General features: G+C 34.9%; 8 protein-coding genes and 1 long non-coding RNA gene across 14 annotated transcripts; 8 read left to right on the top strand and 1 right to left on the bottom strand.

Annotated features, from left to right (window-relative positions):
* Positions 1-1,899: 1,899 nt before the first annotated feature.
* Positions 1,900-6,090, top strand: LOC122274777 (SKP1-like protein 1A). 6 transcript variants are annotated; one of them, XR_006228331.1, is made up of 6 exons: positions 1,900-2,423; positions 2,517-2,843; positions 4,131-4,352; positions 4,454-4,551; positions 4,964-5,068; positions 5,373-6,090. XR_006228331.1 is itself a non-coding variant. In XM_043083813.1 (5 exons), the coding sequence occupies exons 1-4, from the start codon at positions 2,133-2,135 to the stop codon at positions 4,523-4,525; spliced, it is 912 nt and encodes a 303-aa protein (XP_042939747.1). In that variant the 5' UTR covers positions 1,900-2,132; the 3' UTR covers positions 4,526-4,551; positions 4,964-6,090. The 6 variants fall into 6 exon arrangements, 4 of the variants coding, with proteins under 4 accessions (XP_042939747.1, XP_042939743.1, XP_042939746.1 ...); XM_043083813.1 differs by having other exon boundaries at positions 4,964-6,090; XR_006228330.1 differs by having other exon boundaries at positions 1,901-2,423; positions 4,454-5,068.
* A 7,053-nt stretch (positions 6,091-13,143) lies between these two features.
* On the top strand, positions 13,144-15,484 carry LOC122319420. The gene is made up of 3 exons (XM_043137484.1): positions 13,144-13,692; positions 13,786-14,088; positions 15,305-15,484. The coding sequence occupies exons 1-3, from the start codon at positions 13,402-13,404 to the stop codon at positions 15,362-15,364; spliced, it is 654 nt and encodes a 217-aa protein (XP_042993418.1). The 5' UTR covers positions 13,144-13,401; the 3' UTR covers positions 15,365-15,484.
* Positions 15,485-20,767: 5,283 nt separating this feature from the next.
* Positions 20,768-21,420, top strand: LOC122274143. Its single transcript, XR_006228234.1, has 2 exons — positions 20,768-20,958; positions 21,180-21,420. It is a non-coding gene; the product is annotated as an uncharacterized LOC122274143 (long non-coding RNA).
* Positions 21,421-28,768: 7,348 nt separating this feature from the next.
* Positions 28,769-29,476, top strand: LOC122274548. The gene is made up of 2 exons (XM_043083578.1): positions 28,769-28,990; positions 29,084-29,476. The coding sequence occupies exons 1-2, from the start codon at positions 28,769-28,771 to the stop codon at positions 29,474-29,476; spliced, it is 615 nt and encodes a 204-aa protein (XP_042939512.1).
* A 2,202-nt stretch (positions 29,477-31,678) lies between these two features.
* LOC122319431 (protein MID1-COMPLEMENTING ACTIVITY 1-like) lies at positions 31,679-33,647 on the top strand. Its single transcript, XM_043137495.1, has 3 exons — positions 31,679-31,778; positions 33,104-33,197; positions 33,440-33,647. The coding sequence occupies exons 1-3, from the start codon at positions 31,698-31,700 to the stop codon at positions 33,490-33,492; spliced, it is 228 nt and encodes a 75-aa protein (XP_042993429.1). The 5' UTR covers positions 31,679-31,697; the 3' UTR covers positions 33,493-33,647.
* Positions 33,648-39,458: 5,811 nt separating this feature from the next.
* LOC122274234 (SKP1-like protein 1B) lies at positions 39,459-41,411 on the top strand. The gene is made up of 2 exons (XM_043083251.1): positions 39,459-39,774; positions 41,032-41,411. Exons 1-2 carry the CDS (start codon positions 39,484-39,486, stop codon positions 41,203-41,205), a joined length of 465 nt encoding a protein of 154 aa, XP_042939185.1. The 5' UTR covers positions 39,459-39,483; the 3' UTR covers positions 41,206-41,411.
* A 4,885-nt stretch (positions 41,412-46,296) lies between these two features.
* Positions 46,297-48,351, top strand: LOC122318780 (SKP1-like protein 1A). Its single transcript, XM_043136387.1, has 2 exons — positions 46,297-46,714; positions 47,972-48,351. The coding sequence occupies exons 1-2, from the start codon at positions 46,421-46,423 to the stop codon at positions 48,143-48,145; spliced, it is 468 nt and encodes a 155-aa protein (XP_042992321.1). The 5' UTR covers positions 46,297-46,420; the 3' UTR covers positions 48,146-48,351.
* Positions 48,352-51,731: 3,380 nt separating this feature from the next.
* Positions 51,732-53,780, top strand: LOC122318779 (SKP1-like protein 1A). Its single transcript, XM_043136386.1, has 2 exons — positions 51,732-52,112; positions 53,401-53,780. Exons 1-2 carry the CDS (start codon positions 51,819-51,821, stop codon positions 53,572-53,574), a joined length of 468 nt encoding a protein of 155 aa, XP_042992320.1. The 5' UTR covers positions 51,732-51,818; the 3' UTR covers positions 53,575-53,780.
* An 8,125-nt stretch (positions 53,781-61,905) lies between these two features.
* Positions 61,906-64,446, bottom strand: LOC122317779 (pentatricopeptide repeat-containing protein At3g51320). Its single transcript, XM_043134781.1, has one exon. It carries the CDS (start codon positions 64,162-64,164, stop codon positions 62,350-62,352), a length of 1,815 nt encoding a protein of 604 aa, XP_042990715.1. The 5' UTR covers positions 64,165-64,446; the 3' UTR covers positions 61,906-62,349.
* Positions 64,447-70,521: the final 6,075 nt, after the last annotated feature.

Below are 70,521 nucleotides of genomic sequence, written 5' to 3'. Positions count from 1 at the left end.
GTGTAAAATTGTACTTGCAACTAGATTTTTCCTAATGTTAATAGGTACGCTAAAATTACTTACAACAAGATTTTTTTTATTCTTTTTGTTGTGCTTATCTTCTATTTGTTGCAACCAATGTCCATATGGGTATGGTATTGACATTCTAGATTGCCATCCGGCACCCAAACTCAGATCGATCGAGATTTGAATAGTCATCGTAATCTTAAAATTACTCATTCTCCCTCTTCAGTATGTCCTTACAAAACAGGCCTTAATATGACCATCAAAACAAAAATAAAGAGAAAAAGTTTGAGTTTTTTTATATAAATTTAAAGAAGTGTATCAATTGATTCAGCGCAGTACTATGTAGGTTCATCACTTTCCTGTATGGTTAGTATCTCCTTTTTACTCTCTCTCTCTCTCTCTCTCTCTCTCTCTCTCCCTCCTTGCAGGTTCATCACATGCAAGGCTTTATTAAATGTCGGTCCCAGCTTATACAAATTGAGTTTTTGGTGGTGTTGATTTCGTGTGAACTCTTGAATATTTGATTATATAGATCATATAAAATCTAATCTGTTAAGTTAACGTATCAAATATTTAAATCTTAATCTAATCTATTTAGATAATGGGTTATGTTATATCATTCGTTTCGATCCGTTTAATAATTAATTAGAAATAAATCAACATAACACGACCTATTTAAACTCGCTTCATGTAAATGGATTGAACTAATACGCATAACTCATTTGACCTTATCAATATAATTTTACATAAAAATTAAAATCTATATTTATTAATAGCAATAATAACTTTAAAAATATATATCAATATGTTTCTAACTTTAACATATAATAAAATCGATATTACAAACGATATAATAACAAATATGAGCAAAAGTTTAAAAATATAATCTCAATAATAAAAACATAAGCATAGAAAAATACTAATATTACAACTTAACACTAATAAAATTTTAATTTTGAAATAAATCTAAACGGACTGATTTTGTGTTAAGCGGATTGATTCGTTAACAAATCACGTCTTAATCGGTCAATCTTTTTTGACCAAAACTCGTTAATATCAAATCCAAACTCGTTAATTTTGAATCATATTCATATTGAATTTACGAATCGTGTTACATATTACCACCCCTAAACATATATTTCTTCTATACCTTTAGTAATGATCTCAATATATAAAATATCTACATGATCTCAATAAATTAGCTAGGAAAATAACGTATACGGATTACTAAAACATGCACTTCCTTTTCAAAGATCTATCAACCTTGATTTTGTTGCTAAGGGCTTTCTTCCATTTGCTCCATTAATTGAGGCTGCATGCTGGCCTACTTGTCTGTCCCTTTGATTTTTTTCAAGAAAGTGGCATTCATGACACGGACTCTTAGAAAAATAAAACTAATGCTAGCATTTTTGTCTAAGATAAAATGAGATAAATTAAGATAAATTTTGATCACTTTATTTAAAGAATTATTTGTTACTTGCTGATATAAAAATAGTCCAAAATTAGTCGAGTCAGTATCGAAAAACCTGCAAATGTCCACATAATTTATGCTTTTTACTTCACACAATACAGGCCAAGATGTTGGGTATTTTGTGGTTGCACGAGATAGGTATTAAACGACGTCGTATTTGATCTAAACCTGTAATTCAGTATTGTTTTTTCCTCGAGCATCTTACCAACTCCCCCAAAATGTATCCTGTTTATCATTTAGTTCCTGAAAAGGTTGGAACCTCTTTCCTTACTATGCTCACGTCGCTGCATCAATGCCAACAAAACACATGCCCCTCTCTCTTGATTACTCTACTCACATGTCTGCATCAATGCCAACAAAACACAACCCCACACTTAAATATCATTCATCACCACAGCCACACAAAAAGCTGGAGCATCTCCTTTCAACTGCATGCAGCAAGTACTCTAGGTGTTTAAGCGCCTCTCTCTCTCTCTCTCTCTCCCCTAATTACGTTGTTAGCAATCTGTACATTCAAAAACTAAACACACTATCATGGATACCCTCCCTCTTCTATTTAAAAATCATTAATGCCTTCATAGTTTTCCTGGATTGCTTATGCTTTATTCTTTAACCTATAAAAAGCTAAACCCCCGTGAATTTAGACTTCATCCTGATGGCTGATGCAAGTGCAACCATGATGAAACTGAGACTTAGATCCGTCGAATCCAACCAAACCCACAGAATCGAAGTTCCCCCACGTTCTACTCTCCAACAACTTCAAGAAACCCTCTCTCAATCAATCTCCTCTTCCTCTTCCTCTTCTCTTCATATCTCTCTCAATCGCAAGGACGAGCTCCAGGGCTACTCACCCGAGGCATCCCTGCACTCCCTTGGAATTACCTCAGGTGACCTTCTCTATTTCACCTTCGATCCCGCCGGCTCCTCTTCTCCAATCCAAACCCAGGTCTGAGATTCCGTACATGGAAATTGCACTCGAAAACGTCGAAAAGTCCAGTGTTTGCTGCCCTTTTTATTTATTGTTCTATCGTTTTTGCAGGTTAGCAAACGTCTCATTTCGATCGAAACCATGTCGTCGTCGAAGAAGATCACCCTGAAGAGTTCCGATGGCGTGCTCTTCCAGGTCGACGAGGCTGTGGCTCTCGTGTCTCAGACCATCAAGGACATGATAGAGAACGGTTGCGCAATCGAAGATGGCATCCCTCTTCCCAACGTGACAAGCAAGATCTTGGAGAAGGTCATCGCGTACTGCAAGGTGCACGTCGGAGCTGCCAACTCTGAGGACCGCACCTCCGAAGATGATCTCAAGGCCTGGGACGCCGACTTCGTCTGGGTTGACAAGGCCACTCTCTTCCATCTCATTCTGGTTTGTTCTCTTCCTTCGCCTCTGATTTGTTCTATCTTCTTATGGCTTTGGTTCGTGTGGGCGATTCTTCCCCTCATGGGTTTCTCGCGGCTTGGGACTCTGAAATTTGGATCTGAATTGATTTCTTTTAGGTTAGGGTTCTGGATTGGGGTTTCGAACCACGTTTTTAGCGTGATGGTTGTTTTGTTAATTTATGATTCTAGGTTTTGAAACTTAGGGTTTTGATTATTTGAATTTGATTGATTATTTATGTCAAAGTTTTAAATACAGTTGTTTTCGTTTTTTGTTGAATTATTATCATACTAATGGACCCTAGGAGTTGGCTCAAGTGGTAAAGGAGTTGGTGTTGGTGGTATGCTCCTGCCAACGTCTAAGGTTTTGAAACTTCTTTGGTGCAAACAATCTGGGCAATTGGACTGGGATTTTTTTTTCCTGACTTGTTGCCAAGTGCTTGTACACCTTTGAGATTAGTCAGGACTCTGTTCTAGGACATTCGGTGCCAATAACAAGAAAAATATTCTTACTAATGGGTGATTTGTTGGTAATTTACTGTTAACACGTGATGATGCTCTGCGGGGTGATGGAGGCTCCTTGAGTATGCAATTAATGGACTAGATGCTTCAAACTGATTCTTGTAGACATAAATAATGTGGATTTTCTAGTATTTTTGTTCTTTGCCAAGACGTGGTTGATTTCAGGGTTGTATTTTCTTTACAATATGTCGTTGTTGTTGCTTTGTATTTTTTTTTTTTGTCCAAAGTTTAATGTTCTAATTGCTTTGTTAATTTCGTTTGCTTCGTCGTTGATACTGCAACTTAATTTCTTTGAGGAGAAAGTACCTATTTTCTTTGAAGATTCTTTCAATCAGTTTAACACAAACTGTTTTTTTTTCCTTCGTTTTTTTTTTTTTTTTTTTTTTTTGTTTTAAGTCTGTCTACCTTATTCTTTAGGAGTAATTTTGTTTATGTTCCTCAAATGAAAATAGCTTGATTTTATGTGAAGGAAAGATTTTTTGGTTTGTTTTAAAAATCATTGCCAAGTTGCATGCATTGTTAATTGTTTTACGTTGGCCCTATGCTTGTGATATTTTTTATGATTGTTGCCGATCAAAAATATATTTTTTATGATTGTTAACACAACAAAAATATTTCTGTGATGTGTATTACGATTGATGTTGATGTTCATTACGGTAATATGACCTGGTTATTTTTATTGATCTTTGAAAAGTCCGAGTTTTGCTAAGAAATATTTGTTCAGTTGTGGTTGTAATACTGTTGCCTTTTTCAGGCTGCAAACTATTTGAACATCAAAAGCCTCCTGGATCTGACAACCCAGACTGCGGCGGACATCATCAAGGGAAAGACCGCAGAGGGGATCCGTGAGTTCTTTAACATGGAGAGTGACGCTACCGCGGAGGAACAGGAAGTGAATCGTCTGGCAGAGATTCGTCTTCAGGAGGAGAAAATTTTTCTTCAAAATATTTTTTTTTATAAAATGAAGGATATTGTTGTAAGTGAAATGCTACGCTTAAGCCCCACCCTTCCACCCACGTGACTTTTATTTTATTTTTAATTTTTTTTAGTGTACAATAAATTATTTTTTTGTGACAGTATGGTAGTGCTTCTGTTCTTGTGGCTGCATCTCTGCAGACAAAGTTAGGATTTTCCTCCATCCTTCTGTAAACAGATTGACCCAGCTTCCTCCTCCGGTAAGCACTGGATTGTTCTCTGTACTTCCTAGCCATTATAACATGCCAATGGTTCTTCACTGCATTATCAGTTCTTCCAGGGAAAAGTCTAGCTATCATGGCCCATTTATTTCCATAAATTCTATGCGCTTGCATAAGCCTTTCTTCTTCTTCTTCTTCACTGAAAGCTCTTCTGTTGATCCTTGGGTCCAACTGGTTAAACCATCGCAGTCTGCAACTCTTACCTTTTAACCCAGAAAAGCCACGAAAAATAGGAATGAGGAATAGTTACATATATAATGAAAAGACTGATAATAAGGTATTTTAATAGTTTACCCAAAGAACGATATTACATCGGAGAGGAAATGAGTGAAAATAAAAACAAGTTATCTTTCCCTCACTTCCTTACCCGATCTTCCTTCTAACTTCTCAGCTATGAGGTTCCAGTTCTGAGGGCCATAAAAGAGCCACAAGTTCCTTGAGCTTGGTATCCTCTACGGGCCTCCAATGCCCCCTAGCACAAAGTTTCGGCTGCCCGGTATCTGTTTCCTTCCCACTCATCACATTCTCGTTCGAGTTCTTATCATTTAGGTCGACATTCTGATCCATGAGTTCATTATTTTTCCCAAAATCATCTCTGCTGTCAGAGTCCTTACTCTCTCCAGCATTGCTGTTGTGGTGCTCTTCAAAACTTCTTCCAATGGAGTTCCCCCTGAACGGCAGTTCTCAACTAATAATAGGAAGAAAGCCAAAATAAAAAATAAATAATATTGCACTCTATCTATATCGGTACCAGTTCTCAACTAATAATAGGAAGAAATCCAAAATGGGTTATCTTGCAGATGCCTTTAAACAAACACTGGTCAGAAAGACAGCAGATGCCTTTAAACAAACACTGGTCAGAAAGACAGCAGATTTCAACATGAAGAAATGCCCTTCTTCGCACAGTACCTCTTTACAGAACGTTGAACCGTGGGGGTTAACTTGGAGGGATGGAGGCGTTAATTTGGAGGGATGAATTTCTTGAACTGAAAATGTATTTGGAGCTTTCTTTGGATCTGAGATGCGTCGCGTACGGAAAGGGGAAAGGGGGAAGACGAAATGTGTACGGGAAGGGAAAAGGGGGAAAGGGAGAAGACGAAATGCGTACGGGAAAGGGAATTAAAAAAATAATTTACTGTACACTAAAAAAAATAAATAAATAAAATAAAAGCCACGTGGGCGGTGTGTGGTGTGGGCGGAAGGTTGGGGCTTAAGCGTAGCATTTCTCTTGTTGTAAGGGTCCAGCTGACCGTACTAAGAGCATTTACATTGGTCTATGTATGTGCATATGCAAAATTACTGTTTTTGTATATCCACTTTGTCATTTTAACAAAATTTTCACGTTGGATTATGCATATTTATATTATCATTTTATTTTAATATTTTTTTGCCAATTTTTTTTTTTTTTAGTGTAATTTCCATGTACTGGTTTATACATGCAATTAGTACCCAGTACATTGAAAATGCTATGCCACCGAACCTGTAGAATGAAATAATGAAGATTATTTTATGCATCCATATCCAGTTTCATGCATGCAAATTTATCAATTTTATATATAATAAAATTCATCAAATTTATGGAGTATCAATCAAGCTTTCATAGAAGGAGAAAAATCTGTTACAGTCATGGACCATAACTCAAGTGAATCTTTTCCATAGGGGAGAGTAGGAAGCATGGCCATAAAATTAGATATGTCAAAAGCTTATATGATCGAGTTGAGTTGTTTTTGGAGACTATTATGAAAAAATTGGGTTTTCATGAAAAATGGGTGAAGCTGGTCATGAGTTGTGTCAAATTTGTATCTTTTTCTGCTTTAATCAATGGCTTTCCGCTACAAAATTCTGGCCTAGAAGGGATTTGAGACAGTGTGATCTTTTGTCACCCTACCTCTTCATTTTTTGTGCTGAAGGTTTGAGCACTCTTTTAAAGTCTTATGAAAACGAGAGGCTTACAAAGGGAGTACAGGTGGCTCGAGGAGGTACCAGCGCAGATGATTGTATCCTTTTTGGGAGAGTAAAGCTAGAAGAATGGCATAGATTACAAGAGGTATTGAAGAAATATGAGAAAGCATCGGGTCAGTTTCTAAATAAGGAGAAGACTTCAGTTTTCTTTAGCAGCAACACAAAGGAAGGGGATAGAAAGAGGATTGTTGAAGCTGGGAATTCAATGGTTTGTGGAACTTATGAGAAGTATTTGGGACTCTCTGCAATAGTTGGAAGATCAAGTTTCAATATTTTTAGAGTTTTAAAAGAGAGAGTATGGTAGAAGATAACAAGTTGGAAAAACATTTTTCGTTCCCAAGCTGGGAAAGAAATAATGATAAAGGCAGTTCTACAGGCCATCCCAACTTATACTATGTCAGTGTTTAAGCTACCCAAGAAGCCATGCCGGGAGATCAATATGCTTTTTTCGAAGTTTTAGTGGGGGAAGAAACAAGAAGGAAAATGAATACATTGGAGGACATGGGAGAAGATGAGAGTGCAGAAATGGAAGGGAGGTTTAGGCTTTAGGGACTTGAAATCTTTTAACCTGACCCTATTAGCTAAGCAAGGGTGAAGATTGATAAACGCTCCTAATTCCTTAGTTGGTGTGATTTACAAAGAGAAGTATTTCAAGTAGTCCAATTACTTGGATGCCAATTTGAGCTTTAAGCCTTCTCTGATTTGGAGAAGTATATGGGATGCTAGGGACCTTGTGAAAGAAGGTATAAGGTGGAGGGTGGAAAATGGTAGCAAGATAAAAATATGGGGTGAAAAATGGTTGTCTTCCCCTTCCCTTCATCTTTTGCAATACAATCACCTATGTCTGTTTTACAGGCAGATGCAAAAGTTGAAGAGTTAGTTGATAAGGAAAAGGGCGAGTGGAATGAAGCTAAAATTCGAGCCATCTTCAAACAGGAGGAAATTGAACAGATTCTGAGCATTCCTCTTAGCAGATGGTCAGCACAAGACAAGTTGATATGGGGCCCTTCTAAGAAGGGTGTTTTCTCGATTAAAAGTGCTTATTACCTACAGTTGGAGAGGTTAAAGAGTAAGAAGGGGGAGTGCTCATCAGGGAATGATATGGAGGAAAGGTGGAGAAAAATCTGGAATCTCACAGTTCCTAATGTAACAAAAATGTTCTTATGAAAGGCTGGAAACAACCTACTACCTACCAAGGAGAACCTTTTTAAAAGAAAAGTTGTAAAAGAGAGGTCCTGTCCAGTTTGTAAAGTAGAAGTAGAAACTGTTGAACATGTTCTCTAGACATGTCTAACAGTAAATGACAGTTGGGCAGAGTTTGATGGCAGAGTCCACAAATGGAGTAGAACAGAAGATGATTTCATGAGGCTATGGGAGAAAATGATGCAAAGCATGGATTAGATTCAGTTAGAAGAAGTGGCAATGGTGTTCAAAAATTTATGGTTATGCAGGAACAGATTTGTTTTTGAAAACCAAATGTCTTGTCCAAAAGCAGTGATAAGGACAGCTACGGAAGCTTTGTTAGAGTATAAGAAGGCTCAGAGTTCACAGTTGAATGAAAACCAGTTTCCAGTGACTGCTAGAGGGTTACAAAAATGGGAAAAACTAGGGAATGGTTTTGTCAAAGTGAATTGGGATGCTTCTTTTGAGGCAAAAGAGAGGAAGATGGGAGTGGGGATCATTATAAGGGATAAGGAGGGAGAACCTTTAGTTGCTGTTTGTGACCAAAGGAATCATGTGGATGCTCTAGTGGTGGCAAAATGCATGGCTTTGAGGTTGGCTTTGGAGATATGTAGTGAATTAAATATTCACAATGCTATTTTTGAAGGTGATGCTAAGAATGTTATCATGGCAGTCCAAAGGGAAGAAGAAGATTTGTCAGTTTTAGGTCCATTGATTGAGGATGCAAAGTCTTTTTTTAGAAATTATAGAGATTGGCAGTTGCAATTTGCATATAGAGAGAAAAATACAGTGGCACATTGTTCAGCAAAAACAGCTTTAGGCTTGTTAGAAAAAACGGTTTGGATAGAAGATATGCCAGCCTTTGTTGCAAAGGGTCTAGAATTTGACAGATTATGTAATACCGATTATCATCAATGAAATACTGAGGTATTCTTTTTTTCAAAAAAAGTGAATCTTTCCCACCAACCCAATATACACCAAACAGCATATATTAACATGTACTCAGATTAAGTAATGAGACTAGTATCAACTTCAAAACCTACATTTGAGTTTTGACTATTATCAACTTCAAAACTTAAATGTAACTAATTCTATGTATCAAAATCAACTTAATACAAGTTTCAAAAAGTTGATTTTGATACAAATTCATTACAATACAAATTCACTTTAGCAGCAACCAAATCAGCAACCCACAAATTCAGCAACCACAAACAAGTCCTCCAGTGACTCCAGCACCCTTCAACAGCAACAAAAACAGCCTTGCTATTGGGTCCTCCAACAGTTCCAGCACCAGCAAGCAACAAGCAGCAACCTTTTTATCTAAGAGTATCCCACCAAGAACAAAATTCACCCAACAAAATGTTCCCACCCACCACCAACCACCAAGAAAATAAAAAGCCCATATAGAGGTACAAAAAAGGGCTTGGTATTCATAGCAACCAGCACTATATAAATATCCAAGCTATGTCACCACAGTGTCAAAAACAAAATATCGAAAATTGCACAAAACAAAGCATACAACTATGTACGAGATATGACCTTATTTCTTTGTTTCTCAATAATTTCCATTTGAAGATTATGGAAATACTCTTGTTGCACATAATTCATGGAACCAATATCCAATTTCATAATTTGCATATCATTTTTCCTCTTCCTTTCAACTAATATTAGAGATCTTTCTTCTTCGGCCTTAATTTCCATTTCAACATTTTTCTTCTTAATAGCCAATAACTCAGAATTGCGGTTTTCTAACCTCATTATGCTTTCTTTTCTCTCCAATAGTAGAATCTTTCTATTATCTGTCATTTCCCTTAAAGCGTCACTAAATTCTTTATCTTCTCTTTCCTTACTTTTTCTTTTTTTCTCTCTTTCTTTTTTAGCTTTTTTCCCCGGAGGTCTCTCACACTCCACGGGCACTTTTTCCATTGGGACCTCTAATTGTATTGAGTTTGGAGTACTACCTGAACGTGAGACATTGTCTCTTCTTCTTATGGTCTCCATGTATGTTTGCCATTTCGGTTGATTCCTTAAAAGATTCCAACAATGATCCAAGGTGAAGTTGGTTTTTAGGATCTCTTGGTACAAAATTTTTACCTTGTCAATCTACAAAATAATGGAACAATCAGTAGGACAAATCTGAAATAATTTTACACAATAACAAAATAAATGTTTATACCTTGTCTAGCTCGGTTGCACCGCTTGGATGCATTCCTTCAACTTGGGCCATAAAACCACAAAATTTATTGACACATTTTTGAATGGTTGACCACCGATTGGTCAAAGAGGGTACAGAACGTTCTTGACTGTTAGGTTTTTTATAAGTGGAGTAGTAATCATAAATTCTACTCCACAATTGTGTGGAGGTTTGGTCAGTCTCCCGTATAGAATCCGTATTAACGTTAAGTCAAGCTGAAATGAGGAGAGTATCTTCCTCAATAGTAAATGACACACCCCGCTGGGATTTATGTTTAGGTGCCTTTTTTTCCCATTGTGGTTGTGTCGCTTGGACATCAACGAAATCAGCATCCACAATAGGGTTGTTTATACCACCCTCACCACTTTTCAACAAAGTGGTGAAGAATGGATCCTCATCAATTAAAGTGTTCATCCTTCAACAAAATATTGAAGGACAAAATGTTACTAAAACAGCACATATTAAGCAAAATAGGGCCAACATGTTTAAAAAAAATCTTTAAACTCATAACCAGTACATGTTTTGAGGTAAAGCAAGGCCAACATGTTTACAAAATTCAGATTATGTAGTTTTTAAGATGATGTACAGATTTATCTAAATGCAGTAAGCAATGAGTTTAATGAAGTCATGCAGATTTATCTATATGCAATTAAAACAGGAATGCAATTAAAACAGATTTATCTATGAGTTTAATGATGTAGACAGTTTAGATTTCAATTGAATTCAATGTATACTTTAGGCATAGTATCTGTTTAGAAGTGGTAAAAATCATCCATTTTTCTTGTAATTGTTCTAATAAAAATCTAAAAGCTGGATACAACAAGATCAAAACTATATATAAAAATCTAATCATTCTCCTGTTTGAAATCCCACTTCCCATGTTGAAGTAATCTGTATACTAACCCATCTGAATGTTGACCATCCGAACATACACACCTACAAAGAAAGTAGCAACTTCTGTTGCCCCCCCCCCCCCTCTCCCCCTCTTACTATAATTATTACTAAGGGAAAAAAAGTTGCTTTGTTGCTCAATTATTTTTTTGTTCTTTTAATAGTTAGAAGCGATAATTAAGGGTCATGCAAATAATATAAAGCAATCAAAAGTGGTAAAAAGTCATCCCTCACCTAACATCTTCATGCTTCAATGAACAACCACTCTAATATCAAAAGTTGTTTCAAACCAAATAATGGAAAACTCCAAAAACCATCGACATCCACAATAGCTGTCTAGATGTGATCTTAAAGCCTCCTCCTGTACAAGTATGGTGCTTGGTGGGGACTTGGCCTCTCTCATCCGTAGTTAGTTGCCTAAACACAATCAGAGAGCATATCCCATTTTGTTTTTTCTTATAGGAATTTTTGGGTTCCACTAAAGGAAATATTTTTAATACCATTCAGAGTATTTTTTGGACCCCTTTTTCTATCGATGTGATTAGTTAGTTGCTATGATCGAATTAAAACAGCAACCAAATCCATTTCACAAGATAATAGAACCCAAGAATAGAAAATCGATTCCATAATATCTGAAAATCAGAAACCCTAATCTAAATCAAGAACAATATCAAATGAAGAAATGGCAACACAAAAACACTTTCACTAATCTAAAACCGTAACTGAAACCCTGAAGAGAAAGGGAGAAATCATACCTGAAATAGCAAAAAACTAAGAAAACTAGCAACCGTGTTGATTCCCAGCAACAGTCGCAGGCTCCGTCGACAACTGTCGTGAGAGAGAGGTACATAGAGTGTGGGAGGCGAGAGAAATAAAGATTAAAATAAAACTTGGAGAGTAAATAGTAGATATGGAAAATTGTAGTAACACTGTTTATATTTAGCTAAATTTTTAGAGATAGAGAATCCAATATAGCTCAATTTATGTTAATATTATGCAAAAGTTGCTTTGCATAGGCATATGCATAGTCTAATGTGGATGCTAACAAGATACGCAGTCTTGGACACGTGCTGACATGGCAGTGACATCATTATTATCTTTAGAAAAAAAAAACTTTTTTGGTTTGAAATTTCTATCTAGTCAATTATTTTCTGTGGCGCAACAAAACCCTAGAATACAGTCCGAGTCTTCCGTTTGGTGTGGACTTTATCTAGCTTTTGATTTCTCCAGCCGGTTTGGTGTGGATTTTCTCTAGCTTTGGATTTCTCCAGCTCTGTCTCAGATCTGTTTCAGGTATGTGCTTACTTTATCTCTTCTCTCCCACCTACCCATGACCACCCTTCTCAGATCCTGATTCAATGTCTCATTTCTTGTTTAGCATAGAAAAATACTAATATTACAACTTAACACTAATAAATTTTTAATTTTGAAATAAATCTAAACGGACTGATTTTGTGTTAAGCGGGTTGATTCGTTAACAAATCACGTCTTAATCGGACAATCTTTTTTGACCAAAACTCGTTAATATCAAATCCAAACTCGCTAATTTCATATCATATTCATAGTGAATTTACGAATCGTGTCACATATTACCACCCCTAAACATATATTTCTTCTATACCTTTAGTAATGATCTCAATATATAAAATATCTACATGATCTCAATAAATTAGCTAGGAAAATAACGTATATGGATTACTAAAACATGCACTTCCTTTTCAAAGATCTATCAACCTTGATTTTGTTGCTAAGGGCTTTCTTCCTTTTGCTCCATTAATTGAGGCTGCATGCTGGCCTACTTGTCTGTCCCTTTGATTTTTTTCAAGAAAGTGGTATTCATGACACGGACTCTTAGAAAAATAAAACTAATGCTAGCATTTTTGTCTAAAATAAAATGAGATAAATTAAGATAAATTTTGATCACTTTATTTAAAGAATTATTTGTTACTTTCTGATATAAAAATAGTCCAAAATTAGTGGAGCCAGTATCGAAAAACCTGCAAATGTCCACATAATTTATGCTTTTTACTTCACACAAAACAGGCCAAGATGTTGGGTATTTTGTGGTTGCACGAGATAGGTATTAAACGACGTCGTATTTGATCCAAACCTGTAATTCAGTATTGTTTTTTCCTCGAGCATCTTACCAACTCCCCCAAAATGTTTCATGTTTATCATTTAGTTCCTGAAAAGGTTGGAACCTCTTTCCTTACTATGCTCACGTCTCTGCATCAATGCCAACAAAACACATGCCCCTCTCTCTTGATTACTCTACTCACATGTCCTCTGCATCAATGCCAACAAAACACAACCCCACACTTAAATATCATTCATCACCACAGCCACACAAAAAGCTGGAGCATCTCCTTTCAACTGCATGCAGCAAGTACTCTAGGTGTTTAAGCGCCTCTCTCTCTCTCTCTCTCTCCCCTAATTACGTTGTTAGCAATCTGTACATTCAAAAACTAAACACACTATCATGGATACCCTCCCTCTTCTATTTAAAAATCATTAATGCCTTCATAGTTTTCCTGGATTGCTTATGCTTTATTCTTTAACCTATAAAAAGCTAAACCCCCGTGAATTTAGACTTCATCCTGATGGCTGATGCAAGTGCAACCATGATGAAACTGAGACTTAGATCCGTCGAATCCAACCAAACCCACAGAATCGAAGTTCCCCCACGTTCTACTCTCCAACAACTTCAAGAAAGCCTCTCTCAATCAATCTCCTCTTCCTCTTCCTCTTCTCTTCATATCTCTCTCAATCGCAAGGACGAGCTCCAGGGCTACTCACCCGAGGCATCCCTGCACTCCCTTGGAATTACCTCAGGTGACCTTCTCTATTTCACCTTCGATCCCGCCGGCTTCTCTTCTCCAATCCAAACCCAGGTCTGAGATTCCGTACATGGAAATTGCACTCGAAAACGTCGAAGAGTCCAGTGTTTGCTGCCCTTTTTATTTATTGTTCTATCGTTTTTGCAGGATAGCAAACGTCTCATTTCGATCGAAACCATGTCGTCGTCGAAGAAGATCACCCTGAAGAGTTCCGATGGCGTGCTCTTCCAGGTCGACGAGGCTGTGGCTCTCGTGTCTCAGACCATCAAGCACGTGATAGAGGACGGTTGCGCAACCGAAGACGGCATCCCTCTTCCCAACGTGACAAGCAAGATCTTGGAGAATGTCATCGCGTACTGCAAGGTGCACGTCGGAGCTGCCAACTCTGAGGACCGTCTCAGGGCCTGGGCCGCGGATCTCCCCTTGGCTGACCTCGTCGGTGTCATTACGGTTTGTTCTCTTCCTTTGCCTCTGATTTGTTTTATCTTTTTATGGCTTTGGTTCGTGTGGGCGATTATTCCCCTCATGGGTTTCTCGGGGCTTGGGACTCTGAAATTTGGATCTGAATTGATTTCTTTTAGGTTAGGGCTTCTGGATTAGGGTTTCGAACCACGTTTTTAGCGTGATGGTTGTTTTGTTAATTTATGATTCTAGGTTTTGAAACTTAGGGTTTTGATTATTTGAATTTGATTTGATTATTTATGTCAGTTTTAAATACAGTTGTTTTCGTTGTTTGTTGAATTATTATCATACTAATGGAACCCTAGGAGTTGGTGTTGGTGGTATGCTCCTGCCAAGGTCTAAGGTTTTGAAACTTCTTTGGTGCAAACAATCTGGGCAATTGGACTGGGATTTTTTTCCCTGACTTATTTCCAAGGACTTGTACACTTCTGAGATTGGTCAGGACTCTGTTCTAGGACATTCGTTGCCAATAACAAGAAAAATATTCTTACTAATGGGTGATTTGTTGGTAATTTAGTGTTAACACGTGATGATGCTCTGGGGGGTGATGGAGGCTCCTTGAGTATGCAATTAATGGACTAGATGCTTCAAACTGATTCTTGTAGACATAAATAGTGTGGATTTTCTAGTCTTTTTGTTCTTTGCCAAGACGTGGTTGATTTCAGGGTTGTATTTTCTTTACAATATGTACTTCTTGTTGCTTTTTTTTGGGTCCAAAGTTTAATGTTCTAATTGCTTTGTTAATTTCGTTTGCTTCGTCGTTGTTCCTGCAACTTAATTTCTTTGAGGAGAAAGTACCTATTTTGTTTGAAAATCCTTTCAATCAGTTAACATAAACTTTTTTTTTTCCTTTTTTTTTTTTTTTTTTTTTTTTTTTTAATTCTGTCTACCTTATTTTTTTGGAGTAATTTTGTTTATGTTCCTCAAATGAAAATAGCTTGATTTTATGTGAAGGAAAGATATTTTGGTTTGTTTTAAAAATCATTGCCAAGTTGCATTGTTAATTGTTTAACATATGCCTTATGCTTGTGATATTTTTTATGATTGTTAACACAACAAAAATATTTCTGTGATGTGTATTACGATGGACGTTGATGTTCATTATGGTAATATGACCTGGTTATTTTTATTGATCTTTGAAGTCTCCGAGTTTTGCTAAGAAATATTTGTTCAGTTGTGGTTCTTATACTGTTGCCTTTTTCAGGCTGCAAACTATTTGGGCATCCCAAGCCTCCACGATCTGATACAACAAATTATAATTTAATTCATCAAGAGCCCGTTTTAGTATTCCTTCACCAACCATCTATCAAGAAATGGCGGTAGGGGTTCTATTCAACATTGTTGAAGTTACTATAACATGTAATTTTTTTTAGTTTTGTTATGTACAAGCGAACTCATGTATTAATTTACATACCAATGTTATTGGCTTCATATTCAAAACTCAAATTGGCAGTATTTTCCTTAAAATTTGACTTTCTGACTAATAACGTTGAGAGTTTTGCTATGTACAAGTAATGTCGCGTACTAATCTTCATACTAATACTGATTTCTTCATATTTAAAATTTAAATTAGTATTGTTTTCAATAAAATTTATTTTTTAACTAATCACATTATATTAATGCACATATTAGTGTACAATTGTACTTGCAACTAGATTTTTCCTAATGTTAATAGGTACGCTAAAATTACTTACAACAAGATTTTTTTATTCTTTTTGTTGTGCTTATCTTCTATTCGCTGCAACCAATGTCCATATGGGTATGGTATTGACATTCTGGATTGCCATCTGGCACCCAAACTCAGATCGATCGAGATTTGAATAGTCATCGTAATCTTAAAATTATTCATTCTCCCTCTTCAGTATGTCCTTACAAAACAGGCCTTAATATGACCATCAAAACAAAAATAAAGAGAAAAAGTTTGATTTTTTTATATAAATTTAAAGAAGTGTATCAATTGATTTAGCATATGAAATAATAAAATTTTAGTCGCATATGCAACAATAAAAGGAAGTTCAAGAGTGCCAAATTACATGGATAAAAATGAAAGAAAATGATAGGGTTATTATTCTTCTACTACCCATTAACTATTCCTTTTGTATTTATTTTTTTTTTAATTTTTTATTTTACTTAATGATTAAAGAAGTGAGTATTAATAAAATTATATATTTTTTAAAAAAATTTAATGGTTAAGGATGTTAAAAAAATATTTAAAAGAAAATGATAAGAAAATAAAAATTTGTTAATATCTAATAAGTAATAAATAAGTAATGATAAGGTAACAAGCCTATTGTTACCTAAAAATAATCGGACTAAATGATTTTTCCACCGAAATGATGCGAGGGATTACGTATATTAAAATATCTTTATCAACAATGAACGTGCACTAGATAACTGGTATTAAGACGTGTGGATGGAACTATCTCTTAAAAGTAGATGACAAGTCATAGTTTCAGCGCAGTACTGTGTAGGTTCATCACTTTCCTGTATGGTTAGTATCTCCTTTTTACTCTCTCTCTCTCTCTCTCTCTCTCTCTCTCTCTCTCTCTCTCTCTCTCTCTCTCTCTCTCTCTCTCTCTCTCCACTTTCCTTGTAGGTTCATCACATGCAAGGCTTTATTAAATGTCGGTCCCGGCTTATACAAATTGAGTTTTTGGTGGTGTTGATTTCGTGTGAAGTCTTGAATATTTGATTATATAGATCATATAGAATCTAATCTGTTAAGTTAACGTATCAAATATTTAAATCTTAATCTAATCTATTTAGATAATGGGTTATGTTATATCATTCGTTTCGATCCGTTTAATAATTAATTAGAAATAAATCAACATAACACGACCTATTTAAACTCGCTTCATGTAAATGGATTGAACTAATACACATAACTCATTTGACCTTATCAATATAATTTTACATAAAAATTAAAATCTATATTTATTAATAGCAATAATAACTTTAAAAATATATATCAATATGTTTCTAACTTTAACATATAATAAAATCGATATTACAAACGATATAATAACAAATATGAGCAAAAGTTTAAAAATATAATCTCAATAATAAAAACATAAGCATAGAAAAATACTAATATTACAACTTAACACTAATAAAATTTTAATTTTGAAATAAATCTAAACGGACTGATTTTGTGTTAAGCGGGTTGATTCGTTAACAAATCACGTCTTAATCGGTCAATCTTTTTTGACCAAAACTCGTTAATATCAAATCCAAACTCGTTAATTTCTCATCATATTCATATTGAATTTACGAATCGTGTCACATATTACCACCCCTAAACATATATTTCTTCTATACCTTTAGTAATGATCTCAATATATAAAATATCTACATGATCTCAATAAATTAGCTAGGAAAATAACGTATATGGATTACTAAAACATGCACTTCCTTTTCAAAGATCTATCAACCTTGATTTTGTTGCTAAGGGCTTTCTTCCTTTTGCTCCATTAATTGAGGCTGCATGCTGGCCTACTTGTCTGTCCCTTTGATTTTTTTCAAGAAAGTGGCATTCATGACACGGACTCTTAGAAAAATAAAACTAATGCTAGCATTTTTGTCTAAGATAAAATGAGATAAATTAAGAGAAATTTTGATCACTTTATTTAAAGAATTATTTGTTACTTTCTGATATAAAAATAGTCCAAAATTAGTCAAGCCAGTATCGAAAAACCTGCAAATGTCCACATAATTTATGCTTTTTACTTCACACAAAACAGGCCAAGATGTTGGGTATTTTGTGGTTGCACGAGATAGGTATTAAACGACGTCGTATTTGATCCAAACCTGTAATTCAGTATTGTTTTTTCCTCGAGCATCTTACCAACTCCCCAAAATGTATCCTGTTTATCATTTAGTTCCTGAAAAGGTTGGAAACTCTTTCCTTACTATGCTCACGTCTCTGCATCAATGCCAACAAAACACAGGCCCCTCTCTCCTGATTACTCTACTCACATGTCCTCTGCATGTGAGTAGTGATTGTAGTGATCTGGAAAGTTATTTTTTATTTGTGTGACTGTATAAACTTTTGTGTTTATCAATCCACGTGCTTATGCTGTCAAAATTTGATTGGAATTAAGATTCGTTTGCATTGAGTTGTGTTTATCAGTCCATGCACTTATGGTATGGATAATCTGCTCTAAATTTCTAGTTTCTCCTTTGTTCTAGCATATTTTGTGGTATATTGATTCCCACTTTTATTTTTCTCAGTGTGGCTCACAACATGAGCATGTTAGATGCAACTATTTGAGTACTTCAAAATATATTTTTTTCTTCAAGATTCTTAAGCTGGTTGTGCTTAGGGTGAATGATGTTCAAATGAAGTCTATGTGTCGCACGGGTTGGGGTTGTGGAAAGATATCAGAAGAGGATGGTGCCTTTCTTCTAGTCATACTAGGCTTTTGACAGGTGATGGTTCTAGGATTAGAATTTGGCATGATTTATGGTGTAACGACAGTCTCTCGATTGGGTCAGGCTCAATTAAGGTGTTGTGATGCTTTTATGGCTCACAGTGAGTCCTTCGAGGGAGTACGAGTAGATCCTCTAGCTGTTCTGCAGAGTGGGGGCTCATCGGGTAAGGGGGAGTCTGATAGGGAAGGCCAGTTGATGCTTTATGACCCCTGTAATTACTCAAACGAGGGGGAGGAGTCAGCAGGAGAGGATCCTACCCCTATAAGTATGATCCCTCCTATTGTTTCTTCGGATTGGGTATTGAAAAAGGTAGAAGAATTGCAGAGTTGTTTGGGGATTTCGTGTGAGGGCTACGAAGATCAGTTGGTGTTCATAACTTCTTACAGAAGAATTTATTTCTTGGAAAGCTCTTTCTAGAAGAATTAGGCTTGTCCACCATTTTGTGAGGAGAAAGCATTATCCAGAGAATAGGAAAAAAAATTACCCAAAAACTAGGATTTGAGAGATGCTAGAAGACGCGTAGAAGAACGGAAAAAACCTCTTAACTTTTTGTTCCTACCGTTTAAACTAACTTTGCCCCACCAAGAGAAAAATCAAGACAAGAAGCAAGGGTTTGAGAGATGGGATATTTAATATTTTTGCCCACGGAGTAAAAGCTGTAGGTTTCTGAGGTGGAAGAAGCAAGAGAGTTCTGGTCTCGCTCTATTTTTTTTGTTAATAATAAAAGGCTGACGAGGTGGTGACACCTATCCACTGCCATGTCAGTGCGTAAAGATTCTTAAAGTATAGCATTTTCCTTGTTGTAAAATAGAGTATCGTTATTTGATAAAAATGGTCTTTATATAAAATAAATCTAAAAAGAAGGTTGTAAAATGACTTATGTCTCTATAATTATGTCGCTTCATTCAAAATGAATTTTAATTTCACAAAACCTCTTTCCAATAGATGTTAAATACCTGTACAGCCGTGAGTTAATCATTTCTCAATCTTAAAATATTATTTGATATAAGAAACGAATAATGTTGGTGTTATGGAAGTGTCAATAAATTCTTTAATTTATTAAAAAATAGTAAGATTTATTATTAAAAAATTAATTTTTTAATATAAATTATATATTTAATTTTTTTTTAAAAACAAAAATGTACTATATTTATAAATTCCATTAATTTAAATATTATCTTTTTTAATAAACATATAGGTGTAACAAATAAACTTAAAAGAGAAATGCTAAATCTCCCAAATTCGGAAGCTTTTTTTTTTTTTAATCGAGTGATTTATTTTTTTTTTTAACTTAGTGATTAAGTATTTTTTTTTAAATAATGGTACGAATTTTTTTTAAAATATTTTTTTAAGAATATAAAAAAAATGAATGAAATTTAAAAAAAAAAAAAAAAAAAAAGGTGCATTCGGGATGGGAATTCGGTACCTGAAACATGACTCAACTTAAAAATATTTAGTAATGCTATATAAGCTCTGCACGTGCAAGTTCAGGATAGAAAAAAGTAGTACCCATTAGCAAATTGTTTGAATAACCTTTTAAAAGGTGGCTCTGCGGCCGGTACCTCCATTGATTTTGATTTTGTGTGTTATTCCATATGTATATTTTTAATAATTTGTAATATTTTATTTTAAAAAAATTATAATATTATTAAAAAATTCTTACTTAATGATTAAAAAAAAAAAAAAAAAACAATCTAATGTTAGCTCCAGCAGGCTCCCCATCATTTTCTTAGCCTTTTTGATAGTACTATGCCTCTTCAATTTATCCAGTTAATTGGTATACTTCTAGAGTAAATTATATATATATATATATATATTTTGCTTTTTATTTCAAGCATTTTTAAAAAATAAAAAAATCAATATATTAATAATCACTTCCTTACTTAATAAGTAAAAATTTAAAAAAAATTAAATATATAAATAACAAAAATGAGAGAGGATACTAGAATTATTTAACCTTTTATTATTTAAAGAGTTTACATAAATTATTCCTCTTTTCTTCAAAGGAGTGATACTTTTTCCGACATTTATTTTGATATTAATATTGTATTCTGCTTATTTTGTGTGTATTTTCTCTAAAAGAATTAAAAAACAAAAAAATAAAATACCTAATAAATAAATAAATATCTGATAAAGAGTAAATCTATACATCAGCCCTTCTTTCTCCAACACCACACACCAGTGGTGACATTGATTATGTTTTCTTTTTGATTTATTTTTTTTACCTAAAAGCAAAACGCACATTTTAGCCTCCCTCATTTTTATCCCAGACTCCAGTACCCATTTTGAATTTCTTTCCCCTCCCTCGCGTTGTGCCCCTACCCGACGAATTCTTTTCCCCTCTCTCGCGTTGTGCCCGTCTTCGCCCCTCCGACCACTGTCTAGATCTGTCGATGAAGTTGACCGACTGAACAAACTCACACCCAGGTTTTACACTTCGTTCTCTTCTTTCTTTTTTGCCATATCTCTCTCTAGAAAATCTCTCTCGCTGTACACTCAGGTTTTACACTCATATTTCAGTACTCTCTCTCTCTCTCTTTCTCTATATTGCAAGATCCAAATGTTGTATATGCACAATTTACAGGTCTTTTCTTATTTATTTTACTATATGTTTTCTTGTATTTATATATGCATAATTTCTGGAGTAGAAGAGAAAGGACCCATATTGGATGGAAGGGAACGACGGCTTGAGGAGAGACTCCTCAGAAATCACTCCTGAGTAATTTTCTTTTGTGGGACCAGTATTAAGAAAACAAATCGAATCTTTCTGCTCTTGGTATTGCATCTTTTTCCTTCTTCTTCATTGCTCTTGTATGATGCTTTCAGTAAAGCAAATTGAATGATTTAAATAAAAAAAAAAATAGTAGTACAAATTGCGAAGCTTTGGTATGTGGGAATTCTTCATTTGCTTTGTTGGACGAGTTCAAAAAAAACCTAATCATATGGTCAAAATCCACGATGATAGCACCCAACTTTTTGTGCCATTGGGCTCCCGGCCAAGAACAACCCGTAACCCTCGAGAGGAAGAATAAAGAGGTCAACCTTGAAGATAAAGCCTTGTTTCTAGAGCTCAAAGCTACTCATTTTCTCCTTTGAAGCAACAAGCACATGGATGCTTGAACTACCAACCATCTGCAAATCTCTTGCACAATTCAAAGTACTCACAAAATTGTGAGTGCTGCTCATATCAACTAAAATAAAGATGAAAATGCGGTCCACGAAAACCTTGAAGGCTTCAAGTAGCTTGATCCGACTATAGCATGGTTTGGAAATATTGGTGGATAATGAATGCAATGTTTTAATTTATTTATTATTTTATAGATAATTGAGAATGGTGTATATTGAAAGATTTTGAGATTAAATAAGCAAATGAATGGCATTGAAAACGGGTAAATAAATTAAAATAATTTTAAAAAATTAAAAAATAATGTTGAGGTGGTAATATTTTGTTAAAATAAAAATATTTGATCGATAGAAACTAATTGTTCCCTAATTTGTAAAAAATAAATGCTGACACATTAGCTTAAACTGACATTCAAGACATACATATCACAAGTATAACACATCTTTTTTAGAAGAGTGACGATACCTCTAATTTTATTAATGATCCTCACTTGTGGAGGAGGAAAATCGTGATTACAGATAGGGGCAGCTCAATACAAATTGAAGCCTAAGGCGAAATTTAAGTTAGACATTCGTAATTATAATACAATAAAATATAAATTATTATATGGAATATTTTCAAAATTTTCAATAAAATGAGATTTTATTTAAAATCTTTAAATAAAATTTTTTGAATTTATATTTAATACAACAACTTAAAATGAGACCTCAATGCAAATTTTGTAAAAAATTAAGCAAGATCTTAAAAAGTTATTTAAAATATAAATAATTTATTATATTAAATATTAAATTTATTATTATGGGGCCTTGCATACATTGAAAAATATAAAATTTATTTAAATTTTTATTTAATGATGAAATGGTTTTAATTCTTTTTCCAAAATTTTTTTTAAAAAAAAATAGCTCATTTTTAATTTTGGGGTGTTATATAGGGTGGAGGTCTTAGGTAATGGCCTTACCATTGAGCTGCCCTAGTTACAGATGAAAGCTTGGGGGTATAAAAGCCTTAAAGCCAAGCTTTAAAATTTAGTAAGAAAAATATATCTTGCATGTGCGAACTAAAATTTCTATAACTATACAAAAACTACAAGTAGGGCTGTAAAACGGTCGGTCCGGACCGGGATTCCTCCGACCGAAGTGGACCGGACCATCCGAATTAAAAATATATATATTTTTATTTTTTATATATATTATTTTATATAATAATTATATAATTAATTATGTAATTTTTATCTAACCTATTTTCATTTATAATATAAAATTTTAAATATGTAATTACAAAATAATATTCTATTAATTAAGTAGTGTCTATTATCAATTAACTTATAACCAATTTACTATTAACTAATTACTAACATCTGTATCTATATCTAATTAAAGTTATTAGATAAATATTTTGTAAAATACCTAAGTTGTAAGTAAATATAAAGCAATTGGTAAATTATAAATTAACCTAATATCAATTCCCCATTAGGTATATATGTATATAGTATATATATTATAATTTATATATAAATATAATTTATAATATGTATTATGTATGTATATATAATTTATAATATGTATCATTGACCATATAATTTTTTTTTTAATGAGTTAGTTACATAACCTACATTAATAATTTACATAATTTTAATTTAGTAATTTAAATAAAATGTTTAATTGATTTATTTTAAAAAAAATAAAAAAAAAATAGATCGGACCGAATGGACCGACTAGATGTTTGGTTTGGTCCGGTTCGGAAAAAATGATGGACCGAATCGGACCGGATCGAACCCGACCGGACTGGACCGTTTTCACCCCTAACTACAAGTACTAATGGAAACTAGAGGGTCCATTTGAACTAAAAAGCCAATTATACTATAAAAAGCCCAGATCCAGGGCAAATATGAGAAATCTGCAAGGGTCTAAAGTGGATATACACCACGCCAACTTTGGCGTGGTAGGATAGGAATGTCAGGCAGTTATACGATTATTCAAAATACTGAGTAGTGATCTGTGCCGATGAATCCTGAATGAGATAAGTGTCATAAATTAGCTTATATATACTAAGTAACCTTTAATAGTAAAAGAGAATTAGGTTTCACGGTGGTTTTCTCTTTACTGAATTAAGCATCGGAATGTTTTCAGGCGAAGTCCCCCAGGTATCCTTGACATTTCATAGGCGGACAGTTGCAGATTAACAGTGAGACACGTCCTTAACAAAAGCAATCAATTCAACAAAAAATAACCAACAAAAAAATGTATCAAGACAGCAACTTACCAAATTAGTGTTTGAACCAAGATTGAATAACGTAGTCAATTCTATGTTCACACGTAAAATCTAGCTTTTTTACAATGCCATACCGAATTTGCTTAGTTAAGTACACACTTCACAATTGTCGATATATGTAGTAATCTGTAAGGGATGAGAGTCTATATTCTAGTAGCTTTAGAAATGTTTGGTGATCAATATTATTTCTTGACAACTAATACATGACGAGTTTTCTCAACAATAATTTTCTTATCATAATGTACTGTAATGAATCTGGTGATCAATGATCTTATTCCTGATACTACAAGATCATGCATGAGGTCATGCATTTTAAAGTAAATTATGTTGTCCTGCCCAAACCATCCGTTTTAGCTTATTGAAAGAATGATCTCCAATATAAATCCAAGAAATACTCATTACCCATCTTGATCTGATAACTTGATAAATCCTTGTGCTATCCAAAGATTAAAGAGAACGGATTTATCAATCATCTAAGTAAAACATTGCTTCAAATGTGAGGGAAGTTGATCATAACTCAACTTGAGAGTTGGTTATTTTCTTTTATTTTTTAGAGTTATTTGTTCTTGAAAGACAACCACTCTGTTTATGAAATTTTCAAGCACAGCAACATCCTTCCAATTGTTCTCATGGCAAGCGGGACACCTACACACTTTTCTATCTCCTTTCTAATTGCCACGATTATTGAATTCCTTGGCTCTTGTCCATCCCTAAACTTGTTGCTTTTTTCATGCCCTTGGCCAGCAGTTACATTGACACCAAATATATGTGAAGCGTACAAAATCACACAGCCAAAACCTGCTTGGAAAGTTTATTTCAATTGGAGAAATACAAAACAAAAGGGCTTGAATCTAAATGCACGGTTCCTTTTTGTTCAACAGCTTAACCTTTAAATCAAATTTGAAAGCTTTATGGGAGGTTTGGATAATGAGTTGAAATGAGATGAGATGAGATAAAATTTGAAAGTTGAATAAAATATTATTTTTGTTTTAGAATTTAAAAAAATTGAATTATTTATTGTATTTTGTATGGAAGTTTGTAAAAATTATAATGATGAGATGAAATGAGTTGGGATAAATTTTGATCACTTTATTTGAAGCATTATTGGTTATTTTCCCATATAAATTAGTCGAACCAGTTTCGAAAAACATGCAAATGTCACATGATTTATGCTTTTTACTTCACACAAAATAGGCCAAGATGTTGGATATTTTGTGGTTGCACGAGATAGGTATAAAAAGCATTAAATGATGTCGTATTTGATCCAAACCGTTAATTCAGTATTGTTTTGTCCGCAATCATCTTACTAACTCCCCAAAATGTATCATGTTTATCATTCAGGTCCTGAAAAGGTTGGAACCTCTTTCCTTAATCTGCTGACATGTCTCTGCATCAATGCCAACAAAACACAGGCCCCCCTCCTCCTGATTACTCTACTCACATGTCCTCTGCATCAATGCCAACAAAATACAGGCCCCACACTTAAATGTCACTCATCACCACAGCCACACAAAAAATTGGAGCTTCTCCATTTAACTACATGAATCAAGTACTCTGCATGCTGGAATTTCTTGCTATAAGCCTCTCTCTCTCTCTCTCTCTCTCTCTCTCTCTCCCCTAATTACTCTGCTCACGTGTCCTCTGCAACAAAGCCAACAAAACACAGGCCCCACACTTAAATATCATTCATCACCACAGGTCCACAGCCACACAAAAAACTGGAGCATCTCCTTTCAACTGCATGCAGCAAGTACTCTGGGTGTTTAAGCCTCTCTCTCTCTCCTAATTACGTCTGTTATAATCTGTACATTCAAAAACTAAACACACTATCATGAATACCCTCCCTCTTCTATTTAAAAATCAAGAATGCCTTCGTGGTTTTCCTGGATTGCTTATGCTTTATTCTTTACCCTATAGAAATTGAAAATAATTGCATAAAACAAGTATGCCAACTATATATAGCAATGAGAAATTTGGTGGAGGCCGTGGCTCTTGTCACCCTCTTAAATGGGGAGATAATTAATGTGAGAATCAGCATTATATCCAAAGTCGGACACGTGTGGTAATAATGTTTAAGAACATGCACTTCCTTTTCAGAGTTGATTAAACATTGATCACTCTTTCTCTAACTTAATTTTGTTGGTGAGGGATTTTATCATCATTCTTCTTAAGAAAACGTGCCCATACCATATATCCCACAAGCGCTGCTTATGGTATCTTTTCATCATGGTATGGACTCTTTAAAAAAAAAAAAAAAAAAAAAAATTGCTAACATTTTTTTCTCATCATGAGAATGCGTTGCTTGAAGATGCTGGGGGAAAGTCACCTTAAATAACATCACTACTGGCATTTTAATTAAGAAATAGTCAAAACAACCAAGTTAATTCGGCAAGAGAATGATATTACTAAATAATGAGTATATTTATTCTTTCGATTTTATGGAATATATTCCACCCTGCGCATATTAAGCAAAATTCATTTTTCCATATTTTTATAGGAAGTCTCTATTTGGCTCATTAAAAAAAATAAAAACAAAAACAAAAAACAAGAAGAAGAACCCCTTAAGCTTAACGGGTCAGATTTTTAAATTTTAACACAATCTATTAAAATAACATATTGTTATGACACGACCTGTTATAAATTAATTAAAAAATATCAACACGTCAAACTCGTTTCAATCCATCTCTTCCTATTTCAATCTGTTTATGTAAATTGGTTGAATTGACTGAAATAATTCATTTAACCTGATTAACATGATTTTACATATAAGTTAAAATAACTATATCTCTCAAAAATATAAAACTAATTACATACAAGTGCCAAAAGTTGGGAATAATAAAAATGACTAAAAAGACATACATATTTGCAAATCAGCACCCTATGTATTCGTATCCATAAAAAAAGACACATGAGAAAAGTAATATCTAATTTATTTTTTATAATTTTTCACATATAAAGATATATTTATATTTATAGTGCTTTTTGGCTGATTTTTTACAAGGAAGAATTTTTAAGAATCCATGACTTGGATGGTCTCTAACATTTCTCGCATAGAAATGCAGTTGTTATGAATTATCAGATCTAGTCTATAAATAAATAAATTAATACGTAATTAATATGTAACCCATTTTGACAAATTGAATATAAATATTAAATTATTTGTCTACAACTCTTAGCTATCTAAATTAGGTATGTGGTCAATTCGTCTAAATAAATACTCTGCACGGCCCACAACAGGAAACGCTCGTCTTCCACACAAACTCTATAATGAGTTATGAAGAGATATATCATGTGCAGATCTAAAACCTATATTCAAGATTTTATATTGGTCATGACCCATGTGCAAACTTTATGACTACTTTGGTGGGTCTCATGATACACTTATTTTTGTCATGGAAAAATTTACAACTGGTTGGGTATCATGCTGTCTTTTATACCACCAAATAAACAGTTGTAACGGATGAATCATAATGGAGGAGAAAAAAAAAAAAAAAAAAGACAAAAAAGCTCAAACAAAGCATCACAGATCAGAAATGATATTTATAAGGACACACCAAATTTATTGTGTTTTGATTAGACTTTTCATTGTCACAATCCGTATGTGAGGTCCATGCGTGTTATCTGACAAAGGACGTCGCTACGTCACAGAACAATTTTACATATAGTCTTTACCGTTCACTATGAATCTTTATTTTTTTATTATTTTTTAAATTTATTTAGATACTTTTAAAAAAAATTACAAATTCATTTAAAACTATTTACTTAATCACTAAGTTAAAAAAAAATATTGTTAAATAATTTCGGTAAAAATCATGTGTGAGCTTAGTATTTTCCTTTGACAAATGTTACTACGCGCATTAATCTGTATATCAATACTGATTTATTTATACTTAAAATTTAAATGAACACTATTTTCAATAAAATTTACTTTTTGACCAGTCACATTACATTGATCCACAGATTAATACACAATTATGCTTGCAATTATATTTTTCCATGTTACTATATCTTGTACAAAGTTTTAAGGGAATTGCTTCTCCACATGAGGTGGCCACCGACGTGGGTTTTTATTTTTATATTTTTTGTTTAATAGTTAAGTAAATATTTGTTAATATTTTTTTTATTTTTAATATTTTTTAAAAAATATTTAATGAGTTTAAAAAATAATTTAAAAAAAAAAAAAAAAGAGATGAAAAAACTTTACCTGTTCGGTAAGCCTTTCGGTGGCCTCCCTTCGGTGGGAGTAACACTGTCCAAATTTTAATATAGGAATTTATTAGAATAATTTTTTTTAATTTTAATTGTCCCTTGCAATTCCATCTAATATTACGCATCCGGACTTAAGTTTTTGTTTTAAATAGGAAAAGGTTTTTCTTTAAATCCGCGGTGAGATATATAAAAAATGACTAAAAAAAATACATATTTACAAAACAACACCCTTACCATTTCTCTATAGCCAAAAGATTTTTTTTAACTTAGTGATTAAGTAAATTTTTTTAAGTAATGGTGTGAATTTAAAAAAAATATATTTAAGAATATAAAAAAAAGAATAAAAAATCAATTAAAAATTTAAAAAAAAAAAAGATGCATTCAAGATGATAATTCGGTACTTGTAGGATGACTCAACTTAAAAATATGAGTTTTGCTACTTATAAACAAAGTTACGTACTAATCTACGTATCAATACTGATTCTTTCATATTTAAAATTTAAATTAATATTGCTTTGGGATGAGCTAGCTGGCCTAAGTGCTTGGTGGGAGGCTCCTTGGTGTATTGGCGGGGATTTTAATGTGATAAGATTTTCCAGCGAAAGATCAGGGGAGGGACGACAAAATCAAGCAATGGTGGATTTCTCGAATTTAATTTTTGAGTTAGGTTTGATGGACATACATTTAATGGGAGGTGAATTTACTTGGTCTAATAACCTGACGTGGTCAAGATTGGACAGATTTCTCATTTCTCCCTCATGGAAGCTACATGACCCAAATTTAAGCCGGAAAAGGCTCCCGAGGATATGCTCTGATCACTTTCCTGTAATGTTAGATTGTGGTGGTATTCAAGGGGTAGAAAGGCCATTCAAGTTTGAGAATAAGTGGTTAAAAGCGGATGGGTTTGTGGACTTGATTAGATAATGGTGGAATTCATACTTATTTGAGGGCAATCTGAGCAACATATTGGCCTACAAGCTGAAAGCATTGAAGAAGAATTTGAATATATGGAATGAACAGATATTTGGAGATGTAACGTCACAGAAGAAGAGCTTATTTCAAGAATTACAAAGCTTGGAGGGTGTAGGGGATGAGAACAACCGAAAAGATCAAGTAGTTTCTGAACTTGAACGATTGACCCTTATGGAGGAGATCTCATGGAGGCAAAAGTCAAGGGCTTTGTGGCTTTGGGAGGGGGATAAATGCACAAAATTTTTTCACCAAGTCGCGAATGCACATAGGCGGTTTTATTCCATTGAGTCCATGAACATAGATGGTGGTGCTTCCTCCGATCAAGTTGTGATAAAGGAGCACGTGGCTGGCCATTTTGAACATTTGTAGTCGGAACCTCATGCATGGAGGCCTACTATTGATGGGTTAGTCTTTGAGGCCATTGATCAAAATAGTGTGGCTTGGTTGGAGAGACCATTTGAAGCGGAAGAGGTACATCAAGTTCTCTGGAAAATGAATAAGGATAAAGCTCCAGGACCGGATGGCTTCATTATGGCTTTTTTTCAGACTTGTTGAGAAGTGGTGAGGGAGGATGTATTGCTGGTTTTTCAGGAATTTTTCACTTATGGCAAATTTGAGAAAAATTTAAATGCTACTTTATTGCTATACTTCCTAAAAAGGTTGGTGCAATAGAGGTCCAAGATTACAGGCTGATTAGTCTTGTCAGTGTGTATAAGATGCTTTCAAAAATTATTGCCAACAGGATGAGCACGATCATGACGAAGATTATTTCTAAGTCACAAAATTACTTTGTGAAAGGGAGACAAATTTTGGACTCGGTCCTTATAGCAAATGAATGCTTGGATAGTAGGATCAAGTCGGGAGCTCCAGGTATTATTTGCAAACTAGATATGGAGAAGGCATATGATCATGTTAATTGTGATTTTCTGATATATATGGTAGGGTGATGTGGTTTTGGGGAAAGATGGAGGAAATGGATGAGGCACTGTGTGTCAACGGCTCGTTTCTCGGTTTTGGTAAATGGAGATCCAGTGGGCTTTTTTAACAGTTCAAGAGGACTATGCCAAGGTGATCCATTATCACCCCTCTTGTTTGTTCTAGTAATGGAGGCGCGAAGTAGAATGGTGTTGGCTGCAGAAGAGGGTGGATTTTTCTCAAGTTTCTCTATGGGAGATATCCACAGCTCTACCATTATTTCTCAGCTTTTGTTTGCAGATGACACCTTTCTATTTTGTGAGGCAAATGCAGGGCATATCCAATCTTTGAAAGCCATCTTACTTTTTTTTGAAGCAATATCCGGGTTGAAGATTAACCTTGCTAAGACGGAGATGGTCGCGGTTGGTGATGTCAATATTAGGGGGTTCGCTAACATTTTGGGTTGTGTGGTTTCTTCGTTGCCTTTGAAGTACCTTGGTCTTCCGTTGGGGGCTCCTTTCAAAACTAAGTCAATTTGGGAGGTGGTGCTAGAAAAATTTGAGCGGAGGCTGGCTGGGTGGAAAAGGTTGTATTTATCTAAAGGGGGGTAGATCACACTTATCAAGAGCACTTTATCAAACCTTCCAACATACTACCTTTCTTTATTTCCCCTCCCCCACTAGCATTGCATTGAGAATAGAGAAAATTCAGCGTGATTTTTTGTGGAGTGGAATAGGTGATGAGTTTAAATTCCACTTAGTGGGGTGGGACAAGGTTTACTCTCATTTGAGAGACGGTGGTTTGGGGGTTCGTAATGTGAGAGATTTCAATAAGGCTCTATTAGGTAAATGGTTGTGGTGTTATAACTTTGAGAGGGAAGCATTGTGGAAAGGGGTGATTGACACGAAGTATGGTAGTGAATGGGGGGGCTGGTGTTCTAAAGAGGGCAAGGGGACTTATGGAGTGGGGCTATGGAAGTATATACGGAAAGGCTGGTGCTCCTTTGTTAGTAATACTCGATTGTGTGTGGGGGATGGTAGTAGGATCAGCTTTTGGAAGGATGTGTGGGTGGGAGACATGGCCTTGAAGGAAGTTTATCCCACGATTTTCAGTATTGCAAGGGAAAAAGAAGCTATGGTGGCTGATTTGCAGGTAATCAATCAAGGTTCCCAAGAGTGGAACATTAGTCTCACTAGGGATGCCCATGACTGGGAAGTGACTGTTTTGGTGGAGTTTTTGAACTTGCCATACAACACTCTTATTGCTGCCACAGCTGAAGACTTGCTGGAATGGAAACCCTCTAGGAAATGGAAGTTTTCGGTACGCTCATTTTATGACTCTATTACCATACAACAAAGGCACAACTTCTCTTGGAAAAACATCTGGAGGAGTAAAGCACCAACCAAGGATGCATTTTTTGTCTGGACAACAGCTCTAGGAAAGATTTTGACCATAGATAATCTTAGACGACGTGGCCTTATAATCACGGATTGGTGCTGTTTGTGCAAAAATAGTGGTAAAACGGCAGACCATCTACTTTTACATTGTGATTTTACTTGAAATATTTGGAACTACTTTTTCAGCAGAATGGGAATAGCATAGGTAATGCCGGGCAAAGTGGTTGAACTGTTAGCCAGCTGGAGAGGGATCACTAGGGCAAGCATGCAATGATTTGATGGCATATTCGTTGATATTGTCATGCTGTTGCTATACTTGCAATGTCAGAAGAAAGCTTCGCAAGATGTTTAACATTACGGTAATCCCTCTCCCACTATATGATCAGTACTTTTCTTGTGGCAACACTATGTATCAGACACATCAACCCACTTAGATAATTATCACCTTCTATAAGACTAACGTTCTGATGCTAAGCGCATTGGCATCCAATTATGTAATTTTCTGCTTAAAATTTAGCTAGAAAAGACATCATACTTTTTTACGTAATCTAGTTCCCATACCTTCCACATTGAATTATCAATAAATTTCACTAAACCATTAAATAATATTTTTTTTTTGTAATATTAAATCTCGCTGAACTATTGAAGTACAAGTATTAAACAAAAACAAAATATTATACAACGGATTTAGCTGAGTTACAGTATCCAGCAATACGTTGGATACTGTAGCCAAAAAGTAGCTGAAAGTTAAATTAGCCAGATATTTGTTTAGTTCAATGTGGGATTTCTTTGTACATCTTTAGTTAAATTATATGTTGCTATATAGTACAAAGAGAGGAATGCGCTGCTCTTACCTTGGATGAGAATTGCAATTCCTTGATGCCGTTTATTTGATACAGCACGTCACCTAGCAGATCACCAAGCTCACAACCTGCACACACAAGATAATCTAATATCCTTTGCCTGAGGTTTCCTGGTGGGGATTCTCCAACAACCAAGTTTGTTACTTGAGAATGTAGATTGAATGAGGGAGTAAACAAAAAAAGGCCAAAAGCCCTACCTGTCACGGGTTCCCTTTTATACGTCTCTCTTGTAACTGACCTGTTTCCTCTAAGTGGGTTCGTATTGAGGGATATCTGGGTTGTTATTGGTAGTGTGGTGCCGGGCAGTTGCTAGATCGTGGGTGTATTGGATCCATAATCCTTGGTCCACGTGTTTCTCATGCCATTAAGAATATGCCCTTGTTTTGAGTCTTGACTACCTCTTCAGTGGGCCTTATCTGGGCCTGGGTCTTGTAGGAAAATATACCCAACACTATTGATGGATCGTTTTCGTGAACATGTACCTTTCAGTGCTCATCTAACGTAAACAGTTTTGAAGATTAGAAGTTTTGGCTATTGTGAAAATTTTGATCTGTAGGTTTATATGGGAAGCGTAGGTACATCCATATAAGAATGACATTCTTTGGGAGGAATATTAATATCTTTGGGTGAAGACCTACCATCCAATCTGTTATACCTGTTCCTTATAATCTTTTGCAAGAAAATATTAGGTAATGTGTTTAGGCAAGGTTGAGTTGGATTCGAGATATGTAATTCTAAGTTAACCCCCCTCCTCAAGTCTTTCTTGTTCTATTGTATTCTGGTTTCTCCAAATTATGACCCTCATTTCCTCTCTTTCGTAGGGAGGCTCCATTGATGATTTCCTTTCGCATTTGATGTGTTGTTGCTGTGCCCTTGTCCAAGAATGGAGAGAGGTGGAGATCCGTGGGGCTTATGGTATTGTCCTCTGCATTGAGCTTTGCTTAATCTTGTCCAATGTTTTAGTTCTCTGATATTGAATAGAAGAAAAGCATCAAAGTGACTCCTCTTAAATGAATTTTGAGGATACCGACCTGTTCTCAGAAAATTTTCACTTAATTTGGTGGATACGTTTACTTCAAGTCATAATAATGATGTTGTTTCTGGTTGGGCTGTCTTGTGACTTCTTTTACCCGGATGTAAACTATTCCAACTTGCAGGTCTTGAGAAGACAAAGACAAGCCGTCCACCCTTGCAATACATGGAATCTTAAGTGATAGAATGGAAGTCTTGATAGTATGAAACTTATATGAACCTTGGCAGCAGTATATAAGGTCGATACTTTTAACCCATATATGCATTGTAGCTGTCTATATCTTCTAAATTCAGCACAGGGTGTATCATAGACAGTTTTTTAGTGTTGTCTCACCTTGTTAATTATTTTATTTTATTTATCATGTCAGTTAACATTGCCTCGAGGATTGATGGGACTAAATATTGACTCGTATCTTGTGGGTAGCCTAAATATTTAGTAATTGAAAAATAGGATGGATTATAGTGCATGTACATATTATAACTCTTTTAACTTATATATATATATATATATATATATATATATGTATATGTGTATGTATGTATATATGTATGAATGTATGCTCCCATGATGATAAACATATAGGTCTACTTTATATACCAGGACCTTAATTTATTTCTCCGGTTAACTATCTATCAAAAAATTATAAGTAATAGTTTTTTTTCAATCCTAATTCTTATCATACTCAATTACATTTGGTGATGTGGCATAATTTAACTGGGTCTTATTTTAGGTTATTGATAGAAAAGGCTGACTTAAAATATGATATATCACTTTGTGACTGAGAATGACAAACTTTAGTATGAGTAATATGATTACTAAAGAGCTATAAGGTATTTTAGAGTAATAGCATACTCAGTTACATTTGGTGATGTGGCATATTTTAGGTTATTGATAGAAGAAATCACTTAAAATATGATATATCATTTTGTGTGACTGAGAATGACAAGATTTAGAATGAGTAATAACATTATTAAAAGACTGTAAGGTATTTTAGAGTGGTGGGATATTTTTATCCTATTATAAGGTGTGGTATCATTCAAGTTTTATGGTACAACACATAATTAAAAACAAATATTTATTCAAAAGAATTTAATGGCATTACATGAAATCATAATAAGTATTTATAATTACTAACAATTATAAATAATAATTACTTATCCATCAGTGGTATTAGGGCTGGTTCGGTTATACAAAACCAAACTATCTCATCTCATATAATCATTACAACTTTTTAAAGTTTATGCACAAAATATAAGAAATAATTTAATTTTTTAAATCCTAAAACAAAATTGGTATTAAAAAATTATATTATAATAATATTTTATTTAAATTTCAATAAACATCTTATTCCATCTAAACTGTATAACCAAACGAGGCAGTATACTTGCCTTCTTCAACTAAAAAGAAAACGAGTGTTGAATCGGAAACTGGCTAGGGGATCCGTGGAGAAACTACGTTTTACGTGGTAAAAGGTAAACGATACCATTTTCATCTTTCTTCCTTTTTATCTTTTCATACTAAAGAGATTTTTTCCATCTTGTTTAATCTTTCCATCGTCTTCCCTTTTTCATTTCATTTCAGAGTTTTTCTTCATCTTCCCTCTATCTACCACCTTCCCCCTCAAAATCCCCCTTAACCCCATTTTCAGGCCTCCCTTCCATCTTCCTTTATTCGTCTTCCACCTTTCCCACTCGAAATCTATCATAAGAAATCTGCGACAAATGACCTTTGAACCCAAAAGCCCATTCCCATAGAAGCACTACCTTCCCACTCGAAATTGACACACGAAACCTAGAAGACAGAAGAAGCCAAATTTGACTTGTTGGTAGCTTGTATGGCTCATGGAGTCATGAAGAAGAAGAAACATTAAAACTGGACGGTTTCCCAAACTTTATTCTCTCTATTCAATGGGAGGGATGGAAAGCATATGGGGTGGAGATTACTTAGAATTCAAGCCATGGAGATGGATTTCAGAGCAAGGAAGAATGATGCATGTACCATCTTACAAGTTTACAGTATTCAATGCAAGACCCAAGACGAGATCTACCACTTGTTCACGTAAAGACGAGTAGAGAAGGATGAGACACCCACATGAAGACGATGACGAAGAGCTCTTCAAAGCCCAAAGACGACAATGACGGTAGCGATCTCTTCTTTCTTTCAGACCCAAAATTGCAGAGTTTTTCTTCCCAGACTCACATGATTTCTAAACTTTTTGAAATCTGAATTTTCCTTCCTCCTCCTCGTTTTCATTTGTGTTATGTTTCACTCTCTTTTTTTTTTTTTTTTAGCTAACGTGGCATGCCGATTCCCCTATGGTTTCGCACCTCGGTTGCATGTAGCAAAATTGTTTAATTAATGGAAAATCTTTCACTAAATTCCCAGCTTGCTTGTATTAGGGAAATTGAAATTTTGCAATATTTGTTTTTGTTTAAATATAAAATTAGCTGATCATGTGATTTGTCTCAAAATTAAATGACTGTGTTTTTTAATTCAATTTTTACTACCTATTGTTTTAATAACCTTCAAATTCTTTCTTCGATTAGAAATTTGTTTATAAAATGTGTTGAGAGTGATAAGAAGAAAGTTGATCCTACATGAATTCGACAAATATATATATATATATATATATTTATATATATAATTAATCAAATCAAAGGAAAGGCTCATTCATTAACTCAACACAAATTTGAAGAACTTGATATGAATTAACACCAAGCCTAGTTTAGATTCAAATTTGATCTTAACTGATCTCATTTAATTATATTATAATAATATTTTATTTAACTTTCAATAAAACATCTTATTCCATCTAAACTGTATAACCAAACGAGGCAACATACTTGCCTTCTTCGACTGAAAAGAAAACGAGTGTTGAAGTGGACCTTCCGAAATGACAGCATTGAAATATCAAAAGTGTTTACATATATGGTCAACTTGTTTAATTAACAGAAACTCTATCGAAAACCGGCTAGGGAATCCACGGAGAAACTGTGTTTTACGTGGTAAAAGGTAAACGATACCATTTTCATCTTTCTTCCTTTTTATCTTTTCATTTCACTAAAGAGATTTTTTCCATCTTGTTTAATCTTTCCATGTCTTCCCCTTTTCATTTTATTTTAGAGTTTTTCTCCATCTTCCCTCTGTCTACCACCTTCCCCTTCAAAATCCCCCTTACCCCCATTTCCAGGCCTCCCTTCCATCTTCCCTTATTCGTCTTCCACCTTTCCCACTCGAAATCTATTATAAGAAATCTGCAACTAAGGACCTTTGAAGCCAAAAGTCCATTCCCACATAAGTCCTACCTTCCCACTCAAAATTGACACACGAAACCTAGAAGACAAAAGAAGCCAAATTCGACTTGTTGGTAGCTTGTATGGCTCATGGAATCCTGATTCCTGAAGAAGAAGAAACATTAAAACTAGACGGTTTCCCAAACTTTATTCTCTCGACTCAATGGGAGGGATGGAAAGCATATGGGGTGGAGATTACTTAGAATTCAAGCCATAGAGATGGATTTCAGAGCAAGGAAGAATGACGCAAGTACCATCTTACAAGTTTACAGTATTCAATGCAGGACCCAAGACAAGATCTACCACTTGTTCACGTAAAGACGAGCAGAGAAGGACAAGACACCCACATGAAGACGATGATGAAGAGCTCTTCAAAACCCAAAGACGACGATGACGGCAACGATCTCTTCTTTCTTTCAGACCCAAAATTGCAGAGTTTTTCTTCCCAGACTCACGTGATTTCTAAACTTTCTGAAATCTGAATTTTCCTTCCTCCTCATTTTCATCTGTGTTATGTTTTGCTCTCTTTTTTTTTTTTTTTTTTTTAGCTAACGTGGCATGCCGATTCCCCTATGGTTTCGCACCTCGGTTGGTAGCAAAATTGTTTAATTAATGGAAAATTTTTCACTAAATTCCCAGCTTGCTTGTATTAGGGAAATTGAAAATTTGCAATATATATATTTTTTTTGTTTAAATATAAAATTAGCTGATCATGTGATTTGTCTCAAAATTAAATGACTATGTTTTTTAATTCAATTTTTACTACCTATTGTTTTAATAACCTTCAAATTCTTTCTTCAATTAGAAATTTGTTTATAAAATGTGTTGAGAGTGATAAGAAGAAAGTTGATCCTACATGAATTCGACAAATATATAAATATATATATATATATAATTAATCAAATCAGAGAAAAGGCTCACTCATTGACTCAACACAAATTTTAAGAACTTGATATGAATTAACACCAAACCTAGCTTAGATTTAAAGTTAATCTTAACTCATCTCATCTAATTATTATGAATTTTTTAAAAATTCACATAAAATATTATAAACAAATTAACTTTTTTAAATTTAAAAACAATAATAATATTCTAACGATATTTTATTCAACTTTCATTTCAACTCACTATCCAAACCTCACATAAACCTATTGTAATAACCAAACCAAAAAAAAAAAAACATTTTGTTTTCTCTTCAAATTCCTATTAAAATGAACATAGAATTTGTCATATGAAGTGGGCATTTCTACCTTGAATTAACACATTTTCTTCTTTTAGAAAAATTTTACTCATCATCCTCACATCATATATTACAGATAATTTTTTAACTTTTTATTTTTTTTCTCTTACCAAATATATAATATATGGATGATGAGTAAAAGAACTCAATTAATTTAAGAAGAATAAAATTAAAAAAAATAAAAAATAAAAATAAATATTGTGTGTGAAGAGATGAATAGCAAAGCTTATTTATGAATAATAAAATGGCGTTTGAAGTTCGGAGTAAAAGATGTTCTTTATGTAATAGTTTTTTTTGAATTTCCACAACCTTTTATATTTTCTATGACGCTGAAACAAACTATAAATTGCATTCATTACTTTTTATTCAAAGCATAACTCTTGACGATGAAAGGGAAACTAAAACAATTAATTTTAACCCATAATTTAATATTTCTTTATACCTAAACTCTTAATTCATTGTGACAGATAAAGCCAATCAGTTTTTTAATAATTCATATGACATCGATATTTACCACCATTAATGATGTTAAACGATTGCTACACTTTGGATCTTACCGTAACTATGAACTTTAATTTTATTTTCTAAATATTTTTTTCCTGTTTTTTGAAAATATTAAGCAAGTTATAAATTAAAAAATAATATGATTAATGATAGAAAATAAACTATTTTTACAACTTTGTTTTTTTTTTTGTAAAATGAAGGATATTGTTGTAAAATAGAATATCATTATTTTATAAAAATGGTCTTTATATAAAATAAATCTAAAAAGAAGATTGTAAAATGACTTATGCCTTCGTGATTATATCGCTTCATTGAAAATGAATTTTAATTTCACAAAACCTCTTTCCTAGAGATGTTAAATAGCTGTACAGCCGTAAGTTTATCATTTCTCAATCTTAAATATTATTAGATATAAGAAACGAATAATATTACATGCAGTTATGAAATATGTAAGTATGATGAATTTTTTTAAAAAAGAATAAGATTTATTATTAAAAATTAATTTTTTAAATAAATTTCATATTTACTTTTTTTAAAGAAAAAACAAAAATATACGATGTTTATGAAATCCACTACTGTAAGTATTATCTTTTTTAATAAACATATAGGTATAACACGTAAAGTTAAAAGAGAAATGCTAAAGCTCCCAAATTTAGAAGCTTTTTTAATTATCGAAAGATTTTTTTTAACTTAGTGATTAAGTAAATTTTTTTAAGTAATGGTGTGAATTTAAAAAAATTATTTAAGAATATAAAAAAAATGAATGCAAAAATCAATTAAATATTAAAAAAAAAGATGCATGCATTCGAGATGATAATTCGGTACCCGGAACATGACTCAACTTAAAAATATGAATTTTACTATTTATAAATAAAATCATATATTAATCTGTATACTAATACTGATTCTTTCGTATTTAAAATTTAAATTAACATTATTTTTAATAAAATTTATTTTTGATTAATTATAGTAGTGTACCTCTTCAATTTGTCCACTTAATACTGTACCTTTAGTGTAAATTATATTATTTTTACTTCTATTTCAAGCATTTTTTAATTTTTTTAAAAAATAAAAAAGTATCAATATAGTAATTATCACTTCTATTTCAAGCATTTCGTTTCGGTCGAAACCATGTCGTCGTCGCAGAAGATTACCCTGAAGAGTCCCGATGGCGAGTCTTTCGAGGTCGACGAGGCTGTGGCTCTCGAGTCTCAGACCATCAAGCACGCGATAGAGCTTTGCGCCGACAACGTCATCCCTGTTCTCAACGTGACAAGCAAGATCTTGGACAAGGTCATCGAGTACTGCAAGAAGCACGTCGAACCGGCCAACTCTGAGGACCGCACCTCCAAAGATGATCTCGAGGCCTGGGACGCGGAGTTCGTCAGGGTTGACCAGGCCACTCTCTTCGATCTCATTCTGGTTTGTTCTCTTCCTTCGCCTCTGATTTGTTCTATCTTTTTATGGCTTTGGTTCGTGTGGGCGATTCTTCCCCTCATGGGTTTCTCGCGGCTTGGGACTCTGAAATTTGGATCTGAATTGATTTCTTTTAGGTTAGGGTTCTGGATTAGGGTTTCGAACCACGTTTTTAGCGTGATGGTTGTTTTGTTAATTTATGATTCTAGGTTTTGAAACTTAGGGTTTTGATTATTTGAATTTGATTTGATTATTTATGTCAAAGTTTTAAATACAGTTGTTTTCGTTGTTTGTTGAATTATTATCATACTAATGGAACCCTAGGAGTTGGCTCAAGTGGTAAAGGAGTTGGTGTTGGTGGTATGCTCCTGCCAAGGTCTAAGGTTTTGAAACTTCTTTGGTGCAAACAATCTGGGCAATTGGACTGGGATTTTTTTACCTGACTTATTGCCAAGGGCTTGTACACCTCTGAGATTAGTCAGGACCCTGTTCTAGGACATTCGGTGCCAATAACAAGAAAAATATTCTTACTAATGGGTGATTTGTTGGTAATTTACTGTTAACACGTGATGATGCGCTGCGGGGTGATGGAGGCTCCTTGAGTATGCAATTAATGGACCAGATGCTTCAAACTGATTCTTGTAGACATAAATAATGTGGATTTTCTAGTATTTTTGTTCTTTGCCAATACGTGGTTGATTTCAGGGTTGTATTTTCTTTACAATATGTCTTTGTTGTTGCATTGTTTTTTTTTTTTTGTCCAAAGTTTAATGTTCTAATTGCTTTGTTGATATCGTTTGCTTCGTCGTTGATACTGCAACTTAATTTCTTTGAGGAGAAAGTACCTATTTTGTTTGAAGATTCTTTCAATCAGTTAACACAAACTTTTTTTTTTCTTTTTTTTTTTTAAATGTCTACCTTATTCTTTAGGAGTAATTTTGTTTATGTTCCTCAAATGAAAATAGCTTGATTTTATGTGAAGGAAAGATATTTTGGTTTGTTTTAAAAATCATTGCCAAGTTGCATTGTTAATTGTTTTACGTTGGCCCTATGCTTGTGATATTTTTTATGATTGTTGCCGATCAAAAAAATATTTTTTATGATTGTTAACACAACAAAAATATTTCTGTGATGTGTATTACGATTGATGTTGATGTTCATTATGGTAATATGACCTGGTTATTTTTATTGATCTTTGAAAAGTCCGAGTTTTGCTAAGAAATATTTGTTCAGTTGTGGTTCTAGTAATGTTGCCTTTTTCAGGCTGCAAACTATTTGAACATCAAAAGCCTCCTGGATCTGACATGCCAGACTGTGGCGGACATGATCAAGGGAAAGACCCCAGAGGAGATCCGTGAGACCTTTAACATCAGGGATGACTTTACCCCGGAGGAAGAGGAAGAGGTTCGTCGGGAGAACCAGTGGGTATTTGAATGATGTATTGAGTGATAATTTTTAGTGGGACTTGGAAACAAAAATGTGATTTACAAACAACTTGGTTTAAGGGTTACTATGTGGGTTCATATGTTAGGCATGTTTGTTTTGGCTTTATCTTCGCTATATACAATCGTATAGTGCTCAAGTGTCATGTAATCCTTTTAAAAAGGTGTGGGGTTTATTATTAAAAAATTAATTTCTTTTCATGTGGATCTCGTATTTATTTATTTTTTAAAAAATAATTAATAATTGCACGGCGCTTGTGCACTCAATAACTATCATTTCTCTTTTTATCTTTATCTTCCCCTGTTTTAAACTCTTGCTTTGTTGAAATCGTAAAACCCTTTGAACTGTAAATAATATTCAGATTCTGATCGGGGGCACTGTTAGTAGATGGTTCTGCTATCAATTTCTCTGTCATTTCAATAGTTTATATTCCTTATTTATTGTGATAAGGAATATAAATCTGTGTGCATTTGAAAGCTTTGTTCTGTCTGAGTGCAGCACTCACCGATTTAGCAATTGACTGAGGATCGGTGGTCGAGGATTTGAACTTAGCATGGCAGGATTCAGCTTCTCCCTCTTCATATCCATTCTTTTTAATAGATTCCCTTGGTCGTGTGCTGTGGGTGGGAAGACAGGATAGGGTTTTGGTGGTGGATTGTTAGATTTGGAAAATGATTACCTTGGCACACGTTTACAACTACACATTAAATGAAGGTAGTTTAGGAATGTTGAAATTCATTTTTAATGAAGTATCATCTTAATTGCATTGGTTGATTGTAAAATGATTATAAAAGAGTGGTAAGTTTGCTCTTTAAACCGATCACATATTTTTGCACTAGTTGTCGAAGTGAGTGGTCACATATTATTACATATATGGTCAGCTTGTTTAATTAACAGAAACTCTATCGAAAACCGGATAGGGGATCTGCAGAGAAATTGTGTTTTACGTGGTAAAAGGTAAACGATACCATTTTCATCTTTCTTCATTTTTATCTTTTCATTTCATTAAAGAGATTTTTTCCATCTTGTTTAATCTTTTCATGTCTTCCCTTTTTCATTTCATTTCGGAGTTTTTCTCCATCTTCCCTTTGTCTACCACCTTCCCCTTCAAAATCCCCCTTACCCCCATTTCCAGGCCTCCCTTCCATCTTCCCTTATTCGTCTTCCACATTTCCCACTCGAAATCTGTCATAAGAAATCTGCGACTAAGGACCTTTGAAGCCAAAATCCCATTCCCACATAAGTCCTACCTTCCCACTCAAAATTGACACACGAAACCTAGAAGACAAAAGAAGCCAAATTCGACTTGTTGGTAACTTGTATGGCTCATGGAGTCCTGATTTCTGAAGAAGAAGAAACATTAAAACTGGATGGTTTCCCAAACTTTATTCTCTCTACTCAATGGGAGGGATGGAAAGCATATGGGGTGGAGATTACTTAGAATTCAAGCCGTAGAGATGGATTTCAGAGCAAGGAAGAATGATGCATGTACCATCTTACAAGTTTACAGTATTCAATGCAGGACCCAAGACGTGATCTACCACTTGTTCACGTAAAGACGAGCAAAGAAGGACAAGACACCCACATGAAGACGATGACGAAGAACTCTTCAAAACCCAAAGACGATGACGACGGCAGAGATCTCTTCTTTCTTTCAGACCCAAAATTGCAGAGTTTTTATTCCCAGGCTCACGTGATTTCTAAACTTTTTGAAATCTGAATTTTCCTTTCTCCTCATTTTCATCTGTGTTATGTTTTGCTCTTTTTTTTTTTTTTTTTTTTAAGCTAACGTGGCATGCAAATTCCCCTATGGTTTCGCACGTCGGTTGCATGTAGCAAAATTGTTTAATTAATGAAAAATCTTTCACTAAATTCCCAGCTTGCTTGTATTAGGGAAATTGAAAATTTGCAATATTTTTTTTTTTGTTTAAATATAAAATTAGCTGATCATGTGATTTGTCTCAAAATTAAATGACTGTTTTTTAATTCAATTTTTACTACCTATTGTTTTAATAACCTTCAAATTCTTTCTTCGATTAGAAATTTGTTTATAAAATGTGTTGAGAGTGATAAGAAGAAAGTTGATCTACGTGAATTCGACAAATATATATATATATATATATATATAATTAATCAAATCAGAGGAAAGGCTCACTCAGTGACTCAACACAAATTTGAAGAACTTGATATGAATTAACAACAAGCCTAGTTTAGATTCAAATTTGATCTTAACTCATTTCATTTAATTATTATAAATTTTTCAAAAATTCACATAAAATATAATAAATAATTTAACTTTTTCAAATTTAAAAACAATTATAATATTAAAAAATAATATTCTAACGATATTTTATTCAACTTTCATGTCAACTCACCATTCAAATCTCACCAAAACCTATTGTAATAACCAAACCATAGAAAAGAAAATAAAAAAAAAAAAAAAAAAAAAACATTTTGTTTTCTCTTCAAATTCCTATTAAAATGAACATAGAATTTGTCATATGAAGTGGCCATTTCTACCTTGAATTAACACATATTCTTCTTTTAGAAAAATTTTACTCATCATCCTCACACCATACATTACAGATAATTTTTTATTTTTTATTTTTTTTTCTCTTACCAAATGTATAATATATGGATGATGAGTAAAAGAACTCAATTAATTTAAGAAGAATAAAATTAAAAAAAAAATAAAAAATAAAAATAAATATTGTGTGTGAGAGCATCCTCATCCCATTCCTCATCCACATCCCTATAATTTAACTCAAAATCACCTTTCCTCAAATTTTTTCCTAAATTTTATTCATCTTTCAAAAACCTCCTATATCTCATTCCCCATCCCTATCTCTATTCTATTAAATAATATTTTTCTATTCTTTTTTTTATTACTTTTTTCTTTCACTTCTATTTACAAATTTAACTACTTAATATTTTTTCTTATTTTTTGAACTATTACTCTAGTGAATATTTTAAACAAAAATTTAAATTATTTTTTTGTGAATATAATAATATTTTTAAAATTAATTTTTTTATATTTTCGTAATTAATTAAATTATTTTTAACATTATTATTTAAAACTATAATAAATATGAGTATGAGAGAAAGTGTAGATGATTGAAAAATTATTTATTTTATATATTAGAATAAAATATTAATAAAAATGATTTAGGGAATGAATAGTGAGTCCCCAAATATGGGGACTTACTGTTTATTCCCTAAACATTTTCCCTAAAATAAGGATCCGGATGTGAGGGGTATTTTGACCAAAACTCTAAAATAAACCCCAAATTATGGGGAATATGGAACTTTGGGGGATGGGGATGCTCTGAAGAGATGAATAGCAAAGCTTATTTATGAATAATAAAATGGCGTTTGAAGTTCGGAGTAAAAGATGTTCTTTATGTAATAGTTTTTTTTTGAATTTCCACTACCTTTTATATTTTCTATGACGCTGAAACAAACTATAAATTGCATTCATTACTTTTTATTCAAAGCATAACTCTTGACGATGAAAGGGAAACTAAACTCTTAATTCATTGTAACTAACGTGACAGATAATCAAGCCAATCAGTTTTCTTAATCATTTATGTGGCATCGATATTTACCGTAACTATGAACTTTAATTTTATTTTCTACATATATTTTTCTCTGTTTTTTGAAAATATTAAGCAAGTTATAAATTATAAAATAATATGATTAATAATAGAAAATAAACTATTTTTTCAAAATTTTTTTTTTGTTGATAAAATGAAGGATATTGTTGTAAAATAGAGTATCATTATTTTATAAAAATGGTCTTTATATAAAATAAATCTAAAAAGAAAGTTGTAAAATGACTTATGTCTTTGTGATTATGTGGCTTCATTGAAAATGAATTTTAATTTCACAAAACCTCTTTCCTAGAGATGTTAAATAGTTGTACAGCCGTAAGTTAATCATTTCTCAATCCCAAATATTATTTGATATAAGAAACGAAAAATGTTACGTATAGTTATGAAATACGTACGTGTCATAAAATTTTTTTAAAAAAGAATAAAATTTATTATTAAAAAATTAATATTTATTTTATATAAATTTCATATTTACTTTTTTTTAAAAAAATACAAAAAGATACGATATTTATGAACTCCACTACTATAAGTATTATCTTTTAAAATAAACATATAGGTATAACACGTAAAGTTAAAAGAGAAATGCTAAAGCATCCAAATTCGGAAGCTTTTTTTATTACCAAATGATTTTTTTTTAATTTCTTTTAACTTAGTGATTAAGTAAGTAAATTTTTTTAAATACTGGTGTGATTTTTTTTTTAAATTAAGAATATAAAAAAAATAAATGAAAAAAACAATTAAAAATTTTAAAAATAAAAGGATGCATTCGAGATGATAATTCGGTAACTGTAGCATAACCCAACTTAAAAATATGAGTTTTGCTACTTATAAACAAAGTCACGCGCTAATCTGCATAACAATACTGATTCTTTTATATTTAAAATTTAAATTAATATTATTTTTAATAAAATTTATTTTTTAACTAATTATATTAAATTAGTGCACATATTAATACTTTACAACTAAATTATTCCTAAAAAAATTTAGTAATGCTATATAAGCTATGCACGTGCAAGCACAGGATAGAAAAAGTAGTACCCATTAGCAAATTGTTTGAATAACCTTTTAAGAGCTGGCTCTGCGGCCGGTACCTCTATTGATTTTGTATGTTTTTTTAACACTTTTTAATATTTTATTTTAAATAAATTATAATATTATTATAAAATACTTACTTAATCATTAAAAAAAACAATCTAATGTGAGCCCCAGCTGGCTCCCGTCAGGTTTTTAACCTTTTTGGAAGTACTGTACCTCTTCAATTTGTCCACTTAGTAGTGTACCTTTAGTATAAATTATATATTTTTACTTTTTATTTCAAGTATTTTTTAAAAATTAAAAAGTATCAATATAATAATAATCACTTTCTTATTTAATAATTAATTTTTTTTTAAAAAAATTAAATCTATAAATGATAAAAATAAGAGAGCATACAAGAATTATTCAACCTTTTATTATTCAAAGAGTTTACGTAAATTATTTCTCTTTTCTTTAAAGGAGCAAAAGGAAAGGGCACGAAAAGTCGAGTGTTTTCTGCCCTTTTTATTTCCTGTTCTCTCTTCTCTTTGCAGGATAGCAAACGTCTCGTTTTGATCGAAACCATGTCGTCGTCGAAGAAGATCATCCTGAAGAGTTCCGATGGCGAGTCCTTCGAGGTCGACGAGGCTGTGGCTCTCGAGTCTCAGACCATCAAGCACATGATAGAGGACGATTCCGCCGACAACGGCATCCCTCTTCCCAACGTGACAAGCAAGATCTTGGCCAAGGTCATCGAGTACTGCAAGAAGCACGTCGAACCGGCCAACTCTGAGGACCGCACCTCCGAAGATGATCTCAAGGCCTGGGACGCGGAGTTCGTCAGGGTTGACCAGGCCACTCTCTTCGATCTCATTCTGGTTTGTTCTGTTCCTTTGCCTCTGATTTGTTCTATATTTTTATGGCTTCGGTTCGTGTGGGCGATTCTTCCCCTCATGGGTTTGTCGCGGCTTGGGACTCTGAAATTTGGATCTGAATTGATTTCTTTTAGGTTAGGGTTCTGGATTAGGGTTTCGAACCACGTTTTTAGCGTGATGGTTGTTTTGTTAATTTATGATTGTAGGTTTTGAAACTTAGGGTTTTGATTATTTGAATTTGATTTGATTATTTATGTCAAAGTTTTAAATACAGTTGTTTTCGTTGTTTGTTGAATTATTATCATACTAATGGAACCCTAGGAGTTGGCTCAAGTGGTAAAGGAGTTGGTGTTGGTGGTATGCTCCTGCCAAGGTCTAAGGTTTTGAAACTTCTTTGGTGCAAACAATCTGGGCAATTGGACTGGGATTTTTTTACCTGACTTATTGCCAAGGGCTTGTACACCTCTGAGATTAGTCAGGACCCTGTTCTAGGACATTCGGTGCCAATAACAAGAAAAATATTCTTACTAATGGGTGATTTGTTGGTAATTTACTGTTAACACGTGATGATGCGCTGCGGGGTGATGGAGGCTCCTTGAGTATGCAATTAATGGACCAGATGCTTCAAACTGATTCTTGTAGACATAAATAATGTGGATTTTCTAGTATTTTTGTTCTTTGCCAATACGTGGTTGATTTCAGGGTTGTATTTTCTTTACAATATGTCTTTGTTGTTGCTTTTTTTTTTGTCCAAAGTTTAATGTTCTAATTGCTTTGTTGATATCGTTTGCTTCGTCGTTGATACTGCAACTTAATTTCTTTGAGGAGAAAGTACCTATTTTGTTTGAAGATTCTTTCAATCAGTTAACACAAACTTTTTTTTTTCCCTCTTTTTTTTTTTTTTTAAATGTCTACCTTATTCTTTAGGAGTAATTTTGTTTATGTTCCTCAAATGAAAATAGCTTGATTTTATGTGAAGGAAAGATATTTTTGTTTGTTTTAAAAATCATTGCCAAGTTGCATTGTTAATTGTTTTACGTTGGCCCTATGCTTGTGATATTTTTTATGATTGTTGCCGATCAAAAAAATATTTTTTATGATTGTTAACACAACAAAAATATTTCTGTGATGTGTATTACGATTGATGTTGATGTTCATTATGGTAATATGACCTGGTTATTTTTATTGATCTTTGAAAAGTCCGAGTTTTGCTAAGAAATATTTGTTCAGTTGTGGTTCTAGTAATGTTGCCTTTTTCAGGCTGCAAACTATTTGAAGATCAAAAGCCTCCTGGATCTGGGATGCCAGACTGTGGCGGACATGATCAAGGGAAAGACCCCAAAGGAGATCCATAGGATCTTAAAACCCGGGCAAAGTCTTGCCCCGGAGGAAGAGGAAGAGGTCCGTCGGGAGAACCAGTGGGCATTTGAATGATGTATTGAGTGATAATTTTTAGTGGGACTTGGAAACAAAAATGTGATTTACAAACAACTTGGTTTAAGGGTTACTATGTGGGTTCATATGTTAGGCATGTTTGTTTTGGCTTTATCTTCGCTATATACAATCGTGTAGTGCGTAAGTGTCATGTAATCGCTTTAAAAAAGTGTGGGGTTCATTATTAAAAAATTAATTTCTATTCATGTGAATCTCTTGCACGGCACTTGTGCACTCAACGACTATCATGTCTCTTTTTTATCTTTATCTTCCCCTGTTTTAAACTCTTGCTTTGTTGAAATCGTAAAACCCTTTGAACTGTAAATAATATTCAGATTCTGATCGGGGGCACTGTTAGTAGATGGTTCTGCCATCAATTTCTCTGCCATTTCAATAGTTTATATTCCTTATTTATTGTGATAAGGAATATAAATCTGTGTGCATTTGAAAGCTTTGTTCTGTCTGAGTGCAGCACTCACCGATTTAGCAATTGACAGAGGATCGGTGGTGGGGGATTTGAACTTAGCATGGCAGGATTCAGCTTCTCCCGCTTCATATCCATTCTTTTTAATAGATTCCCTTGGTCGTGTGCTGTGGGTGGGAAGACAGGATAGGGTTTTGGTGGTGGATTATTAGATTTGGAAAATGATTACCTTGTCACACGTTTACAACTACACATTAAATGAAGGTAGTTTAGGAATGTTGAAATTCATTTTTAATGAAGTATCATCTTAATTGCATTGGTTGATTGTAAAATTATTATAAAAGAGTGGTAAGTTTGCTCTTTAAACCGGTCACATATTTTTGCACTAGTTGTTGAAGTGAGTTGTCGCTTTAGAGAGGCAAGATAGCATTTTCCATTTAAATGTGTCACATGAAGAGTAGTTCTACTAACTATTGTTTGACAGCCTGCATTTTTTTTTTTAACTTTTTTTTTTTAGGGGAAACTTGTGTTGTCATTAAGTTATAACAAAGTAGGGATACAGGAGGGAATAGCATCCACAGTCATGATGCCATTATTGATGCTTAGAGCATCTTTACATAACACGTGAGCTAAAGTTTTACAAATTCTCTTAGTATGCCTGGCTGTCCAGTTGGTAAAAGAGTTTAAAGCAGTCTTAGTGTCCTTGATCAAAATGCCTACATAGGAATCTGTTTCTATTAGGGACTTGAGGCAATTAACAACTTGCAAGGAGTCTCCTTTTAAGATCACATCCTGCCACCCTAGTGATTTTAAGAACATGGAAATTTGAAATGTAGCAAAAGTTTCAGCTAATAGGGGGTCTGGGAAGAGGCTATGGTTCATTCTCAGGGTGGCACACACCTTCCCTTCCCAATTACGTATACTAGCCACAACTCCCACCTCACAATTGGTTTTGTCAAGTCCAGCATTCCAATTTAGTTTCAGTTTTCCTTGTGGAGGAGCTTCCCATTGGGAGTAATCGTTGGAATCAATGGAGCATTCCTGAGCTGGCTACTGAGTCTGGTAGACCTCTTCGATGAGTATTTTGACAGCTTGAATTATAGAGTTTGGGTGTGAGAAGTTGTTACTGAATACAAGCCCATTTCTTCTTTTCCAAATCTTCCAAGCAATAAGAGCAAATTCCATCAGCTCCTGTTCTTCAAGGGTCTTGAGTAGTACCCATTAGCAAATTATTTGAATAACCTTTTAAAAGGTCACTTTGCGGCCGGTACCTCCATGGATTTTGTATTTTTTTTTATTACTTTTTAATATTTTATTTTTAAAAAATTATAATATTATTATAAAATACTTACTTAATCATTAATAAAAATAAATAAATAAACAATCTAATGTGAGTGCCAGCTGGCTCCCCATCATTTTTTTTAACCTTTTTGGTAGTACTGTACCTCTTCAATTTGTCCACTTAGTTTTGTACCTTTAGGTTTAGTTCGGCCATTGGGATTTTTTATCTTAAACACAAAATTTTTATTTCATCATTATAATTTTTTCAAATTTCTATATAAAATATAATAAACAATTCAACTTTTTCTTAATTTTTTTAAATCTCAAAATAATAATAATATTAAAATATAATATTTTAATATTTAATCTTAAAACTTAAAATTTTCATCTGAGAAATCTCAGTGACCAAACAGAATCTCTGTAAATTATAAATTTTTTACTTTTAATTTCAAGCATTTTTTTATTTTTATTTTTAAATAAAAAATATAAATATAGTAATAATCACTTCCTTATTCAATAAGTAAAATTTTTTTAAAGAATTAAATATATAAATGATGAAAATAAGAGAGCATACAAGAATTATTCAACCTTTTATCATTCAAAGAGTTTACGTAAATTATTTCTCTTTTCTTTAAAGGAGCGCTACTTTTACCGATATTTATTTTGATATCAATATTGTATTCTAATTATTTTGTGTGTATTTTCTTCAAAAAAATATTAAAATCAAAAAAATATAATACCTAAAAAATAAATAAATAAAAATAAAAAAATGATAACTATAATTATGAATGCGTAAATATAATATAATTATTTTAAAAAATAAATAAATATGGTATTTATATAAAAAAATTAATTTTTAATAATAAAATTAATTTTTTTAATACGACTGTACTAATATTTAATATTAATTTTATAAAATATTAAAAAACATAAAATAAAAATAAATAAACACTCAATAAAAATATCATTTTCCTGTAAAAAATCGAAAATAGTTGTCAACTCGAAATCATGAATCTCGGACTTTTACGCATCGGAAATGTATTAATGTATTATAAATGAAAAAGTATTGGCATCAGCCCCTGTTTGGGGGCAGCCAAAACACACCTTACGTGTCCTAAGATGAAAAGACCAAAAACACCCCACAACAAAACAAGTCTTTTTTCTCCCTCTCTCTACCCCGTGTGTCGCCCAAGCCACCCGGCCCCTGCCCCTCCTCTACCCCCAGCCCCACCACCCGTGTCGGCATCCCCACCCCCACCCCCACCCCCACCCGGCGTCGGCATCCTCACCCCCACTCGTACCCCCCGTCGCCCATCTAGGCCAAATGAGAGTAATGGCTGTGCATGGAGGGGGCTGAGAGAGGTGGGGGTGGAGTTGGTGGTGGCTGAGGGAGGCTCTAGGTGGAGGCTGGAAGCCGTGGGTGGCGGCATACGGCGGGGTAAGGGGCAGGACCCATTTCGAGTTTGGAAGCCGTGGGTGAGGGAGGCTGGAAGCCGTGGGTGGCGGCATAATCCGTGGGCTTGGTGGTGCTCGACGGTGGGGCTGGAGGCTGACGACGGCGGCGGTTGTAGCGGCAAACCGTGTAGGCAAACCGTGCTCGACGGTGGGGTAGGAGATTTGAAGGTGGCTGGAGGTGGCCGGCGTGATGGGGAGTCGAATGGTGGTGTCCGGTGGCACTGCTGGTGGCGCACGGCGGGGCTGGGTGAGGCTGTGAGCTGAGAGAGAATTGGGTGAGGGGAGAGGGAACCGGGTGGGAGGGGGAAACAGGATTTTGCGAAAAAAAAAAAAAAAAAAAAAAAAAAAAAAAAACCAACACGTAAGGTGTGCTCCGGATCAGCCGTGTACAGGGGCTGATCCGTAGCAAATTATAAATAGTGGTTCACGAAAAGTCGAGTGTTTTCTGCCCTTTTTATTTCCTGTTCTCTCTTCTTTTTGCAGGATAGCAAACGTCTCGTTTCGATCGAAACCATGTCGTCGTCGAAGAAGATCACCCTGAAGAGTTCCGATGGCGAGTCCTTCGAGGTCGACGAGGCTGTGGCTCTCGAGTCTCAGACCATCAAGCACATGATAGAGGACGATTGCGCCGACAACGGCATCCCTCTTCCCAACGTGACAAGCAAGATCTTGGCCAAGGTCATCGAGTACTGCAAGAAGCACGTCGAACCGGCCAACTCTGAGGACCGCACCTCCGAAGATGATCTCAAGGCCTGGGACGCGGAGTTCGTCAGGGTTGACCAGGCCACTCTCTTCGATCTCATTCTGGTTTGTTCTCTTCCTTTGCCTCTGATTTGTTCTATATTTTTATGGCTTCGGTTCGTGTGGGCGATTATTCCCCTCATGGGTTTCTCGTGGCTTGGGACTCCGAAATTTGGATCTGAATTGATTTCTTTCAGGTTAGGGCTTCTGGATTAGGGTTTTGAACCACGTTTTTAGCGTGATGGTTGTTTTGTTAATTTATGATTCTAGGTTTTGAAACTTAGGGTTTTGATTATTTGAATTTGATTTGATTATTTATGTCAAAGTTTTAAATACAGCTGTTTTCGTTATTTGTTGAATTATTATCATACTAATGGAACCCTAGGAGTTGGCTCAAGTGGTAAAGGAGTTGGTGTTGGTGGTATGCTCCTGCCAAGGTCTAAGGTTTTTCTTTGGTGCAAACAATCTGGGCAATTGGACTGGGATTTTTTTCCCTGACTTATTGCCAAGGGCCTGTACACCTCTGAGATTAGTCAGGACCCTGTTCTAGGACATTCGGTGCCAATAACAAGAAAAATATTCTTACTAATGGGTGATTTGTTGGTAATTTACTGTTAACACGTGATGATGCTCTGCGGGGTGATGGAGGCTCCTTGAGTATGCAATTAATGGACCAGATGCTTCAAACTGATTCTTGTAGACATAAATAATCTGGATTTTCTAGTATTTTTGTTCTTTGCCAATACGTGGTTGATTTCAGGGTTGTATTTTCTTTACAATATGTCTTTGTTGTTGCTTTTTTTTTTTTTTTGTCCGAAGTTTAATGTTCTAATTGCTTTGTTGATTTCGTTTGCTTCGTCGTTGATACTGCAACTTAATTTCTTTGAGGAGAAAGTACCTATTTTGTTTGAAGATTCTTTCAATCAGTTAACACAAACTTTTTTTTTTCCCTCTTTTTTTTTTTTTTTTTTTTTTTTTTTTTTTTTTTTTTTTGTTTTAAGTCTGTCTACCTTATTCTTTAGGAGTAATTTTGTTTATGTTCCTCAAATGAAAATAGCCTGATTTTATGTGAAGGAAAGATATTTTGGTTTGTTTTAAAAATCACTGCCAAGTTGCATTGTTAATTGTTTTACGTTGGCCCTATGCTTGTGATATTTTTTATGATTGTTGCCGATCAAAAAAATATTTTTTATGATTGTTAACACAACGAAAATATTCTGTGATGTGTATTACGATTGATGTTGATGTTCATTATGGTAATATGACCTGGTTATTTTTATTGATCTTTGAAAAGTCCGAGTTTTGCTAAGAAATATTTGTTCAGTTGTGGTTGTAATACTGTTGCCTTTTTCAGGCTGCAAACTATTTGAACATCAAAAGCCTCCTGGATCTGACATGCCAGACTGTGGCGGACATGATCAAGGGAAAGACCCCAGAGGAGATCCGCAAGACCTTTAACATCAAGAATGACTTTACCCCGGAGGAAGAGGAAGAGGTTCGTCGGGAGAACCAGTGGGCATTTGAATGATGTATTGAGTGATAATTTTTAGTGGGACTTGGAAACAAAAATGTGATTTACAAACAACTTGGTTTAAGGGTTACTATGTGGGTTCATATGTTAGGCATGTTTGTTTTGGCTTTATCTTCGCTATATACAATCGTGTAGTGCGTAAGTGCCATGTAATCGTTTTAAAAAAGTGTGGGGTTTATTATTAAAAAATTAATTTCTTTTTATGTGGATCTCGTATTTATTTACTTTTTTTAAAAATAATTGCATGGCGCGTATGCACTCAACAACTATCATTTCTCTTTTTTATCTTTATCTTCCCCTGTTTTAAACTCTTGCTTTGTTGAAATCGTAAAACCCTTTGAACTGTAAATAATATTCAGATTCTGATCGGGGGCACTGTTAGTAGATGGTTCTGCCATCAATTTCTGTGTCATTTCAATAGTTTATATTCCTTATTTATTGTGATAAGGAATATAAATCTGTGTGCATTTGAAAGCTTTGTTCTGTCTGAGTGCAGCACTCACCGATTTAGCAATTGACAGAGGATCGGTGGTCGAGGATTTGAACTTAGCATGGCAGGATTCAGCTTCTCCCTCTTCATATCCATTCTTTTTAATAGATTCCCTTGGTCGTGTGCTGTGGGGGGGAAGACAGGATAGGGTTTTGGTGGTGGATTATTAGATTTGGAAAATGATTACCTTGGCACACGTTTACAACTACACATTAAATGAAGGTAGTTTAGGAATGTTGAAATTCATTTTTAATGAAGTATCATCTTAATTGCATTGATTGATTGTAAAATGATTGTAAAAGAGTGGTAAGTTTGCTCTTTAAACCGATCACATATTTTTGCACTAGTTGAAAGTGAGTGGTCGCTTTAGAGAGGAAACATAGCATTTTCCATTTAAATGTGTCACATGAAGAGTAGTTCTACTAACTATTGTTTGATAGATTGCATTCCCTTTTTTTTCTTTTTTTTTTTTAGGGGAAACTTGTGTTGTCATTAAGTTATAACAAAGTCGGGATACAGGAGGGAATAGCATCCACAGTCATGACGCTATTATTGATGCTTAGAGCTTCTTTACATAACACGTGAGCTAAAGTGTTACAAATTCTCTTAGTATGCCTGGCTGTCCAGTTGGTGAAAGAGTTTAAAGTAGTCTTAGTGTCCTTGATCAAAATGCCTACATAGGAATTTGTTTCTATTGGAGACTTGAGGCAATTAACAACTTGCAAGGAGTCTCCTTTTAAGATCACGTCCTGCCACCCTAGTGATTTTAAGAACATGGAAGCTTGAAATGTAGCAAAAGCTTCAGCTAATAGGGGGTCTGGGTGGCAAACACCTTCCCTTCCCAGTTACGTATACTAGCCACAACTCCTACCTTAATTGGTTTTGTCAAGTCTAGCATCCCAATTTAGTTTCAGTTTTCCTTGTGGAGGAGCTTCCCGTTGGGAGTAATCGTTGGAATCAATGGAGCATTCCTGAGCTAGCTGCTGAGTCTGGTGGACCTCTTCGATGAGTAGTTTGACAGCTTGGATTATAGAGTTTGGGTGTGAGAAGTTATAACTGAATTCAAGCCCATTCCTTCTTTTCCAAATCTTCTAAGCAATAAGAGCAAATTCCATCAGCTCCTGTTCTTCAAGGGTCTTGAGTAGAAGTTCCATCAGGGTCTTGAAAGATTGAAAAAGGAAGTTAGTTTTTTGGATCTTCTTTCCACAATGACTCCAGACATCTTTGGCAGATGGACAATCCTATAAAGCATGCTCGATTGTTTCAGGGTAAAGCTTGCATATAGGACAAGCGTCATCCTCAATAGCCTTCCTTTGGTAGAGTTTTACTTTGGTAAGGATGGTATTTAAGCAGGCTCTCCATAGGAAATTTTTGTTTGTATTTGGGATCTTAAGTTGCCAAATTTTTGTCCAGGGCACCCCTTCATTTGTGTCTTTAGAGGATCGGAATTTTCCTTGATTATCCATCTCAGCTTTTAGGTAGTAAGCTGACTTGACAGTGAATATACCAGAGGTGGTGCATCTTCAAATAATTTTATCTGGTGTAGAGTAAGGGCTGAGAGGGATTCTTTTTAGTATGTCAGCTTCTGCTCTATTAAAGATAGCTTCAATTAGTGGGTGGTTCCATTGATGGGAGGTCTTGTCAATGAGCATAGCAACCTTAGAGTTTGTAGGGAGAAATCTGATTGAGCTCTGAGGTTGGTAAGTAGTCTTCTGTGGGAATCATTTGTCATTCCATATTTCTACTGTTTCTCCATCTCCCACCTGCCAAATAAGTCCTTCCTTTAGCAAAGGTTTTGCAGATATAAACCTTTGCCATAGAAAGGAGGCATTATGACCAGTCTTTGCCGAGAGGAAGGAGCTATGCTTGAAATAATTCTCTTTGAGGACCTTGGCAGCAAGGGAGTTGTGTGTAGAGATGACCCTCCAGCATTGTTTTGCTAGGAGAGCACAATTGAAGTTCTCGAAGTCCCTAAGGTCCAGACCTCCTACTTTCTTGGATTTGGTCATTTGTCTCCATGGCACCCAGTGAATTCTGTATTCTTGTGATTGTTGTCCCCACCAGAAGGATCTTACTTGTTTGTTTAGCTCATTTAGCAACTGTTTTGGCAACTTAAGAATTCCCAAGCTATATGTTGGTATAGCTTGGATGACTGCCTTAATAAGAGTTTCCTTGCCTGCCTGAAAAATGAGTTTTGTTTTCCAGCTACTCAATTTTGCTTGAACTCTATCCAGGATGCCCTTGAAGGACTAAGATCTGGATCTTCCTACAAGGGCTGGCAAACCCAAATATTTCTCATATGAATTAGTCCCTCGAATCTTAGCAATGCTTGTTACTATATTTCTGCTATGTTCTATGGTATTTGTGCTGAAAAAGATGGATGTCTTGTCCTTGTTTAGTCTCTGTCCAGATGCTTTTTCATAGGATTCCAACAAGGAATAGAGTTGGCTCCACTCAATGGAGTTAGCTTTACAAAAAAGTAGAGAGTCATTTGCAAAAAGTAGATGGTTAATATGTAGGTGGTGTTTTCTGATAGGTAAGCCTGTGATCAATCTATTGTGCTTAGCTTGGTTTAGAAGGCAAAGAGATTCATTGCATAAGATGAAGAGGTAAGGGGAGAGGGGGTCCCCTTGCCTTATGCCTCGAGTGGGACAAAAAAAAAAGGCTGTGACTCTCCATTTATAATGAGGGAATGAGAGACTGATGAGACACAATTCATGATAAGCCCAATCCCCCCATCTTTTTCATGACAGATTCCAAAAAAATCCATTCAATTCTATCGTAGGCTTTACTCATGTCAAGTTTTAAGGCCATGAAACACTTTCTTCCTTTCAGCCTAGCCTTCATTGTTTGTAGGGATTCAAAATCCACAATGACGTTATTCGTGATAAGCCTTCCTGGCACAAATATTGTCTGTGTGGTGGAGATGATGCTTGGTAAAAGAATTTTCAACCTATTTGCCAAAGTTTTTGCAATGATCTTATAAAAGACATTGCATAAACTTATAGGCCCGAAATCTGTGATTGTGTTTGGGTTCAGCTTCTTAGGGATGAGAGCTATGAAGGTTTCATTGATTTTTTTTGTCCCAAACTCCACCATTTAGGACCTCTAGAGTTGCCTTGCAAACGCTGTTACCCACTGTCTCCCAATATTTTTGGAAAAACAAGGCATGGAAGCCATCAGGCCCAAGGGAACCGAGAGGATTCATGCTAAATATGGCCTCATTGATTTCAATTGCAATGAAGGCTGTGGAGAGTTTGGAATTCATGTCCTCTGTAACAACTTTCTTCATGGGGGATAGGCATTCCTCAATGCTTGTTAGGTGGGAGGTTGAGAAGAGGTCAATAAAAAAACTCTGAAGAACATGACATATTTCCTTAGGATCCTGAGGATGACTGAATTTTGCTGATAGAGAAAATCTTTTTTCTTTGGCTTGAGCACTTGTGGAAGAACTTAGTGTTTCGATCTCCATCTTTTAACCAGGCCTGCTTTGCTCTCTATTGCCACTTTAAATTTTCAGCATCCATAAGAACATTGATCTCTTGTTGGACATTCCTAATTTCCTCATGTAGGTTGCCCTGGTTTGTCTCTTGTAGGTGCTTGAGCTGTTCTGTTTTCTCTTTTAGGAGTTTCCCTTGGTCCTTTCTTCTGGTTCTACTCCATGCCTTTAGTTTTTCCTAACAGAAGTTGAGTCCTTGTAGGGTGCTGTGCAGTCTGCTTGGATGGTTGGTTGAGGAGTCCCAAGCTGTTTTCATGAGGCCATTACATTCCTCTTGCTTAGTCCAAGCTGCTTCAAACTTGAATATTCTCTTCTTTATCCCCCTGTTGGTTTGGCCTTTAGTCTGGACTAGGATAGGCTCATGATCTGATTCGGAGCAGTCTATGTGAGTCACAATATGATTAGCAAAGTGATTAATCTAGGGTGTATTTCCATAGGCCCTGTCTAGTCTTTCCTTATTGAAGAGTCTATCATCTCTATTGTTTGACCAAGTGAATCTGTCTCCACTGAAGCCCAGGTCATACAGGTTGCAGCAGGAGAGTGCATTCCTGAATTGAACCATTTGTCTATATGGTCTGTTTGAGGCACCATATTTCTCCCTTTCATGGGTGATTTCAAATCACCTAAGCACAGCCAAGGGATGTGTGCATTAGGTTTTAACCTCATAAGAAGGTTTCAACTCCCTTCTCTTTTAGCTGTGTTAAGAGTGCCCATAGAAACTTGTGATTTGCCACTTAAAATTTTCTGAGGGAGAGTTTAGCAGTGCTGAGATGTGCTAGTTGGTGTAATTAATTACCTCAACCATGACAGTTTTGTTCCAAAGTAAAGCCAACCCCCCACTTTTGCCTCTACTATCCACCTTGAAATAGTTATCAAATCCCATTTTTATCCTTATTCTTTCCATTTTACCACGATTGCACTTGGTTTCTATACGGAAAACCAAGTGGGGCTGCTTTGTTTTCACCAAGAGGTGGAGTTCCTGGACTGTACGAAGGTTCCCAAGCCCTCTACAGTTCCAACTCAAGCAATTCATTTGGAAAGGTGGGGCTGCAAAGCAGTCTTCACCAAGTGTGCTTGAGTTAAGTTTAGAACAAGCTGGAGCTGAGTTTTTTGTTTCTTGTGAGTCAGGTTTGCATGAGTGTTAGCCCTTTCACCATAAGGCCTCTTAGTTTTAGTAATCAGAGGGGAGGTTACAGATCATGTTTGTAACATCAGAGAAGGTGGATGGAAGGTCCTTAGCTTTCCTCTTCCATGACTTGCCTTTCACAGGCTGGCAAGTGGAGTTCTCCTTTTTTACAAGGGTATTCTTGGGAGAGTTAGCCCCTCTCTTTGACTTTTGGAGGACATTTAAAGAAATTGCCTCAGAAATCAGTATCACTACATCATCATTAGAAAGGGCTATAGGGTGCGAAGGTATAACCTGATTGGGAAGTATGGTAGAGTCCTTGGGAAGACTGGCCTGACTTGGTACACAGAATCCTTGCTAGGAGCAAATCACGGGATCTTTGAGGCCAGGAGAGGTACTTGATTCAGACATCACCTGACCTTCCTTGGTATGGGTTACACCAACATGGCCTTAGTTGACCTCCTTAATTCCTGCTGCCATTGTCAGGGTAGGTGCCTCGATTGATGTTTTTGATGTAGACTCCCCATAGCGAGGGCTGCAACCTCCTTCCTCCTCTGTGTTCCTTTTCCAGGATGATCCATGATGCTCCTACTCCATGGAACCACCATACTTCTTGAGGAAAGCCCCTTTAGTAGAGAAAGGACTAGCTCGTAGCCATTGCTCATACTGCTCCTTTACTTGAGTCTCTAGTGGCCCTATTGTACAGTTCCCTTTCTCATGCAGTAGGCGGCCACATTTGAAACAGACCATGGGAAGCCGTTCATACTTGAAGGAGAGCCAATATTGTTTGTTTAACAATCTTGAGAAAACGGCCTCTTGGGAGAGGTTTAGTGACGTTGACTTCGGACTTAACTCTTAAGAAGCAACCCCAGCCATAACCCTCTGTATCTACTTCAACCTCGAGAACTTTGCCTAAGCCATACCCCACCATCATGCCAATCTCTTTGTTCATTCCTGCGAACGGCAAGTTAAGTATTTGGACCCAGAAAGGTTCAGTATGGAACTAAAGCCCTGCAAGGGATAGAGTTCCCTCAAACTCTTTCATGCAGACAAGGTGTCGGTCGAAAGACCATGGCCTTCCTTGCATTACCTTTTGTTTGTCTGAGTATAATAGAAACTCGATAAGGAACTGGTTTGCCCCCAGTTCTTTGAATGTAACCCATCTCTCAGTACTCCATATCTTGGACATGGTCACTTTAAAGGCTTCCCTGTTTGCTATTATGTCATTGAATATCATGGCAAGGAGACAAAGTTCCCCTTTTATGTTTGAAGATAAAACGGCTTCAGTAGGAAGGATGATTTCTTCCTATTCTTCTTCTATTAGCTTCAGTGACTCCCAACATATGGTGATGTCTTATGCCATTGTTACACTCTCTACAGACTCACGCCTTAGAGATAGACCAGCACTCTCCAAACGGACAGAATTGAAAAAACCTCACTCTATCGAGAGGAGAGGACCAATACCAAAATTTGCTTTTCTCGACAGACTGCATCTTTGGTTGGGCATAAGATGTCACCGAGTTTCGTGGCTCTCATGGTGGCAAATCATTAAATTGTCTCCAATTCATTCTTCATGCAATTGAAGTAAATAAACTGTAACATGAAAGAAAGAAAACTTAAGATTTTATGGAACCACGAGTTTGATTGTGGAAAAATAATTTCAGAGCATTATTACTACCACATTGTGGCATTTATCATTGACAAAAATAATGAACCGTATCTCCTAGCACGTACTGTATGGATTGTATGGTATCTATAAAAGGAATTGCTTATCCCATGTAGAAAAGCGACCGATGGTGACCATCAATTCCCTTTTTTTGTTTTTTGTTTTTTTACTTAGCAATTAAGGAAATTTTTTTAAATAATGTTGTGATTTAAAAAAATATACATTTTAAAGATATAAAAAATGTATGAAAAAAAGTGAACAAAAAAAAAAAAAAAATTAGGCTGTTCGGTGGCCTTTCTCTATGGTTGTAGTAGACTCTTTATAAATCTACATGAAATGGAGGGTAGTTTTATAATATTAAAATTTATTTTTAATTGAGTGGTATGATTTTATTGATTATTTGAAAATAAGTTATAAAATAGGTTGTAAACAAGTTGTAGGTGTATATCATTACTTATATGTTATATGATTCGGTTGATATGAGATCTAGTTATTGCTAGTTTTCAGTAAAATGAGGGGTCCATTCATAACTCTTAGTTCTTTCAGGCAATCAATTATTCATGTTAAAAGGGCATTGAAACCAATAAATAATTCATAAGCAATCCTCAACTAGCTAGAAAAGGTTTCTCTCATTTTTCTAATTTCTGTGATCTTGAAGATCGGAACTATTCATATTCAAATCCAACCTTTTGAGATCCAGATCTTGCAAAACCCATGGCTTCTCCCCTTTACTATTGGCAGTCTCTGTACAAAAGGGAGCTCAGATATGCTTTTACTTTCAAAGATGGAAGTGTAAGGTGTTTGTGGTTGAAGAATGAGATGAGATGAGAATTTTGTTTATTTTGTGATTTGAAAAAGATAAATTGTTTTTATTTTTTATTTAAATGTTTAGAAAAGTTGTAATTATTAATTTGAAAGTGTTTGTATTTGAATGATGTTTGAAAAGAAAATGAGATGTGATGGGATGATATGGAAATTGTTTCCAAACATCCTCTAAAGTGCACTAGCAAAGCTTGCTAGTTTCTATGCAAGTACATTTTAGTTCACTTTATGGACTCAACCTCAAACTGCACGGATAGCATTCTTGGCAACTTGCTAGAGCGGCCTTTACTTTTGGTTATTATGAATACAGTCTCAAAGCAAAGAAACCATGGGAATGAGACTGCACTTGTGAAAAAAAAAGACTAAACACTTGTTCCCCAGTATCTTAGCAACTCATCGAAAGAGCATCCGACTCCCAATAGAAAGAAAACTGAAAATAAAAAGTGAATCAGCGAGTGACCCCATTCTGAGGTTCCTGCTTGTTCCCCAGCATCTTGCGCAAGTGAAAATCCAGAGTTTGAATAGTACCTAATAGGATTGCAATGTTTGGGTTTTGGGGGTGGGTTTAGCGACAAGACCATTTCTAGCAGCTCACAAAAGCCAATACTGTACTGTGAACATTCGACATTGAGGTTGATGTGGCAAGTAGAAAGCATCAATTTTGCAGTAACCAGTGTTGCAGCTTATTTGACACGATTAAAAGAATTAAGAACATTGCTAGCAGATGAACATGAAAAAGGAATCAACAAATTATATTATTTCATCAAATGTTGAACCTCATAAAAGGCAAAACTGTTAATCATGCCTGCAGACTACAACACAGCGGCGGCAAGATTGAAGATAATAAACTGTCACAACCCTTGAGCTGCAGGGGCTGAGGGAAACGTCCTCTACAAATACTGATCCGTAGAGCAAAATCAACTATCATCAGATTGACACTCTGGATCCTTAGAGCGTAGCATTATCCAGCATCTAACCCCTAAAATAATACATGCATTATTGGCTGATGCCATAAAATATACATTCAATTGAATGTCATCAAATCACCCTCATCAGGCAAGCATTATCCTTCCCATTTTGGAAAGAGTGCCAGCATCCTGTTCTGTCAATCCACTCTATTTAAAACCACCTCTTATATGATGTGTGAACAAACTGTCTGCAGTGAGAAATCATTTTCTGCAGTCTTCACTTGTTTCTGATACTAAATTGAAGTCTGTGTCATTCAGATGTAGCTGTTTAGAATTGGGACACGACAAGCTTGACTTTTTAGCCAATGCACTCATCATCATGCTCACCTCATCCATCCCTTCTCGCCAGGAATCACTCACTTTCAACTCGTGAACTATTTCTTTCAAGTCTTTAAGATTACATCCAGGCATCCTTCCAACCTTTCGATCTTTCATCATGTCTTTTACCCGAGCAACATCCTCCCATCGACCTGCCACAGCATAGACATTCAACAATAGTTGATAAGATAAGGGCTCATGCGGTTCCATTTCGATTAGAGATTTTGCAATTTTTTCTCCTAAAGATACATCTCCTAGGAAACGACAGGAACCAAACAAATTAGCCCAAAACAGGGATTCTGATGACTTATCATCTTCTGGCACATTCCTTAAGATTTCCTCTGCCTCTTGGACAAGCCCCACGCTGGCATAGAGATTGGCCATACACCAATTATGTGCAAAATTGGGCTTTATATTGAATATGTCTATCATTTGGCTGAAATAAGCTCTGCCATCTGCTAAAAGCCCAGAGCGAGCACAGGCGCAGAGAACCCCAATGAAGGTTATTTCATCTGGGATTATTCCTTCTTGCCCTTCGTCACACCTTGAACTCCTATTAAGGTTGGTTTCTTTATGTTTTGACTTTGGTCTACCCAACATTTCACCGAATAGGAGAAGCCCATCTTCTGGATTTCCATGAAGGCAATGGCCCATGATCATTGCATTCCAGGAAACCAAATTCTTATTTGCCATTCTTTCAAAGACTCTACACGCCATGTCCACCCTCTGGCACCTGCTATACATATCTATCAAAGCTGTATCAATAACAATACTTGATATCAAGAATATCCTAATGCGACACCCATGAACTGATCTTCCCTCTCTTACTCTAGCTGACCGGCCACAAGCAGTGAGCACACTAACCATAGTTGTATCACTGCCTCTCAACCCGAACTTAACCATTTCCCTGAACAACTTCAATCCACACCCAGGGTTCCCACCTTTCAAATACCCATTGATCATAATATTCCAAGAAACCACATTTCGTTCAGGCATTATATCAAATAACCGATGAGCATTGCCCAAATCACCAAGTCTGGAGTAAACATCGATGACTGAATTCCACGACACCAAATCCCTGTTTGACATTTCAACGAACACATTACTAGCAAGGTCAACGGCCCCACAACAACCGTACATATGAATCAAAGCGTTTTGAACTGGCAACACACTATCAACTCCATTCTTAACGGCCTGCCCATGACACTTCTTCCCGGATTTAAAACAACCCATCTTCGCAATAGACCCAACAAGTGGTACAAAAGTATAGCTATTAGGCAAAAACCCATTTCTCAAGCATTCAAAATAGAACACCATAGCCTGGAACGGAACACGACTATTAGAGTAGGCCTTGATGACAGTATTAACACATAACCTATCTGGCCAATTAATATATCGGAAAATTAAAATAGTGTAATCTAAATCCCCGAAACCCGAAGAACACTGCAGAATTCTGCCTGCCCAGAAGGGGTTGTGGAAGAGACCCGAAGTGATAAAATGAGCTTGGATTTGTAACAACTGCCTCATATTTTGACATGTTTCGAGTATACACCTTCGCTGATAAAGTGAAGTAGCAGTCCTTTCAAGGGGAGAAGAGGAAGAGCAAAATCTGGGCCGAGAGAGGTTGGTTTTAGAGGTGGGTTGAAAGGGAACGGAGCTTCTGAGTCGAGTGAGTTCCCGCATGGAAAATCTTGCCATTCATTGAGGCTATGGTTTTCATTCACTGCGGAGCTGCAAGACTGGGCTCTCGCCATTAACGCACATTCCGCTCTCGATCGCTCCCTCGACAGTAGGCTTCAGATTACAACGGAAATGGTCAAAACGTCGAATAGTTATGGAGGGTAAAAGACATAGGATCTTGCTCAGTGAACAGGCTCAGTTCGATTCGTCAAGATGCTCATTACTCAATGACCCAAATAGGAGTTGAAATTTGAAGCTTCGAAGTTTGGACTTTGAACTCTGAATCGGGCTAGGGCCATTTTGGTTTCCTAAATCTTTTTCTCAATTTTAAAATTTATATATATAAATATATATATATATATATATATATATTAGGCTGAACTAATATGCAAAGCACGTTTATCTAGTAAGGTAAGACAAGGTTTTAATTAAAAAAATTATGATTTTGAACAAAAAAAATTAATTAATGCATAATTTAACGCATTAAAAAAATTTTAAAAATATTTTTAGATAATGATAAGTCAGTGAAGTTTAATAATTATGTGTTTTGATAGATTAGAAAACAAAAAGATTTGTTTTATTGGACTCGAGAGGTAAATTAAATTTATTTAAAGTCCTGCTACATCCCCTGAAGGATAGCCCGAATTGCCACTGAACACAGAAAAATGTTTTTATTTTTATTTTTTTTCTTTCATTTTTTATATTCTTAAATATTTTTTAAAAAAAATTTACAATATCACTAAAAAAATACTTCCTTAATTATTAAGTAAAAAAAAAAAACTTTCGATACACTTTTTGGGTCCCAAATTCAGGACCCAAAGTATTTCTGATTTATTAATACTAAATCATATAACTAAATAACTTTAATATTTTAGCTTAAAAATATAAGGTTTTGTAACAATATCAAACCAGGCCAGAAAAATGTTCTTACAGTTTTTGAATTATAACCACTCAACCCACCCTGATTTAAAACAAAGTCTAATTAAAATAAGGCCAACAAAACTTGAAACCCACGAAAAACACCATTCATTTATTCGGCTATACCTTTCAAAATATATGGGCATATAAGTAAATTAATACAACTAATATGTAAACCTAAAAGCAACCAAAACTCATCTTCACTCTACAGACAACCTCTTAGAAGGAAAACCAAAATAGTGTAGTGAAGGCTTATCCAAAGAAGAACAAGAAATAGAAGCTCCATGGGAGATAGGCGACGGAACTGGTGGCTATACGGCTGGAGTCTTACGATGGTGGGAGTGGCGGAAGAACACTCAGATGGCTGGCTCGACTGGACGGGCGTTGAGGGGAGGAACACGAGAGCAAAATAGCGAGCGGTGTTGCAACGTTGGTGATAATCAAAGGCACTGTGAGTGGAGCTTTTGCTCTATTTTTACTAAGCAAGAATAGAGGTGTTCTCATTGATGACCCGACCATGGAGAAGGTAGAGGAGAAGGTAGAGTGTAGGCACAACTGGTTTATGTTGAACTCGAATGAAGGCTACAGCTGGCTTACGGCATGGCTGGAAGAGACGTTGTGGGTGGCTGGATTTAGACAGATGGACATTGCGTCAACATTGCATTGTTTAGAATTAACAATTTTAATGGATTTTTAGGAAATATCTTTTTCCTATATATTAGTTTTTCCGAGAAATTTACTTGGAAACAGAGACAAACAGATCTAAGGTTGAAGGAAGGAAATTAGAGAAAAACTCTGCAATGGCAAGCAATCCTCCACAAAATATTAAAGAGAACTTCATACGCCCTTTCAGATCTTTAGATAAAAGGAAAAAAAAAGAAAGATGTAAAAAATAATTATGTAATCAGCTTTCTCGAGATTCGATTTGCTTTTAAAGCAAATTGTTGTGAAAGCAACAAAGGGACGGATTTATATGAACGGCATTAACTTTAATAGAAAAACAACAAAAAATTGTTAAAACAACATATTTTTGTTTATTTTATATATAAAGATATATATATATATATATTTATAAAAAATTTATGTGCCTATTTCTTTCTTATTTATGTGAAATTTCTCAAACTCGGGAAAGGTTGAATAATTTTATACGATATCAATCCAAATATTTTCTCAATAAGAATTTAATTAATCTATATGACTTCAAATGTCCACTCCCTTTTTGACATATTCTTATTTATGGAAAAAATAAATACCATTAGTTTATATGGTATTTATAACAATAATAGTAATATTTATAATTTTATGAACTCATTTATTTGTTAATTGTTTTCTTCAACCAAATAAAGTAAATAGATTCATTTTTATACTTCAATTTGCCTATTGAAAGATAGGTATTGAGCTTAGAAAAAAATAAAAAATAAAAAATAAAAGAAGAAGAAGAAAGAAAGATAGGTATTGATCAATTCCTATAAAAGATAACGGTATAGATGTGGTTTCATAGAATCCGTTAGATCTACTTTATAATAAAAGTAACTTTACAATCTTACGTAACATATCAAACCACATCAATTTGTAAGTTTACTTTTATGTAATCACTTTATAGCTAAAGTATTTTCTTTATGGGTGGCTCTACAGCTATTGCTGGTAGTAGGAGCGCGCTACCTCTAGTTGATTTTATGTGTTTTTTTTTTTTTTTTTGACTTTTTTATTGCATGTATTTTTTTAATACTTTTAATTTGTTTTTTAAAAAATCACAACATTATTTAAAAAATACTTACTTAATTATTAGAAGAAGAAGGAAAAAAAAAAAATGGTGGGGAAGAAGCCCAACGGAAGCTACCAGCGGGCTCCCAGCATTTTCCTTTCCTTATATTTATCATTGAATGGTGTTATGTAGTAGAGGGAGCAGAGACTTACGCCATGACCCAAAGAGGAAAATTTATGATATGATATTTTTAACATCATTGTAACATATTTGCATGCTAAAATTGCCACACCATTGAGATTGCCGTCGGAGAAAGAGGAAAGCTTTGAAGGAAGGACTAGACTACTGATGCAGAAAAGAATGTTTAGGCTGAACTGTGTAAACAAATTAGGCCGCAGATTCAAGTTCTCATTCTTGTTCCTCCATTGCGAGGGGTTGATATGGTGTTGCTAATTACGGCTCGTTCAGGATCATTTGATGTGGTTCTATGTACTGGCAAAGAGGTGGAACTGCAAGCTACTCTCCATGGAATCATAAACTTTTTTTAAACCATTGTTTGAAATCTCTTTGTTGCCTCTCTTGGGTTGAATTCCTGTCACAACAAACCATAAAAAACCTTGAGACTCAACCTTGTTGGTCTTACATCAACGAATAAGGTGTCGAAGCGGCCTGAGATGCGTTTTATGTATGTGCCATAGCCACAATGAGCAGTTAAAACAGGTTAATCTACTAGGTTTCACGTGTCTCTTTTGTTGGGATGGGGTGTATTTATGGGATGACTACCGACCAACATGTTAATGCCTTGAACATGCAGTTGTTTAATTGCGTTGCTTTGCTTTTCCTTGCTCAAAGATTTTCTCTGTACTGCTTCTGAACACTCTGCAGAGAGCTTAGAAGTTGTTATGGAGGCCGGTTACCCAGTATATATATCTCTTTTCATTTAAACTTCTTGCTGGAATTGCAAGCCATTGGAGCGCCCCCTCCTACCTACAGGGAACTAGGAAGTGAACCCTCCAATTATATCCAGATATTCAGAGACTTGTGTTTTTCTTTCTCAAGAAAAATTAATACTTCTGTGTAGTCTTGGAAATATGGAAATAGTGACTTCGTAGTAGTTTTACTTGTTAAGTTGCATTGGCTGCAAATGATTCTTCCCCTACAGAGTAATCTTGGAGAATTCCTTTGTTCTTTACCCTTTATCTTCTCTTTTTAGACCATAGACCAGAAAGTTGGTTCTGAAGATACTCATACTGATTGTAAGGTTATACAATTTTTTCTATCAAACTATCTTATTTTTGGCCCAGCGGGTCTCCTTTGGGGTGTGACTAGTTTTCAAGAGACAAGGATGAGTAGGTTTTAATGTGATTACTTAACAACAGCTTTTGCCCGACCTACCAAATGAAACCTACTAAAGTTTGAAGGTGTTTTGATATTTGCATGTTTTTTCTTGGTTACCGTAGCATCTTAAAAGTGTTCTACACTTGGTATTTGGGAGAGCGTTGTCAATAATTTTTTTTTATATACTTTTGTAAGTATATATTGAAAAGAAAAAATTGGGAGGTGAAGGCCAGGAATCTTTGCCTAGTGGGACAGTAGAGTAATCTCCTCTCACCACGTGCAATGGGAGGTCTTCCTCTCCACCACAGTGGTCGACGGGCATAGGCTCGGGCGGCCCTTACCATAGGCGGACACAATAAGAGAGAGGTCTCTCCATCTCAACTAAGGTTCACACAGTCCCGATTGGGCTATATCTGCATTTTTCTTCGTTTTTTTAAGAAAATGATTTGGCAAATACATTGATTTTTTTCTTCTAGTTTGTGGGAGATGCTTTGGAAACACATCTCAAAGAAGCTCCAAACATGTTTGCAAAAGCTTTACAAACATATCAAGTAACCAATCCATAATCTTCCATTTAGATAGCAAAAAAATTAAAGGTCAAGAGTAACATTCTATTTAGGTGCAACTGCTGTATGCTGGTCACTTGAAGTAATCGTCTCAGCCAATCTAATTAACAAACCCTACAAAACCACGCAAAACAATTGAGCAACAGAAAGGACCAGTAACTATCATCTGACTCTTTGCTCTTCAACTATACCTTCCTCTTATTAAAGATCTTGCAGAAATGCTAAAACCCTATGAAACCAAATGGATTTCAGCAATTTACTGTCCTTCATCTACAATCTTAGTGATCTAAGAGAGCAGCCAAGTTTAAAGGAACTTCCATCTTCTTCTTACAAAGTGACCAAATGGGAGGATTTGGAAAAGGTCAAGGAAGACAAACCTATTTATCCACAAGGGTCGAGCTCAGGTGAGGTTCTGGAAGTCGATCAGCAATGTTGTGTGTGTTTGTCAAGATTGAAGATGGGACAGGACGGACGTACTCTTCCTTGTCTGCATGAGTTTCACAAGGTCTGTGTCGACAGGTGGTTTGATGTTTGCCGGAAATCGTGTCCAGTGTGCCGGTTTTCCATGGGAGGGGGGGAGGACAATTGCAATGTACAGCAAGTGCTGACTGATGAGATGGTGATATGGTTTTCTTCTTTTCATGTAGCTGGTTTCTAGCAATATTCATCTTGCACATAATAAATTAATAAACACAAGTCTTCATAGATTCAAGTTCCTATTTTGCCATAATCAAATAGTACGACGCAAGCTCAAACATATGGTGTGGACCATATGACCACTCATTAAACTGAAAGACAAAAAGGTAAGTGAATTTGTAAAGTATGAAAACTTTTGTAAATGGGCAGCAATTGAAGAAATCATATCTCTTTTCTTCATCCAGCCTAACTCCACCGGCATTTATAATATTATATACAAACCATTTAGAATCTGTGTAAGTATTACAATACCAATTATTGCGTAGACAAAAGCACTCCATTTTTATAGTTAGTTCAAGATCCCTAGAATTCCTTAGATATTTTATAAGTTGGATTTTTTTTTTCTTAATACCATCCTGCGTCGTTTTTAATGTATGCATGATCAGAAGGCAGGTTATCTAACTGTAATCAATCATCTAATGGCAGAGGCTGACGCAGGGTTACATTGGATGGTGTAAAATCACTTTAATTTCCATCAATATTTCTTCTTCTTTTTTCGTTTTCTTTTTCTTTTTTTTCCTTTCTAAGAAGCAAAATCCTACCTAAAGTCGTGTTTTATGATATTCTATCAGAAAAGAGTTAAAGCCCTTTAATATACACGCGTGTGTGAACTAGCTAGCCAACTCCAATCCCAATTAGATTTCAAAGAACCCTATATCCTTCGTGAAGATCTCAAAGGAGGTCGAGTCGAACTTCTAATGAAGACTGTACTCCATTTATTTTGATTCAGATTCATTGCAAATCTTTTTTTATTTGTTTGAAAGGAAGCTATAAGGCTTATTCTATTAAATCAAATCTGAAATACATGGAAGGGAGTCCTCCATAGGAAAACCCTGTCCCCTGGTGTGATCTGCAAACTCCAAATTAGTTTCCACACTTTCTTAGAATCATGACTGCTCGAGGCTTGATCCCTTGCTACCAGACTAATCTCCTGTTGCATATGGTATCTGACTGTGAAAATACCAGTAGAGGATCATTTCCAAATAAACTTATCAGGACTAAGTGAAAGAAATATTTGGTCGTTGGAATTCAGACAAATACTGATCTTAAGATTGTTAATTCAGGTCAAATATATGTACATATTTTCATTTACGATCACAATTCTTTCTCCTCCAGTATTCGAATGAAGAAATTCTTGTAATTACATGAAGG

The sequence above is a fragment of the Carya illinoinensis genome, chromosome 8 (assembly GCF_018687715.1).
Source record: "Carya illinoinensis cultivar Pawnee chromosome 8, C.illinoinensisPawnee_v1, whole genome shotgun sequence".
Classification (NCBI taxonomy): Eukaryota; Viridiplantae; Streptophyta; class Magnoliopsida; order Fagales; family Juglandaceae; genus Carya; species Carya illinoinensis.
The sequence above is the reverse complement of the archived record's forward strand: the minus strand, read 5'-3'. Positions and strand labels throughout refer to the sequence as shown.

Bases quoted from the DNA above. Each gene is read 5' to 3' on its own strand.
- LOC122274777 (XM_043083809.1), top strand. From the start codon at position 2,133: ATGGCTGATGCAAGTGCAACCATGATGAAACTGAGACTTAGATCCGTC. The intron at 2,424-2,516 runs GTCTGAGATTCC...TCGTTTTTGCAG, and splicing joins CTTCTCCAATCCAAACCCAG to GTTAGCAAACGTCTCATTTC. The intron at 2,844-4,130 runs GTTTGTTCTCTT...TGCCTTTTTCAG, and splicing joins CTCTCTTCCATCTCATTCTG to GCTGCAAACTATTTGAACAT.
- LOC122319420 (XM_043137484.1), top strand. From the start codon at position 13,402: ATGGCTGATGCAAGTGCAACCATGATGAAACTGAGACTTAGATCCGTC. The intron at 13,693-13,785 runs GTCTGAGATTCC...TCGTTTTTGCAG, and splicing joins CTTCTCCAATCCAAACCCAG to GATAGCAAACGTCTCATTTC. The intron at 14,089-15,304 runs GTTTGTTCTCTT...TGCCTTTTTCAG, and splicing joins ACCTCGTCGGTGTCATTACG to GCTGCAAACTATTTGGGCAT.
- LOC122274548 (XM_043083578.1), top strand. From the start codon at position 28,769: ATGGTGGATTTCTCGAATTTAATTTTTGAGTTAGGTTTGATGGACATA. The intron at 28,991-29,083 runs GTAGAAAGGCCA...TACTTATTTGAG, and splicing joins ATTGTGGTGGTATTCAAGGG to GGCAATCTGAGCAACATATT.
- LOC122319431 (XM_043137495.1), top strand. From the start codon at position 31,698: ATGGCATATTCGTTGATATTGTCATGCTGTTGCTATACTTGCAATGTC. The intron at 31,779-33,103 runs GTAATCCCTCTC...TCTCTTTCGTAG, and splicing joins GCAAGATGTTTAACATTACG to GGAGGCTCCATTGATGATTT. The intron at 33,198-33,439 runs GTATTGTCCTCT...TCCAACTTGCAG, and splicing joins GGAGATCCGTGGGGCTTATG to GTCTTGAGAAGACAAAGACA.
- LOC122274234 (XM_043083251.1), top strand. From the start codon at position 39,484: ATGTCGTCGTCGCAGAAGATTACCCTGAAGAGTCCCGATGGCGAGTCT. The intron at 39,775-41,031 runs GTTTGTTCTCTT...TGCCTTTTTCAG, and splicing joins CTCTCTTCGATCTCATTCTG to GCTGCAAACTATTTGAACAT.
- LOC122318780 (XM_043136387.1), top strand. From the start codon at position 46,421: ATGTCGTCGTCGAAGAAGATCATCCTGAAGAGTTCCGATGGCGAGTCC. The intron at 46,715-47,971 runs GTTTGTTCTGTT...TGCCTTTTTCAG, and splicing joins CTCTCTTCGATCTCATTCTG to GCTGCAAACTATTTGAAGAT.
- LOC122318779 (XM_043136386.1), top strand. From the start codon at position 51,819: ATGTCGTCGTCGAAGAAGATCACCCTGAAGAGTTCCGATGGCGAGTCC. The intron at 52,113-53,400 runs GTTTGTTCTCTT...TGCCTTTTTCAG, and splicing joins CTCTCTTCGATCTCATTCTG to GCTGCAAACTATTTGAACAT.
- LOC122317779 (XM_043134781.1), bottom strand. From the start codon at position 64,164: ATGGCAAGATTTTCCATGCGGGAACTCACTCGACTCAGAAGCTCCGTT.